Source organism: Poecile atricapillus, chromosome 4 (genome assembly GCF_030490865.1).
Source record: "Poecile atricapillus isolate bPoeAtr1 chromosome 4, bPoeAtr1.hap1, whole genome shotgun sequence".
NCBI classification, from domain to species: Eukaryota; Metazoa; Chordata; class Aves; order Passeriformes; family Paridae; genus Poecile; species Poecile atricapillus.
In genome coordinates this window covers 7,878,135-7,939,082 of record NC_081252.1, presented here as the reverse complement: position 1 = coordinate 7,939,082, position 60,948 = coordinate 7,878,135, and the positions used below count along the sequence as shown (strand labels likewise).

Sequence of the window (60,948 nt, the reverse complement as noted above, 5' to 3'; positions counted from 1 at the left end):
AGTTGACGTGGTGCCGTTCGGTCATAGGTTGGGCTCGATGACCTCAGGAGTCTTTTCCAGCCTAGTTGATTCCGCGACTCTGTTTTTCAAGCACACAACGAGGAAACAAAAGTATCCCTTCTGTACGGCTGTTCCGTGTTTGGATCGGGACGCATCCCCCGGCGCAGAAGGAAACACTATCCCAGGGCGACCGCCCCGGGCTGCCCTTCGCCCCCGCCCGTGAGGGCACGGCCCGGCCGCGGGCGCGGCCTCGCCGCCCTCACTGCGCAGGCGCGGCCCACGCGGGGCCGCCTCAGACGTGGCACTCGGGCGCGTGAGGCGGCGGGCGCGCGGCCGCAGGTAACGGTCCCAGCGGGCGCCCCCGGCTGAGGCGGCCCCGCGGGGACAGCGCGGGGGCAGCGCGGGGACGGGGCGGGCGCGGGGCTGCGGCCGCCCTCAGCCGCGCGGAGCCCGGGGGCTGCGAGCCGCCGGCGGCGGAGCGCGGCCCCGGGCAGGCACAGGTACTGCCGCGGGGCGGGCCGTGGCTCCGAGCGCGGGGCCGGACCTGTTGCGAGCCTCTCGTCGGCGATAGGGAATAGAAAAGTTAGATGCGTAAAAAAATGTGGAAAATCTTTGCAAGCTTGGCAGTGAATGGGGGGAGATTTTTATTTTGCTTGCATAGCTTAGTTGGCAATGTGTTACCGGCAAGGAGCCCTGAAATAGGTGTGTGGCTGTATTGCATTATGAGTGTGCGAGCCCCCGAGAGGGGCTGGGAGATGGACACGGCAGCGCTCCACGGGAAGGGACAGCCCGGGTCACCCTGCCCGGGTGACGCCTCGGGGAGCGCGGTGTCTCCGGAGAAATACAAAGTTAATGCTTCTCCTTCAGGGAGCCAAGGACGCGAGCCTGTTTTTGTTTCTGCTGTCCTCCTTCTGCTTGCGCACAGTTAAGTTTTACATCTTCACAGAGACACCAGAGCCTTGCATAGGTGCTGCGATCCTCTGGAAAAGGGTGACAGCCTATTCTGTAATAGAGGTCAATTAAATTCTGCAGCTGTTCCTCGGTGCTGGTGGTGTTCCCCAAGTTATGGGGTGCAAGGTGAACTAGTGTTGAGACAGGGAGAAAAAAGTTTTCTTGACCCTTTATAGGAACTCTTACCATGGTCTGCATGGTGCATCCGCACCTTCCCCCACGGTGTAATTCCGGAAATGCTCATAATTCTTCAGGCAATCTTAAAACACGCACTTGTGATAGTTGGTATATATACATCCATCCTGAGAAGAGATTAAATACCCTCGGTGCTAAATAGAATCTGGAACTGTGTTAAAACTTGTATTATTTTGTCTGTGGTTAGAGGTCCTGTGTCACTTCAGCACAACCTCTGTGTGTTTATACTGTCTGTGGGAAGTTTGACGTGGCAAGATTTTTGTGTGTGTGTGAGTAAGCTGTGGAGGAAGTAATTTCCTTTGAATGCTCTTGCAGCTTAAGATGTTGGTTGTTGCAGCTGCCTCTAAAGTGAAAATTCCTTCCTTTATATAGATATAAAATATGTATGTATGTCTATTGCTGATGTGTAGATAATTTAATGTTAATTTAGTGTCTCTTGGAACAACTGAAGCTCTCACTGCCACGTCTTTTCTGATGGAGGTGGGGGAAGGAAGAAGGTACTGCTGGCAGCACCAAGCCTCTGATTAAACATTTTTCTTTCTTCTCCCTGTGTTTACCCTGTTAACTAATAAATAGAAAACTCCATAGGATTAACTCCTGGAAATAGTTAACTACTGCAACTGTGAAATCTTGTGCTGCATTGAAGAGCTTGGGGAGGGCCAGGCCCTGTACACAGCTCTGAGTGATTTCTTGTCTGATGTGGATGATCACTAAAACTGTTGAGGTTTATTTCTTCAGAAATACCTGTTTAATTTGGGAAGCATAGGAATGGGTTTTCAGATAGGGATAACTTTGCTCTACTGACATGTGCCAGGGCAGCATAAATTTATCTGTGTGTTCTTGGAGCTGTAATTTCGAGGTGCCTTAGTGTGTGCTTCTGCAGCACAATTTGTGGTTTATTTTCATCCAGCTTCCATGTTTAAAGATGACTCCATGGCTTGAGCTTAAGAATGTGAAGTACAGGTGCTTGGGAAAGCTTATTTCAAAGGAATACTTAACACCTGAAATGCTAATTTATGTTGTGTAGTTCTTTGGGGATGCCTGGCTTCTATGCTTGGGACTCTGCAGGAGTAGTGAATGCTTGTTCAGGGGTTGGATCCTCACCATTTCTCATAACAGTTTCATTTGGGCCTCAGGAAAGTGAAATTCTGTTACTGTTAAATTCAGTCTGCTATCAAAATAGAAGTTCTCACGTGGAAAAGAGGAAGCTTGTTGTCAAGGCTGCTGAGCGTACAACTTTAATAACTTTTCAGATCTCTTGGTGGCAAGGGCACGATATCTGAAAACTAATCTGGTGAAATATAATCATATGGTTTGGCAATGCAAGATTCTTCAGATTTTCTGCTTCTAAAAATGATGGCAATTATCAGGACACTCTTTCCTGAAAGTTTTCTAAAATATTACTCTATCCTGTTAAACAGAATCTGACTACAAGAAAGAAATTACATATTTTGTGAGTGCTGTCATCATTAGGAAACCCTTCCTGAATTGCTGTCTATCAGATTGTGGGGTTTGCTTGTTTGATTTATTTCACAACAACAGGATCAAGATGTGAAACTTAGGCAGAAGATACCTGATAACAGCAAGAGCAACATACAGTGCTGTTGAGGCCATACTGCCTCAGCTCTCCCCTGTGGAATATCTCATGCTCAGTTTTGGCACAGTGTGAAGTTCGGGAGTAAAAAGGCTGCCCAGGCCTGGGCCAGTAATGCAGAAGAGAATCAGAATTAGAAGCTCTGTCTATCCTGTACTTTATTCTCTGTTTCACCAGCATCAAAAGCAAGGAATCTTCCATCACTTGCTTGGAGTGAGCTTGATGCAGAAGGTTTGTAAAAGATTTGGTGGAAAAATGGTGTCGTATTCCACACCACCTCTAAAATAAGGTGTGCTAGCACAGGAGAAGGACTTAATAGGAGGAGTTTTCTGCTCTGGTCACTGTGCCTTTCCTGATTATTTCAGTGTGTTCTTTGGGGTGGCTGGTATTTGGGAAGCAGGATTCACAGTGTGTTTTCGATGTGTAGTTAAAGTCAAGGTTCTCCCAGTAAAAGGAATAGTTTGGGACTTTGCTTTGAGAGTTTTTTCCATCTGCAGATCCATTGCTTACGGTTCTCTCCATGGGCTTGGGAGAGGTGAATCTGTTTAAATGTAGCATGTGGGAATGCTGAGGGAGCTAAGCTACCAAGGAAAACCAGTATTTGCCCCTGACTTCAGGTCATTTTTTGCCTTCAAATGTGTCTTTTACCTTTTCTGGGGAGGGGGATGCAATTCACAGCCTTTTAAAATGCACAGAGAGTGAGTAGCAGGTGTCATTTACCTTTTTGCAGATTCCTGAAGAGGACACAATACTTGGAATGAGAAAACTGCCATCATGAGCCAACAAGGTTATGTTGCAGCTCCTCCATATTCCCAATCCCAGCCAGGAATAGGAGGTTTTGGACCACCTAATTCTTCAATTCATTATGGACATTATGGGGACCCTAACTCCTCATACTCAGCACCTCAACCAGGTATCATTTTGACTTAAAATTTATTTTCAGAGTCTACTTTTCTGTAATGGTGTTTTGCATCTCTTTCTACCTTGTGTTTTACATTGACACTGCAACAGGAAACAGAAAAGTTTCTCTAAAACTTCTTATTGAAGACAGCGGGAGTTGTGTTACCCTAATCAAATGCTGAATATAGTCAGAATTCTGATATAAATGCTTCTGGTAATTGACTTAGTAGAATACTTGGGGTAAATACTGTTTTTCATACCAGATGATTTTTTTTATGTTAGAGTAACTTAACAGGAAAATAGTTCAAGAAATAAAGTTTGAAAGGCTGTTCATTCAACACTGTTGTTTACATAAATCACAGTTTCTTCATGGTCACCATACTAGATCTGAATTAAGAACAATTTTCAGCACAGGAGAGCAGGTTCTACATTTGGAAGCTCTTTTCATTTTTATTTTGAGAAGCTGTTTTAAGTTTTCATTCTTACCTTGGTCTCTGAAATCAGAGGGACCTCTTGTTTCTACCTTGAAATATGACTGGATGACAGGGAATTATCACTTCCCCAAACTGGCAATTGCAGTCAGTGTCTGTTTCTTCCTTGCCTTTCCTTACTGTCCCTCTTGGTTTTTTTTTTCTGGAAAGTTACAAACTACTGTTTGTTTCCTTTTTACTCTCTCTTAGTTTTTCATATCTACTTTTATAAGTGACCAGAAATCTGTGCTTTCCAACAGAATCACTGAGATTAGATTGGAAGGGACTTCTGGTACAACCCCTCTGCTTGAGCAGGGTGACCCAAAGCTGTTATTCTTAATTCTAGAGCAGAGCTGTGCGCCTGCATTTCTCGTCCATCTTCTTCTTTCTCACAGGGTTTTACATAAAAGTGCTTAATCTTTTGCAGGTGTGTCGAAATCTGCTGTGCCTTTTGGATCTCCAGCTCCTGTTGGGCCTCCACCACCTGGAGCACAGCAGTTCAGCCCAAACAGTTTCCAGAATGGGTCTGGTACACCAGGACAGCAGCCACAGAGGTGACTGGAAAGGATCAATACCTGACTTCTGAGCTCTGTTACCTCTCCTGAAGGAGACAGGAGTGGGAAGGGGAGAAAACAGGGACTGGTGAAAGCTGTAGAAAGAAATCTTAGAAAAAAAGTTGTATGAGGGGATAGCCAAGCTTTATTACAGTGTGTGTGTTGCAGGTAAAGTGAGTCAATATACAGCTCTTTCATTTAATTCTGTCAAATATTAGTTATTTTCCACATCTCCCAGGAGAGGCAGAATTAGTTTGTGTACCCACAACTCCTTCAGTTTTAGTGAACTTGACACCATTTAACAATGTTGTTCTTGTAGTGAAATCTTAATCTGCTTCTGTGCTTCTTAGTTTTTGTGTGGTTATTTCATGTTAAGATAGGGAAGTGTGTTTGTTATCACTGTGGGAAGGAGGACCCAAAAAGGCTGGTGATCAGTTGTTCAAGATGATGTAGATGTAGTAAAATACTGATTCTCTTTGATAGCTTCCAGTCATTGCCCTGAGAGCTGCACATCTGTTCTTCACCTAGTTTTTTTTGTTTGTTTGTTTGTTTTTCCACAATTGCTCAGAAGTACTGTTCTAGGCCAGGAGGTATCCAGACAAAAATTTCAAGTGAAGTGAATTCTACTTCTCTTGAAATAAATAGCTGGGCCCACCCTCAGTTTTACAAGGGGTCACAGGAAAAATCTATGTTGCTTGTCTCTGGGACGTAGCCAGAGTGGAATAGTCTGGTAGAAAATACCTTTGTATGCCATGCATGTGTTACTGCTTTCTTTTCTTTAGTTGTTTCTCTTGCATTCATGTTTTCCACATCTGATAATCATGAAGTTTTTTTCTACCTGCATCTTCTTTTTTTCCTCTGCTACAGAGAACTCCTCAACAAGTTCTCACTTCCTTTTCTTCTCTTCACAGATTTTTCTCCTAATCAACTTCACCCACCCCTGGTAGGGCATCTTCCTTTATAAGCTTGGAAAGGGGATGGAGTGCTGTGAGATATGTTCAGAAGCTCGTGTTTCTTAATCTTCAGGCTTACAGTTATTACTGCTCTCACTTTGCCATGGCATACTCTCACTCTGCTTTGTTTCTAACAAGTGTGCAAACAAACATGGACTGCCTGTTTCTATTAAACAAGTGTGCAATCTCTCTGTCCTTTGTGTATCTTAATACAAGTGTACATTTTCTGAGCAGAATGTGGGCATACTCATTAGCGTTTTGTCCTAATTAATTGTTTCAGCACCACCTTGAGGAGGTAGGAGATCTTGGAGAATTGCGATTGGTTGATGTAATTTTTTTGTGTTCAACTGCTCTGATCTTTCTGATCAACTGTTCAACTGCGCTGATCTTTCCCTTTAGGTTTCAAGGCCCTCCACCTCCAGGGAACACAGGACCTTCCTATCCTCCCTACAGTCACCAGTCCCAAGCAGCCTTCCCAAATACTGCACCTGCTTCCTCTACAGCACAACTTGCTGACCAGCTCAACAGCATGCAGATAAATAGCTATGGTAATTGAGTTTATCTGATTGACTTCTTCTCAGCTGAAGAATTAGGACTATGGTAATTAGGAATTATTGAAGTTCTGTATAAGCAGAAAATGAGACCTTTGGCCACCATCACTGGCTTAAGTTCTTAGAATTTTTTTTATCTCATTCAGTTCCTTAAATCAGTAGTATTGGGTTAATTCTGAATTGATGTTTGATGAGCCTTCCATAAAATTTGGGCGTCCCATCAGTCATTTCTCAAATTACTTAGTGAACATGTCAGTAATGGCCAAAGCATGGGCAATAATATGGAGACAGGGTTTAATTTTTCTCAGCTTTTTACAATTACTCTTGTTACAAGGCTATTTTCTTTTTTTGTCTAAACATTTTTGGGTTTTAATCTAAGTTTGTCTGCATTTATTTTGATGCTATACCATCTCAAACCTAGGCCATAAAGATGTGATTGTGTGATGCTTCCATAAGTTACTTCTAGCCACAAAAGCTGATACACATTTAAATTTTGCAAAATACACTATATGAACAATTTTAAAACAATTATGAAAAATACAATGTGCTGAGAGGCTTGTATTTTGCATGTAAAGTGTTTTTTTTCAGTTAACATATGTGATAGAAGATGTATTTCAGTGTTTGTATATGAACACAATGCTTGTTTTGCTTCAAACCTAATATTGGTTATTCCTGTAGCTCTCTTTAAAATTACTTTATCTTTGGGGGAAAATCTGACCAAAAAATATAGGTTTTTTAAAGTAGTAAGTGTTTACAGATTGTAAGTCTAAAAAAAACTGTATTTCCAGGGTCCTCTTAATTCTAATTGGAATCTGGATCTTATAAACAACAAACAATTCCTTGCCAGTGTGTACAAAATAATTCCCACATGTTTCACCTTTTAGTATCAAGTGGATTTAATTTCCATCAAACCTGTAATGGGGAAATACAAATAGCAGCCTAACAAAGACATGCCACATAAGAGAAATGGATTATTGACCAAAAAGAATGTTGTTTCACATTCTGAAATGAAGTAGTGTTTTGAAAGCAGAGTGATCTATGTGTGCTCTAGTGAAGAACTGTCGAACTCTGGCTTCTTTCTCTTTCCCCATTGACCCCAGCTGCAGGGTTTTATTGCAGATAGAGCCAAAAGAAATAAAATGCCTGAAACAACTGAGACTTAAACCATGATTTGTCGTGTGATCAGACAGATAGAGTCCCATAAGGCAGCTCTGTCAGTATGGGATCCAGTATTGCCTGTCTGTCATGGAAATGTATTGAGCAGAGCCAGAGCACCTTTGACACAGGTTTGGTAGGTTATCATTTCTCACTCAGCTGATACAGTTTCTCACACAGGTCCTGGCACTGCTCCGAGCTCCTCCGTGTCTCCCGGGCATCGGGCGGCATTCCAGGGCCCTCAAGTGCTGCCCCCAGCCCAGCAGCAGATGGGTTTGCCACCTGCACCACAGCTGCCTCCTCCACCAGCAAATAGTGTTAATGGCCTTTGTGCTCAACCAGCATTGCCTCCTGTGGCCAGGCAGGGTGGAATTCCTGGTCCTGTCCCTCCAAATCCTAACTTGCAACACCTTCCAGGACAGCCTCCAGGGCCTGGATATCATCCTCAGCAAGGTAGGGAAGGATGTTTGTTATGTGATTGAAAACAAAGTGTGCAGGCACAATCACTGGTGGAGCTGTGTCCATTCATGGCTCAATCTTCAGCTGACTGGGAAAAATGGAATAGGAATTCCCTTTCAGTAGAAGGAAAAGATGAGCATTGGCAGGCAGTACACTTGAGACAGGCTTTGCTTCTGCTCACAAGTTTAGTACTCTGTCGAGACTGTAACAAGAAAAAGGAGATTAATTTGCATCAGAATTAGTGGTTAGTAACTGGTGAACGCACAACATACTACAGGAAGAGCCTTTTCTTACTCTCTGTGAAGGTATAGGCTGCTTTCTGTCTTGTAGTACTGTCATAAGCAGCTTTCCAAAATGTGTTGCTATAGCAATACTGGATTGTAACTGAATACAAAAAGCCAGCTAATGATATCAGTTTGCATTGACTGATGTTAGTGGACAGATTCAGACTCACTGATGTAATGGCCTGGTGTGAGGAGCTGTGGTAATCTCTACTAACCATCCTACTTGACACAAGCCTGAAAACTTTGGAGCAAAATTTGTCACATCTAGTGTTGTTCTTACTTTTTAAAAATGCAAACTAAAGCCAAACTGAGCCACAGAAATCCATTTCTTTTAGTTGCTGAAAACAGAGGGGAAGGAGGTGTTGCACTTGCTGAGCAAGAATGGCATGGCAGATGTTGATGCTAAGCATTCATAATGGAACTTAAATACTTGAAATGAATTGTCATTTGTAACTCTGCAGCAAACTATGGTCCTCAGATGGCAGCCCCTCAGCTGTCGTATCCTGGTGCTTTTCCTGGTGGTCCAGCACAGCTCGCAGGCCCACCACAGAAGAAGCTTGATCCTGATTCTATTCCAAGCCCAGTAAGTAACATGGCTCTAGTTTTTTATAACTACAACTTTCTGCTGCATTTAAGATAAAGGAATGACAATGCTAACATTGTGTTCGTTTTAGCTGGTGAGGTTTTTCATAACATACATTGGCACTTCCATAGCTTGGTTCTCAACATATATTCTAGTTCTTGCAGTTTCTAATTATTGCAGTTTTTACTCTGTGGTGTCAGTTTTGGATCAATTAGTGCATGAAATTAGTTTGAGTACTGAAGATGCTTTTTAACTTTTTCTAGCATGGGACACTCATACATGAGTATGTCCCAAATACTTTATAGGGAATACTTCACTGGGAATTCTTGACAGGATTATTAGTGAGACAGTGACCAGTACTGAAGAGCTGCTTGTGTTCACTGCAGCTTATCGCCTTTCCTTTTCACTCTGAAAAGTTTGAAGGCTTGAACTTAGTAACATACCAGAGTAGGATTTGTACCCAGTACGGGTACAGGAACTCTGGAAGTGCTGTCCTGGCAGTGCTGAGAAGCTGAGAAACTCTGAAAAGCCACTTTGCCTTTTGATTTCAAGAGTTTCTCAGGCAACTGGAATTATTTGTCTGAGCCATCCTTCCAGTTGCTGCAGCCTTGTAAAGATGTCAGTAGCCTGGAATATACCTGATGGTTAAGCTTGATGAAGAGGCTCAGCTGTTGAACATGTACTGGTGGGACAGTGTATGTTCTTAGGATGGTCCTAGAGAAAACAAGGTTATGGTTGCATCCATCTTTCTGAAATGAAGTAGTCTAATTGGTATGCAAAGAAAGGGCTGGTCAGGCACAGGCAGCATTTAACTTTTTTACTGGAAACAGCTCATGGAAATAAAAAGCAATAGTGTGCAAAACTCACAGAGAAAGTGCTCTGCTGCCCACACTTAGAGAGGTTCTGGCAATCATCTGAACAGGTCAGAAGGTCCTCAGAGAGTCAGGATTCTTGAAGCAGCTTCAACCTAGAACTACTTTAAAAAAAATGTTTTCATCACCACATAGCAGGCTAGTCTGGGTGAAGGAATCTTACACTTCTTGCTGAGGCAGGTTTGCTGTACAGAAAAACATTTTGCAAAAGCCTCACACTGTCTAGTATGAAACTGTCTTGCTTCTTAAAGCGAGGGTATCCTGTTGTCCTTCTAGAAAAGATTTCTTTTACCCAGTGATGAATTTGATGCAAACCCCCCTGTAAGTTTGGGAAAGCACTTGTTGATAATCCCTTAGGGGTTAATGTAGCAACTGCAATTGCCTCATTAAAAGCAATTTTTAACTGGAAAGCGTTGTGTAGAAAAACCCTTGAATCAAGTGTCTGTATAAATAACAAATGCCCTTAAGTCAATCATTCCTGGTGTTTCAGTGCAATGCTTTTTACATTAGAGGGATAAAATGATCTTGTCTAATTTTAAAAAAGAGGGCAGGGGGAGAAGGAGGTCTGGCATGAAAACATGGGCTGATGTCTTGTTTCAATTATGCACACAGCATAAACAGCCTTGACTACAAGAGCCATGTTAAAATAGGTTAAAAGGTTTGTTTAAGCCTTGCAGAGAGGATCAGAACGAATGTTTAAAAGAAACATGATCTGGGTTAATGTCTGTAAAGGACAAAAAGCTAATTCAGAATGAGGAATAAGTATGACCGTGTGTGTTTTTGTTGTTATATTTACATTATATAATTATAGTAGTGTTGCCAGATAAATTTACTTCTTATCTGTAGCCATTGTTGATTTATATTTCTCATACATATGTTAGAGGTTGATATGTACCCTGACAACATCTATGAAAACTCGCATCTGGACTTTGTCACCAATTATTTCCAAGAACAATGATATATTTAGGTCAGTTAGCTGCAGAATACTGTGGCACATTGATCCTTTGCAGAGCTGAGTCTCAGAGCACTTTGCTTTCTTCAGCCCGTGGACCTTTTTAGAGCAAAACCTTTTTCCTTCTAATGCCAGAGTTAGCTATAAGTATACAAACCAAGAAGGCAGGGAAAAGTAATCAAGCAGAAGATCTAACAAGCTCTCTGAGGAATGTCTTGTATATTTAAATTGCAGTACAAAAAACTTTATTGATAAAAAAAAAGGTACAGGCCCCAGACTATTCTCAGTGTGTTAGGAAATACCTATGGGACATTGATCAGTAGACTCCATGCAACTAATTTAGTTTTTCTTCTCTGTTTGCTTTCCAACAGAGGCTTCTGAGGTTCCCTAGCTATTATTAGAAGTTCATGTGCAGTGTAAAGACACAGTTCCATGAGGTACCAGCAGCAGTGGCAAAGCCAGATTCAGAAATCCCCTCTCTTGTTCCTCTTGCCTCACACAGCTGTTTGGCTGCACTCTAAACCAGGTTGCTGAGGGAAGAGGAGGAATGATGGTATCCTCTCAGTGATTTGATTTCTGGTGTGGAACAAAATACAGCTTTGTATGACTTCAGTTATATCCTGGAAAGTGTCTGACATAAACCTGATGAGTGAGGGATCTTGCAGAAGTAACAGGGAGCAGTGTATGGGAAAGGAATTTGGGCAGCAAAGTCAGCTGCATGAACATTTCATGCACATTATATTGTAAATTGTTATAAACTAGGCTTCAACCAGAGTCTTATTTAGTGTAGATCTTAGCCTGTTCATGAGGGTAGCTGAATGCATGACTTTGCTTCCTCATACTGTTCTTGCTTCTTATTCACCAGATTCAAGTAATTGAGAACGATAAAGCTGCCAGGGGAGGGCAGGTCTACGCCACAAACACAAGAGGACAGGTTCCTCCCCTCGTCACCACCAACTGTGTGATCCAGGACCAAGGTAGCTGTCCTTGTTACTGCTTTGGGAGTCTTTCTAGGGGAAATTGAATATAATTAAATAAAACAAAGACTAAATTCCTGAATTTGTCATCTGAAAATGATGGTGTTTGCTCTAAATTGGACAGGAAATTGCAGACTTCCTTTGTAAAGAAAAAAAAACAGGTGGAGGAGGGAAGCGGGAGTTGAATTTTTACACCTTGGCTTAACACCTTCTCTACTCTTCCTGCCCTTTCAAAGAATATGAGTAGTTGAGACAACTTTCATTTTTAACTTAAAATTTTTGAAGGTGTTACATTTCAAGTTGAAAATCCTTTTTGGATTATTCTGGAAGTTTAAAAGATGGACATTAGAAGAAGCAGTAAGACTAGACTAGCACTGTACCTTTTAAGATATTAATTTCTATTCAAGTGATAGGGCAGTGTGCAAGCTGTCGAGTTGATGTACGCTAGCCAAAGGAGAAATTTATCTGCCTTTGCTTCTGCCTGGAGCCTGGAAGTACAATCTTCCACATGCTGCTCTTGACAGCAGGCTCGAAATTTTAATACAGGTTAAACTGATGGTATTATTCAGCCCAGCAGTAATTTATCAATGCTGAGATAAACTATGTAAAATGTACTAAATGTATAAAAAAATACACCAAGATTTTTTGGCATTGTCTGAGAATGGGATAATGCTGTTCTGATGATCCAAGAAATTCCTTGCAAGAAACTGAGCAGAGCTGCAGTTTGTTGGTTACAAGGAGAGCATCAGGAACCTGATTCCTGAACTCCTTTCAGTGCTCTTGTCTGCAGCACTCAGTAATTTCTCTTGGAGGGACCTGAGCTGAGTGTCCTCTTGGAGGTGTGGTGGTGACTTCTGCACCCTGTATTTTGCAATACAGGTGAGCATGGTGATGTTAAGACAAACAGTGTTTTCTGAATCAGAGCTAGCTCATTAGAGCAGTCTTAACAGTAGGGATCAGTCTGCCTCTTTCCTTTATGTACAGTGTTGGTGTGTCCACTGGGATATCTTCCATATTTTCTTCCAGGATCCTAGATCTGGGCTGTTTCAAAGTAATCTCTACTGAGATTCTTCTTGCAAGTAATTGTTGGCTTATTCTTGTTACGTTTGAATCTCTGCTTTAAACTCAGGAAGAAAAGATTTAACCAGAGGGAGGGGCAGTGGGCTGGGATGTAAAGAGGAAAGATGGGCAGAAGCCTGCATGGGAGGAAAAGCAAGCACATATTTAGTGCAGCACTTGTTGCTTTGCGTTGTTGTGATTTTCCTGCTCTGTGCTGGGGAGGGCAGGTTCCTTCTGCCAGCCTTTGATCGTGCTCTGTTGCGTTTTGCAGGCCACGCCAGCCCCCGTTACATCCGCTGTACGACCTACTGCTTCCCAGTGACCTCAGACATGGCCAAGCAGGCCCGCATCCCCCTGGCAGCTGTCATCCAGCCCTTCGCTGCTGTTCCACCTAACGAGGTAGGGCGTTCTGAGTATCGCTCCTCTGGCCTTCTGGCTCCAAGTTACTGCAGACTTGTTCTTCTGTGATTGGGTTGGCAGCGACGGTGTTTTATCTCGGGCTGAAGACTGAGGTGTGCTTGGGTCATGGTGTAACTTCAAAGGACAAAAGTTGTTATTTGGAAAAGGTACAGGAGTGATGACTCCCCTGGATTTCTGGTGTTTTCTCAAGTGCCTCTAGTTTATGCCAGCTTTGTCAGTTGCTTACTCTGCTGGATCTCTGTAGTTTTAGGCAAAGGTATTAAAAAGAGGATGACCACAAACTGTATGAAGTTAATTTTAATATGTGGAGAGTTAGATTTGAAGAAAGACATTCTTCCACTGAGGTCTTTAGAAAATAATTTAATTGCACGACAGACCAAGAAGATAATTGGGTTTTCTACATGGATGTGCTGAGTCACAGAAAGAAGACAAATGTAACCAACCATTTTTGGCTGTCATTTGAAGGCGCTAGCCTTTTCTGACATAACCATCTCTAGTGACCCTCCACATTCAAAACATCCCTAGTTCTTCTGCAGATTTTTTTCTGCAGTATTCTCTGCTCTTAAAACAATTACCCAGGTTTTCTGGCACCCCCAGAGGATTGTATCAGTGGCAGGGATAAATCCATTTTTCAAGTGCGGCATTTAGCTGCATCATCTGTGGGATTATCTTGCTTGGTCTTCATCTGCTGTGTCCTCCATTGCTTCTAAATTCTTCAGCTTCTAAATTCTGCGAGGTCTGCAGAATGCATTTCCTTTTCATGTCCTACATTGATTTACTCCAGAGTGCTGTGTCATGGGAAAGAAGCAGGGATTTCATCAAAGTTGTAGTATGTGATTGTGTCTTCAAAAACTCCTCATAAACTGCCCACAGAGGAAAGCCTAATTAAAATTGCTAAGACATTCAGTGCTTGGTTTTGCAGTCTGATTTTTCTTGAACTTTGTTTTATTGCTTATAAATTCTTAGTATTTTTTTTTTATATATATGTTGGAAAAAAGCAGATGTTGCTCTTTATCAGGATGGATAACTTCCAACCCAGCAGACCTCTGTAGTTTGAAATGAGAGTATTATTTTAGCAGAGTAGATTGTAGTTATCTTCTCTGTGGTCCACAGGGAAGCAGGATGTATTACTGATGGCTCTGCAGATACAAAGTCTCACCATTTGTCTGCTAGACAGCAACTCCGGGTTTCATTCCAGTTCTTGAGGGAAGTGTGCACACTTGGCTTGTTGCCCCCCCTGCATTTTCTCCTGGATGAAACTCCTGCTGTTGCTTCTCCACCCCTTCACTTTATCAGCCAGCCTTTGCTCTTTATCACCCTTGATCCCAGTTTCTGTGCCCAGGTGGCACTTCCAAAATCCACTTTCACGTTGGCTCTTCATCTGTGCATCTTGCACTCAGAGTCTGCCTCTAGTCCTTTGTTTCCCACACATGGCTTCCTTGTCTCTAGCATTGTGTTTGGACAGGGTGATCAATGAGTTGCTAAAATCTAAATCTACATAAATTTGCAGTATGTCCAAACATTTGGGCTCAGCCAAGTTCAGGGGGGTTTTCCTGGGGTTGGCAAGAAGATGTTCTCGGTGACCCACCCGTTGTGAAGTGTTTGTGCTCTCGAGCTGTTGGAAAGGTCAGTGGGGCTCATTAATCTGTAAAGAGCAATGTGTTTTTCTCTAGCTTCTCTTTTGGAGGAGCCTGAAAAATGTCTTTCAAAATTGGCAAAAGCCCAGTGTGGAAAATTTTAGTCAGAACAATTATAGCTTGGTAAAATTGTAAGAACTAAGGAGATAGTGTTAGAGTGGGAAGAGCTGGGCAGTCTTAGCTGAGGCAGTTTTTCCATGGCTTGCCTGTGCCCTTTGTCTTCATTGCTGCTGCCAAAATAAGATCGTACTCTTAAGATTTCCTAATAAAAATGGTCTTCCATATGGGATTTATAACTCCTTTAATTTTGAAAAGCCACTTAATTTGAAAGAACTGGGCTTTTTATAGAGGTAAAATACATTCAGGGGCTTATATGTGTTTCTGAACTTCCTAGTATGGTGTGTTCTGCCTGAAAGTGGTGACTTCAAGGCACAGCAAGTTCTTTGTTTCAGAAATAGCCACTCTACTTTAGAGACAGTGCCTTTAACAGTGTCTACAGGTGATACTCATCACCTGCTGTTGGGTTATTAAAGTGAAAATCTGTCCAATTTTTTTATTTCTTGATAAACAGCATGTTATCCATAATAACTGCAGAAAAAAATAGTTAAGAAAGAAGAGAAATAGCTAAATCTTCTGGCAGTGGCAGAATTAGGTATGTATAGAAAGGGAGAGCCCCGTTGTAGAGACTTTACTCTCTTTCTTAATTGAACACAGTCACCCTGTGGGTGGATGAATTGGAAACGTAATGGATTTTTTTTTTTAGAAAATAAACTTTCACTTGCCTTCATGGGGGCAGTAACTCAACTGGAAATTGTGTTCTGGGTATTTGCTTCCTTTGACTGAGGATACAAGAAGAGATGGAGATGAAAGATTCAGGGAGCTTTCAACTATAAGGTTTAGATCTGGTGACTTCACAGTATTCTCACACTTTCAGCTGGAAAGTTTTCCAAAGGGGAAAAGGTAATTTGTGATTTCAGAAAGTCTGAAAGGTAGATTTAAGTTCATTATTCACTGTGGGTCTTTTTGGCCAAGTGTAATGTCTACACAGAGGGACTGGTGTTCTGCCTCCAAAAGTGAAGTGGGAATATTAACAGGCAAAGTCAGGTTTTATTTTTTTTTTTTTTAATTTATTTTAGCTAACATCTGAGAAAAAGTTGTCAGGAACAAAAAAATGTCAAAAAATTGAACAGGGATGTCTTTTGAAGAGGTTTACACCTGATATCTCCATTTCTAGTAAACAATAGGATATGAATTATCTCTGTAGGAGAAAATGAGAACAGAAATTGAAATCATAACGTTGGTAGATAAGGATGGTAAATGAAAGGATCTCATGCATGTCTTTGGATGAGTGGAATGTGTTTCAAGTGAACCCCCAAACAAACAGAGTTTACCCCTGCAGTGAGAAAGAAAAAAATGAAATATGTAACCCGGTAAAGCTGCACAATGAAAGTGTTGTAGAGAAGCCATAATTAAACTTGAGATAGTAGCTGGTCACACTGAGGAGAAGGTCACAAATGAGGCTTTACTTCAGAAATGTTAAATTACACATGAGAGCAAATTTAAGGCATAAGTGGAGACCAGTGGGTAAAGAGGGTTTTAGGGTTGTGTTTGATACCCCAGGGACAGGTGAGGTAGCAGCACTTGGCTTGCAGGCACTGAGACTCAGAAGGGCAAGTGAAAGGGATTTAGTCAGAAAAGTCCTCAAGCTAAAAGTTAGTGGGGGAAAATCTGTGGAGGGCACACAGTCTTTTAGAGGTTGCTACAAAAAACCTGCAGCCAATCTAAAAAATCATAAACCAATGAACTTTGCCTGTGCACTGCTTATCATTGGAAACAAAGGCTGTTAAAACATTCATGCCTTCCCTCCTCTGCCAATGTCTTAAATGCACTACAAATTTCACAGTTTTATCTTTCCAAGTCCGTATTTATTATTTCTCAAACATAACAGTTCATTTTCACGCTCCTGATTTGGATGATCTATGAAAAGTATTTGTTTGTTATAGATGGAGAGTACGGTATCATTGTTTGACAGAACTTATTTTTAGTCCACCAGTGCTTTAGCAACAGTCTATAAAAATAAACTAGCTCTCACAGTTATCATGCTAGACCAAGCCCTACATAAATTTGTTTTGGAGATGGATTAGTGTTTCCAGAGCCTAAATAAACCATGTGATCTTGATTTAGCATTAATGCTACTTGCTATCAAAAGTTAAAGTTAGTTAAAAGAGTATTTCATGTTGTAAAATTCAATATAAACAATTTTAATAATCATCTCTATCTTTAAATATTTAAATATCTATATTGCTGCCTTCTTTGCTCCTTAGTAGTTTTGTGTCATTGTTCTCTACCGTGTTCTTTCCTATTTATTTAAATTTATTGGTTTTTAGAGATATCTACTGGTGGGAATCTAATATTTTGCTTCCATTTTCTCCTCAGTTCATTAACTAGTTAAGAGAATGGAATTGCTTCTCAGAAATGCTGGTGTTCACGAGCTAAAAGCCATTTTACCTTTTCAGAATAGTGAAATTCGATGAGGCCCGGTGTGGCTGAGCTGTTTGGAAAGCTGTGGTTTTTACAGGGATGATAGTACAGGTTCCTAGCTGGAGTTATAAGGTTGGCAGCAGCTAAAAATCAAGTGAGGTGGATAACTAAAAACGTGATCCAATGTTACCAGTGGAGTTTTTGTTAAGGAAGTCCTCATGCTCCTCCAATCTACTTTGGACTCTGTGGGAAGCAGGTTCTGTTGTCCCTGATTTACAGCTAGTGAGCAGGGCAGGCAGGCTGTGGCTGTAGTTTGAAGCTGATGTTTTGATAGACACACACAAAGTGTGTGCAAGTGCAATTCATTAGCACTTCTGTGCTTGTGCAGAGCTTTGATTTGAGGAGAATGAAGAATGCTTAGTCTGCAAGATGAAATTATTCCAACTGAACATCCTGCTGAGGGTTCCTTTGTATTAGGAATGCGTTAATAAGCTGGCTTTGAAGAAGAGAGGTGCTTGCTAATAATACCTAGCCACTGTAAAAAGCCATCATTTGGGTTTTACCCTTTCATTTCTGTCTTTTATTTGGTTACTTTTTCACAGGAGGCTGTTACTGCATAAAGCTTGGCTAATTTAAGAGCTTTTAACAGGGGATTCTGTTGAAGGGTTCTTTCCTCAAAAGGGTTACATTATATCAACTAGGTCATGCTTATCTGCACAGTGGCTGACTTGACAGAAATCAGGACATCTCTCTGTCATGACATCCCTCCACAAGAGCAGAGTTGGACAGTAAAATTGTCCATAATGCTAGCATTATCTTGAATGCTTTTAAGGAAATTGTTTGAAGAACAGGTTCTGGAAGAGCTGCTGTTGACACTTCTGTCCTGCTGTCTGTATGGATTATTTTGTTTGTTCTTGTGTCAGGATGTCCAAGATCTAGCAGGGAATGATTTTGTCAATATCTTTGAGTTGTTGTGTTTGTTTTAAAATGTGGTGGGAATAGAAGACCTGTATAAGTGATGTACCTTAATACATGTCACTGTATAGTGTGCTGGTGTGAGCCTAAACATACGTTTTCCAGGCATTAAAATAAAACCATTTCCAGTGTATCCTTGTTGGTGCTCTCATTTAGGAGAGAACTGAGACTTTGGGCTCATAGTTTTGAGTCTACTTGGAGCAAGGCAATCTTTGTTGCTCTGTCAAAGCAGTTTTAATTTTTTTAGCTAATTAGTGGCAGGTTAATGTTTGGGGGTTTTGCTAAGCTCCTCTGAGGTGCCAGACTCTGCCATTCACGGTGTGGAGAGCCCAGAACTCCCAAGCATCTGCAGGTGCTTTGCCCAGAAAGTGTCACACCACTCTGGAGGTCAATGCCTGTAAGCTTGGTTTCACAATGCCTAATTTAGAGGTGCATAAATCCTGTATTAGATGAGGCTTTCTTTATGGAGTATGCCCTGTGCTACTCTGCACTTGGTAGTAAATCATTTGGAACTGGATTGCTTCCCAAGACTTCATCATCAAGGAGAAAGTTTTTTGTTAGCCTGAACTTTGTTAGCCTTAACTGCACTCTGTAACTAGAATGAGCATTCAGAGGCAGGTTTAGCAATGGCTTTTGCAGCAGAGCTGCTTCTAACTGAAGCAAATTTTCTCATTTACTTTCTTCTGTCATTTGGTTTTTAGTATACATTGAAAAATAGTCCTAAAATGTACCCTTTATTTTAAAATACTTCTGTTGGTATGTTGGTCCCTGCACCACTGTTATTATGGTAAGGATGTAATTCTGATAGATATGAAAACAGTGATTTGAAAATATGACATTTATATAATCTTATATTGTAATCAGAGTTCCTGACTGATTTTATACAAATTTGAAACTATGAGAAAAAGCCTTTGTGAGGATGTTGTAATTAGTTTTTGTTAAGTCAGAGACTGTGATTTTCCTTCAGAATTGTAATGGCAGAAGAAAAATGTAATGTAAGCAAGAACACATATAAAAGGGAAATAAAAAGTAATAGTTAAATTTGTTTAATTAACTGGCCAGTAATACCGATAATTTGTTTTGCTAACAAAAATGACACTCAAGTTAAAAATCACTTGGGCTATTGATGTCACTTGAAAATTTCAGAGTCTGAACACACTGGTGTTGAGTAAGTTCCAGAGCAAAGGTTTGCATTTTGCTTTTTAAACTGGAGTTCTTCTTTCATATTTTATTTATCTATGCATGTTATGCAATGTTGTATTTTGGATGCCACCATATGAAGTCTGTTATTATGTGGAAGTTGTGTGTGTGCTAAGTAGAGACACACATCATCTCCTCAGCAGAGGAGGTCTGTGTCCTTCACAGGATTGCTTTCCTCATGTCATGGTCTAAGCCCAGGCAGTTCACTCCCCAACCAGTGGGATCAGGGAGAGAATGGGAAGGGAAAAAGCTGGAAAACTCATGGCTTGAGACAAAGATTAATCGGGAAGGCAAAAGCCACACATGCCAATAAATCAAATCAAGGAATTAGTTCACACTTCCCATGGGCACCCAGATGTTCAGCCATCCCCAGGAGAGCAGAGCCCCAACACAGTAATGGTACCTTGGGAAGACAAACATCATCACTGCAAGTGTCCCCATTCCTTGTTCTTCCCCCCATTTTACATACTGACCATGAGGCCGTAGGTCTGGGGTATCCCTGTGCTCAGTTGGGGTCAGCTCCTCAGTCTCCTCCCAGTGTGGAAGGCTGGAAGGGCCTTGGCCCTGGGTGAGCCCTGCTCAGCAAGGACAGAAACATCTCTGTGTTATCATCTTTGTGCTCAGCACATATCCAATACACAGCCCCATTCCAGGCACTGTGAGGAAAACTGACTGTACCCCAGGCCAAAGCAGCACACTGCTGTATCTCAGTTCCACACAGCTGTGACATCCAGCTGTGCTAATAAAAGAGAGGAGGGTGGTTGTAAGTCACATACAAATATTATTAATGTTTGAAGGTTCTGGAGTCTGCTTGGAGCATCCCAGTTATTGTAGTAGCAAAAGTATTCATGAAAGAGAGACAGATTGGGAACATTGTGACCTGATGTGGTATTTGTGAAGTAACAGTTAGTTTTACTATTGACCTTCAAAACTACCATCCTAGAAAGGACTTGACTTTTATAAAGGGCATGAAACTCATCCTGAATGTCCTTGCTACAGAGGTGAAGCTGTTCAGTGCTGCTTTTTGTTCACATAGCAAGAATTCTCCTTGTACTTTCTAAGTTCTCCTGTGGCAATTGGCTAGCTTTAGCTGGCTTGGGAATGCAGCATGATGCTTTAACTATGCCCAGTTCTTAGTGATTTCAAATTAATTAGCCTTGGAGGTATGTTCACTAATAAATATTGTCCAGGAAAGGCTGCACATAAGCAGAATGATTCTTTCTATCTCTAATTAAAATACTCGTAAACATTTCTTTGTTTTTTTTTTCTAATTAAAGTTTCTTTCTTTGATATATTTGGCTGTGCAAAAGTAGGAACCAGGCAGTTCCTGTTGTGAAAGTTCTCAGGAATGCAAACATGAGTAGTCAATTTAAAAAGTCAAAGTCATGCCATCTAACAAAAGAGAAACAGCTCTGGTTTTGAGGAGGGAAACCTTCCACTCATTGGATTTTAATGCATGATCAGCAATTGCTTTTCTCTCTTATGCTAATAAAATACATTATGTATATGGACACACATCTGCCTGTCCACATATATATGTGTGTGTCTAAAAAGGAAAAATTCCCAACGTCTAATTGGTCCCTAAAGTTATTGATAGTCCAGCAGACCAAAATGGGTCTGAAATCCAACGTGGGGTTTGGCTTTTGTTGTTGCTGTGAGGCTGTGAATAACATTGATAATGTTCTGGTACAGAATTTCATCTAGGTAAGTGTTGTTTCAGAGGTCACTATAGCACATTGAGATTCATGTATAAACTGAAATAGTTGTTCTCTAAACCTAGAGCTGCGTGTTCCATGAGCACTGTTTGGAGTGTTGCTTTATTGCCTCTCCTAAGGATATAGAAATGGACACAGCTTTGTTTGCATTAAACGGTCTTGGACTTTTTAAAGCAGAAGTGATGTGCCAAGTAATCCATTATCTTTGTATTTTACAGGCTGTGCCTGTGTTTTAAGCTGGTGTTGGGTTCATCATTTATTTAGCTATCTTTAAAAAAAACCTGAAAGGATGAACTTAGCTTGATAAATTATACAGCACCATACAGTAAGAGACTGGGCCTGTCTAGAAATCAGTATTCAATGCCCAGCTTCAGTCTGATATTTTGAAGATCCTTTAGAACTCTCCTGCAGTGATTTGCAGAAAAACAGAAGTCACACCTGAATGAGGTGTCTTTAAGTTCCGTTTGGTTTTGTAAAATGAGCCAGAGAGAGATCATATCACTGAAAATCCAACTCCAATTTTAATGTGAAAGTCTTATGACCAGTAAAGCTAATCCCTTGTAATTACTGCTTACCATTTCTGTAGAGAACTTTTTGAACCTTTCCTGTTTTACTTTTCTGTGGTTTTACAGCTGGTGTAACAATCTTGCCTAGGAGTCTCAGACAAGGGCTGCAGTGCTGTTCCACCTGTGGTACTGATGGCGTGGGAAGTGGAGCTGTGGATTGGTACAGCCCTGAATCTCAGCCCTGGCATGTGCTTATCATCCTCAGGGGTGCTAACAGCAGGAACAGTGCTGTCCTAGGGCAGTTTTGTCTGGCCCTTGTTCTTCCCTTGGGTTTGTGCCTCTGCAGCAGCTCCCACTCCTGCTGGGTTGTGTGGACTGGGCTGAGGCAGGTCTGGTCCGAGAGCTGATGGGTTTCAAGTGCTAACATTGTGGAAGTGTGTTGTGCAGCACCATTTCTCGATTAGCCAATTTCACGCTCCTGCTTCTATCATCACTTAATCCTGGCTGCTGGCCTTGCCTCAAGATACAGCCTGTCCTGCAGTCTGCACTGCAAAGCTGAGAGGTGCTGCATTGCACTGCCCTCTTAACACTTGGCACTCCCACCCTGGGATCATGAGCAGCAGAACTGGGGATGCCTCTCTGGAGCATGGATAATGAACTTTTTCCCTTTTTCTTCCTCTCCTTCTCTCACCTGTATGATACAGAAGCTCTAAAGAAGTAAGCTAACTAATTTTGGTATTTTTTTTACATCATTACATTACATCATTACATTTTTTTTATTATTATTACATGTATTTTCCCCATCCTCAAACTTCTGTGAATCCTCACGTTGAATAGAGTGTAGTCTGTATTTACAGTCTTGATGCTTCCAACTCTGCTCAGTTAATTGCAATATTCCCTTTAAAAAGGGAATGCTGAGTAAGGATTTCAGGGATGGGCTGAGGTATGATACACAGAAGCTGATAAATAGTTTTCTGGTTTTTTTCCTACGCACTGGATCATATCCCACATGCAGCATCCACTTGAAATTCAGCTCCTGTGCCATGGTGTGTTTTGCTGTGCTGTGTATGCAGAGGAGTGTGCAGCCTGGGTCTGGAGGGGCTTTGAGCAAGGAGGTTTGAACATGTTTTTGGCATTTTTTTGTGGTCTGTGAAAACCAGGCTAGGGCCAGGAGACCCTGCATCACATGGGTGATGTTAGAGCCTTTCTGTGAAATCAATAGAAGCGTGGTATGGAAAGCAGCTGAACCTGCTGTGAACCTTGTGGAGGAGATAGTCCAAATTGGCTTGAGTCATCAGCTGAGGAAGCTGAGCACGTTCAACATCTGAAAACCAAGAGTAGGCAAAATAACTCCTGCCTTCAGAGGGAATGGCTTCTGATAAAAGACAGTGGGAACATCACAAAGGGAAATGCTTTCTTGACGTTTTAATGTGACTCAGTAAAGCAACTCAAAACCAAGGGATTATTTGTAGACTGGTTAATCTTTCTCAAAAGCAATCTATGTTGATAGAATAAAAGAAAACAAACCCCTTCAGCAGTGCTAGGAAACAGAGACACTTTGCTTCATGACCTATTTTTTTTTTTTTCCAAAAACACCAGTGTTATATTTCAGAATTCTCTTTGATTATCCAGTGGAGTTTTTTGTCATCTTTTTACTGTACTAATTAAACACAACATTTTCCTGGGGCAGCGGTGCCACACTTGGACAAAGGCTCCCCCTTTGTTCATTAGAAAGTTATGTTGTGTGGCATATCTTGAAATTCTCATAGGAATATTTTAGTGACTAGATTTGCATCAATGTAACTGTTAGTAACAACTCTAGGAGCACTGCTTACACTGTAAGGTTGTGATGTAGACACTGATCTGTTTATTTTGTTGTCTGAGAAATGGCTCATTTTCTTCACTATCTCTATGTGCCTCTCTTGTTTTCCAGAGGATCTCTCACTTAGGATTTCTCTCTTTACAATGTTTTCCCAGAGATGTACCATGATGATCTGGAGCTTTAGCACAGTCCTTACTCCTACACTTAAAATTTGCAGCTGTGGTCCAGATCCTGCAATATGAATATGGTGATAGCTTGCAGGCATCACCCTCAGGAGCGTGTCAGGACTACATTTTTATAGCAAGCAATAGAAATTCAGCTTTCTCAGACTTTAAAGTGCAGGTTACAGTCCCTTTGGAAATTTTTATGGATGTGTTTTATCTTGGAGCTATGCCACCAATGTCTGTATGTTGCTTTGTGATACTTTTCTGACTCCTGAGAGATGGTCTTGCTGAAATATTTCCAAAATAAAACTTCTCTTACTGCAGCTATATTTGGGGTTAAGTTATGGTTTATCAGATCAGCTCTCAGGGCTTGCACTTGAGCGGGGCCTCAAGGTTCCAGAGAAATTAAAGTTTGTGCGGATCCCTTGCAGCGTTTTCCATCTCCCACCCAGTCCTTCTTTGCTTTAACCTAAAATTACAATGTTGTTCCTCCCAGCAAAACTGATTCTTTCTGAGACTAGAGAGAAAGAAAATGCTGATACTTTGTGAGTGGAAAGGCAAAAGAAATGGGAGTATTGCATTTACTTAAAAGAAAACCAAACTCCCAAGATTAAAAATCTCTTTCTTAATTTTACCCCATTCTCTGCTGCTATGAGAGTTTGCCACTGATTTCGATGGGAACATAAAGGAATCTCTCTGCTTTTTCTTTTGGTGTACAGTGACATCTACAGAGAGTAGAGCACACCAAACAAGACTTTCCCATTCAGTATCACTTTTTTTTTTTTTTTTACTGTTCTGCTTTTATGTGTCCTTAATTTAAACTCAGGACTTTTTACATGCACAGTTTTATTTACATTTGTACATTCCCCCAGAAATCTACTTTTTTTTAAATGTTATTTAACCCTGACAAAAATTACTTTGATGTTTGGAAGTGCAATAGCAGTTTACACACAGAGATAGAAATTCCTTTCTCTTGATGGGGTGGTGGGATGTCTGGTTCTACAGTGTGATGCATTGAAGGATTGCAGCTTTTTGGAGATGAAGCTTCTTTCACAGCTGTGTTGTTCACATCAAGACGTGGGGTTTTGATGCTTTTGGTTTGAGTTCTTATTCTGAAGTTATCATGCAGATAGCTTTTACTTTAAATATGTTAATTTTTGATGTAATGTTTTCAAGTGTTAAAGAAAACACTAAAATGTAAGTTCCATTTATTTTCTAAAAATTCCAGTTAATAAATCTGTAAGGAGACAACTGGGGCTGCTTTCAAAATTTTTCTTTGTTAGGCAGATTCCTTAATTCTGTCACAGACATTTTTGGTTGGCTTATTTCATGGGTTTATTTATTTTCCCCCTTAATTTTTTTGTCTTCAAGAAGGTAATTTATTACATGTGTGTAAGAATGTAAATACTTGGGTCTGAACTTCATGGCTTTTATTTTTTAACTGGTCTTGTTTATGTCTTTTATGTACAAGTCTTAATTTTGATATATCAAAATGTGAACATTTTGGGGAGTATTTTTTCTTGAATGTTAAATGTATCAAAGCAAGGTTGAGAGTTACTGTATCAATGTGTATAAAAGCATCAGGAGTTGGTTTAGTCTTGTTTTTTATCCCCTAGGAGGTCAGATGTTATGATAATATTAACTGCAAACCAGGTCCAGGTCTCATTAAACTAATACAGCAGAATGATAATCAGAAAATTGCCAAGTAATGAACAAAACCCAGAACTTTTAAACCTTATTAAGCCATTGTGGCTGATGAGCAAGTTTCATGGCCAAGGCTTTCATGTCTGAAAAATGACCCTGATATTTGCCAGCTGGCATTATTGGTTAATTTGGGTTAAACTCAATTTGCGTAAAGGAAAGAACACAAAGTAAAAGAATATCTCAGTGAAGCAGGAGGGAGCACTTTAAACCCATGAAGTAAAAATCTACTTGTATGTAGAAAATCCTTGACAAAACGCATCCTCATGAAGCAGTAAAGGATTAAGTATATAATAGATTAAATACACCCATTCCTTAAGAAGAGACAGAATAGTTATTGAAAAAATTAAAAAAAAAAAGAATGTGCTAGTGTGATGTGTTAGCATTGAAAGGCATTGCCAGCATTTTTCTTCTTGTAGGGATCTGCTGTGTCCAAACTCTGGACATTTTTTATTCCTGCTTTTTGAGATTTTTAGCTGGGGATGAAGGGAGTAAGAAAAAAAATAAAAAATAAAAATTAGTGTTTCACAAATAATTGAGCAAACTTCCATTTCTGTAGTGGTTTCAAGTATGACTTTTCTAACGCTAAGAATAATCACAGGAATCTTTCAATTGCTGCAGTTTGTATGGAAAGAGGCACCTGGAAAATGTCTTCCCTTAGCTGTGGGTTTTGTCAAGGGCTGTAAGCAAGCGTGGTCAGTGTAATTAAACTGACAAGTGCTTGAGGTACTGTACTTGTTTGCTGTATGTACTTTCCTTCAATAAATATTAGTATTTCTCCTAAATCTCCCCCTCTGGCTGGTGACCCTGACATCATTTAAACTGGAGTGTAGCATGAAACAAGGCAGCACGGGAGGCAGCATTTAGGACAAAATATTAAGGGCTTTCTCAGCAAATACCCTTTTGCAATTGCCAAGCAGCAGATTTCTTTAGGAAAAGCTCTATCTGGCACAGAAGCCAAAAGACCTGACTCCAGCAGATTTTTCTTAGTGAGCTGTAAAAATGACCCTCTGCTGGAGAGAATCAGCCTGAAGCCCTAAACTTCCAATGCTTGCAAAACATTGTGGGGATTTGGTCAGAATCCTTATTCTTTTCCTGATAAACATCAGAATACAGCCCATGAACTTGTGAATTTAGCCCCTGAGGGGATCTTTGGGGCTCTACAGTTTTTGTGTGAGCTGAACAATAAATGATCTCTTAATCAGGTGGTCTCTAACAAGTTAAATCTGAATTAACTCTTTGTAGCTCTCCTTGGTTTCATGTTGACATTGCTCTCTCTCTACAGACACCTCTTTATCTTGTAAACCACGGGGAGACCGGCCCCATCCGGTGCAACCGCTGCAAAGCTTACATGTGTCCCTTCATGCAGTTCATTGAAGGTGGCAGGAGGTACCAGTGTGGATTTTGCAACTGTATAAATGATGGTGAGTGACATTTCTCTAATCTGGGATTCATATCAATTCCGTAAGACTAAAAAGAAACTATTCCTAAAATTATTTTCTTGACTCGCTGGTTTAATAAAAAATAGTTTAGGGAGATGTAGTAACTAGGCTTATTTCACAAATGAAAAGAAAAAAAATCAATTCCCAGGAGTAGTAGAGGGAAACATTTTTTCAGTACAGTTTAAAAAAAAAATATACAAAAAATAATGCTCACTCATGAAGTCCATTCTGGTATGATCAAAATTTTATTTTAATTTTTTTTTTTTGCAACATAGGATACAGAAATGCTTGTGTTAATAATTTTGTGCTGAAATAAAGCATTAATTTCTTTAAGAAATGCAAATTTACAGCAAGAAGCAAATATTTAGACCCATGTTAGCTTCATCCTGTGCATGACTGTGGGTGCAATGGTTAAATAAGCTATTAATCTTACTGTGACAAGTGTTGGTTTTCACAGAAGATACCATGCCATATTTGTTCAAGTGTGCTGCATGTGACTCATAACTGTTCTTGTGCTCTTGGCAAAATCCCAAATCTTTGCCAGAACTAGCCTTTCTAGACATTTGTATCAAGCTGGATTTCCTCAGCTGGATCACAGGGCTATGGTGCTTTCCCTAATACAGTCATCTTTTCAACTCTGAAACGTGAACCTTGTCAGACTGGGTCCAACTGCTTTGCTGCCTGGAGCTCTAATGTTTGTGCAGGCATAGCAGATAATAAATTTCATCGTTTGTTAACAATTTCAACTCACATAAAGGGAAATTTAGATGCACTGGGAACACTTGAAAAAAGACATTTAAGATGCAGTAACGTTTTAAATCATCCTGCTATTACTACAGTATCTTAGTCAGAAAGCACTTAGAAAAAAAAAAAAACCCTTTGATAAGGACTAAAAATGGCTAAGAAACTAGGTTGATATTCCCCCCACTCACACACATGTGCATTTTTACAGGCAAAAATGTGAAAAATAAACATTCTGAATATGTATTCATTGAGGAACCATAAGACTGACTCTGCATAAATTGTTGGTACGAACCCGCTCGATTTCTTAGTGCTTTGAAGTATATTGCATCTGCTGAAAGAATTTGTTGTGTTATTTCTCTGTTTCCCCAATGATAAATGATTTTTCCTGTTCTTGTGTTGGCTTGTAGTCCCTCAGTTCTTCTTTCAACACCTGGACCACATGGGCCGACGGATAGACCACTATGAGAGGCCTGAGCTGTCCCTGGGATCTTACGAGTACGTGGCTACCTCGGATTATTGCCGAGTGAGTATTGCCGGTGTGCAAACCAGTGCACAGCGTTATGGCAAAACAAACAAGCTCCTTAGAATAAATGCACTTGTAAGCTGCATATCAGTTTCCAGGAACATTCTAGGAAATACGGATAGGTGTGCAGAGTACAATGTTTTTGTTCTTTTGTGCTGTGTAACGTGATATAAGTAAGTACAACCAGATTAATGGATCACCAGTCTAAGTGTGACGTGTTGGGTCCTACCCAGCATGTTGCATGGTCAGGGGATTTCTTTGAAATTCTGGTGCCTTGTAACATTTTAGATGTGTCTTCTACTCATTTGGAAGACAGACACATGCTTAAATTGCCTTCCTAGTACCCAAAACCTCAGCAAGGGAATTTGACCTTTATATCTGTTTCTGGCAAGAGTCTTCTTAGTATTCTGACCAATAAGTTACAGTGGAATTGGTTCTCTCTTCTAATATCAACTCATTGAAGAACTCAATCCAGAGCCCACTCATGTTACTCTAAATATTTGTAGTTGGTTTTATTACAGAACTGTATTTGATACTTCTGAAAGCATAAATTACTTAATCTTTTCAAACTTCAGCTCATTTTACAAAACTGCAAGTGTGACTATATCTGACTGCAGTAGAGATGTATTTTTCTGTTCTTGCTGGCATCAGGCAGAATTTTCTTCCCTTCAGTGGAGCTGAGGCTATGATAAGGTTAGAAAAAGCAACTGGGTCCTACAAAATCTTGAAGTACCTACCAGTATCTTCCTTCAGACCATCAAATTATTGCTGGTATGAGGAAAATGAGAAGGTTTGGTTCTGCTTGCTTACTAGAGCACTGCTCCAAAATCCAGCGAGGTCTCTGAGATAACCCGTAAGATTTGACTGAAATGTGGGTTAAACCCCAAAGCAGGAGAGATTGTGATGAGATGTTGCAGAAATACAATGTGAGACACTCAGTGTACATCCAGTGAAGCTCCATCAAACTCTGAAGCCTCAACTTCTGCCACTTAAATGAGGGAGTTTCCTTGACCAGTCATCCAGTCTGGTTTGCCTGTTTGCTACAAAGATTCATCCTCAGACTTACTGTAATGTTACAAAAAAGAAACCTTTTACAAAATAACACTCTGCTCTGGAAATGATAAGTCATTAAAGGTAGCATTATTTTGTAATTCACTTTTCATTTGGCTCCAAGATGCAGAGGTTCCCTTCTTTTTATAAATCCAGTTCAAGACCAGAAAGAACTGAGAAGTCATTTCCTTTTGTGCTTATCAAATGACAAGGATGAACAGCTACAAAAAATGTTAACAAATCCCAGCTGGTTTGCATTATTGCACTCCTGCTAAGCGGATGTGGTGAGAGCACAAGTCCTTGTTTCTGCCATATATTTGTCAGAACTTAGGCAGAGATTCTTTCTTAATGCTGATCTGATACAGGAGTTTAGAAGTAGTTTTTGGTGCAGTTTCTTAAAACAAGAATCCAAGTGCAGTAAACGGAACAGCTTTGAAAAATACTGCCTGCTTTTAGTTTGCTGGAATTAATCCTGATTTGCATAAGTCAGATGAGACATTATTGGGAGATCAAGGGTATAATGTTCAGTTTAGTTTAAAGTTTGCCAGGGACTAAGGATAAGTCATAACTAAAAGGTTAGATTAATTTTTCTTAACTGGAATTTTTCTAGGGTTTAGTTTAACAAGTGTAATTTGTTTAAGAGGTCAGAACTATACAAAGGAAGTGAAACTCTAATGAGAAAGCTGTCCTGAATTTGACACCAAATAATGACTACTACTCATTTAATAGGAATTAAGAAAACTCATTTTAGGAAGGTGATGTTTACTCTTGCTCTGATCATTTTGTATTAACTTACTAGGTACATCTCTTGGCATTACTTTTTTGTTTTTAAACAGAAAAGTTTACTTTTTTTTACTTACAGAAACTTGTGTCAGCAATGTATGCACGATTTGTGTGCCACTTACACTGTGGATAAGAGATACTCCCAAAGGAAAGCAGGGGTACAGAAAAAAGCCAAAATGCAAATTCATTTCAACATTTGTATTCTAGCAGAAAAGTTTGTTCTTCATCTTATCTAATGAACTGTTACCCTTTAGATATTTTATTCCATTAGAATGCTGTTTTCCAGCGATAATGTTTTATTCCAGGGCTGGACTTTACCCAATACATGTCAGCTCTCTGCAGTAGTTACTATTTACAGTTCACAGCATTTTATTCAAACAACTGAACACTGTATTTGTATTGCCTTATGGTACTACCTCTAAATTTTTTCCTCATAACAGGACACTGTCTAATTTTTCCTGTGGATGTTTGGTTTTTTTCTGTGTAGGACAAGAAGCCTCCTAATCCACCGGCTTTTATCTTCATGATTGATGTTTCATACAGAAACATAAAGAGTGGCCTAGTGAAACTCATATGTGATGAACTGAAGACTCTGCTAGATAAACTTCCAAGGTAAAGAGACGTTAATGTGCTTGGCTTAACTCACTGCACTGCACTTCTCGTGCAGATTTGCATGTGGAAAGGCTATGGAAAATGTCAGAATTTCCAGTACGGGAGTTTTTTGAGTGATAGTGACCAAATGTTCATTTTTAACACTGCTGGCAATTCTTACATTTGGGTGTCTGGGTTTACTGTAAGAACAGAAAGAATCTGCCATGCTACTGCACATGGAGCTTGCATTCTTTTCCTTTCTTGCAGTGAACTCTAGTGGTGTTATCAGCTCAGTCACAGCTCATAGCTTCCACTTCACTTGCTGCCGTTGTGTTCACTGCAGTCCTGCTTTTCTCACTGAATTAAACAGGGAAGTACCTAAACCAGAATACTCAGGAGCAGCCAGTCTCTCTAAAGCCATAGTGCTTTGTATCTTTAGCTCTTACTGTTAATTAGCACAACTTTTAAAGCTTCTTGCTGCGCTGTGATACTTCACTGTCCTGGTTTGTATCTGAGAGAACAGGTCTTGGTGGGCAACAACCATTTTCTGAAATAGAGTACATGTGCTTTGTGAGCATGAATCACAGCAGCAGTGTTACTACTGGTCAATATTAGTGAATTGTTTTAGTGTATTAGTGTAGTTTTCAACAGAGTTTAAATAACACAGACACGTAGGGACATGAGAGCAGTGAAAGACTGAAAAATGAAGTAGACAAGATGTTTCTTTCCTGCATCTAAAAGTATATTAAAAAAAAAACCCAAAAAGAAAATGCTTTCTAAATAACAGTGCTTGCAGAGGGAGAACAGACCTAAGAAATGGAGAGAGCAGTGTGAGGAAGGGTGGGAGATGACATCCCTGGGACAATCTGGGATATGTTAAATATCTTTTTTCTTATGGCCTTCTGGGATCCCTGTGCCAGAAAGAAATTCCAGTCCAAGGTGGGGGTTAATTTATCAGATGCCCATGTAAGGCCATCTCTCAAGTAGTTTCTCACTGAAGATTACACTGGAGACAAGGGTTTGATATTATCCTGAACATATCTCAGAGTTTTCCATCAGGATTGGTCATGACTCTGAAGAAAATAAGAGGCATGAGTGAAGTAACAAGAAGCATTTGGCAGTTGGGAAATTTGAATAGAGCAAGTAGAGGAGGAATGTAAGCAAGTGTATCCATATGACAAGAGAGACATATTCATCCTTCTCACCAGCACTCTGTGAAATAATTTGGGCCAAAGTTTTCATGTCCATTGGAAAAAGCAATTAAAAAATAAAGCAAGCCAGGCCCTTCAGTTTCCTCAGATTTGTCTGTTGGCTTAAACAATATTAATTTGAAAGAAGACAAACATGAGGCATTCCACCAAAATCTGTGGTGAAAGTTTTATGTGTTGCTTGGACAGAGGTCACTTGTTTGTTCATTTTCTGTTGCTGCACAAAGACACCTGCAGAAATATTCTGCTGTTCCCACACAAGGGAAAAGCCCTCTGCAGGGAATTCACCCTGAGCTTGTATCTTTGAGAGGAGGAACTTGGGATACTAAAAAATCTGTGCAGAAGAAGAATTGCTGAAATTTTAGAGTAGATGTTTTCAAACCTATGTTCCAAACAAGGACTCCCTCCCTGACTATATTTTGAAAAATACTGAGAAATGTGTTTGTAGAAATGTGGTTATGAGTTCAAAAAATCAGAGTAATGAGTTGAGCAATTACGATTTTTAGGTACATTAATTAAAAATAAAAACCAGAAAGTATTTGAATGCATTTCTGTGCATAAGGGCCAGGTTTCTGCTTGTGAGTCTTCAAAAATAACTAAATAGTGTGTGAGCTACAGAGAACAATTGACTGCTTAAAGCTAATTTTTAAAACAATAGCAGAACTTGGTTGAAGTGGGGAAGTGCAGACTGACACTGGTAAGAGCAATATCTGGAATAAAGGTCCCAAATTCCTGGTGTGTAAGACCTTTGGGACTGGGATGATGTGAGTGCTTCTCTTTGAAGGACCAAAGTGCTGCATGTATAAAAATTGAATAGCACTTGGTCCTCATCAAGCTCCATAACTAATTGTGCTGTTCTCTCTTTCCCAATGTTATGATGTCAATGTGGTTTATTCTTCATCTTTGGGATTTTTGACTGTTTGAATGGTATGCACCATTAATAGGGTTGTTGTAACTTTATAACTTTTTTTAAAAAAGTAAACAATCGAGCAGTTGGTTTTATCTGGGTGTTTAAATTTGACCTAAGGCAAAGATTGAGGCCATTACAACTGCTTGGTTGTTGTTTGCTTTGTTGTTCCCAGTGCAGATAACGATCAGAGAGCAGCCTTGCACGTCAAAGAAATGCTTTTATTGCAAGGTCAGGATTTCAGAATTGCAACCAGTTGAGTTTTGTTTTTCTTACAGAGAAGAGCAAGAAGAATCCTCAGCAATTCGAGTTGGTTTTGTCACTTATAACAAGGTCCTTCACTTCTTCAATGTAAAAAGCAGCTTAGCTCAGCCTCAGATGATGGTGGTCACGGATGTGGCAGAAGTTTTTGTTCCTCTGCTGGATGGTTTCCTTGTTGACTTTGAGGAATCCCGATCAGTTGTTACCAAGTAAAGTACAATTATACTTCATGAGAGTAAGATGTGAATGCTTATGATTTTTAGTCAGTTGGGTTTTGGGGCATACAGGTATCTATTAAAATACTGGAGAAGCCGGCAGATGCTTCAAGCCCTGTGTTTCCTCCTCTGAGGCAAAGACAAAGCAATAGCCACAGCCTTCCAGTGCCAAACTGGAAAGTTTATGTAGGTCAGGTGTAAACCACCTGTCAGCTATGCTGCCTCTCAACTGGGAGGGGGTGAGGCTCTGAGGCACGTTGCGTTTCCCCTCCTGGAATGCACATGGTGTGCACCTGGATATGATCTTAGGACTCTGAAGTCCTTACAGCACACCAGAACTACTTCATGGCTGTTTTTTTATTTATTGTATGTTCCTTGAGGTTACAAGCTTCGAAGCAATGCATCTCATAGAATTAAAAAATGCATGTTTTCTTTGATTCTGGCTGGGATCCTAAGAAATGGAGCAAGGAAAATTTGTATTATTTTTTGCACTATAAATTTTCATGATAAACATCTTCCTGTGTGAAGACTTGGTATGTTACAAGCTGTATTTGGGGGTTACCCTACACTGACCAGCTGAGACATTGATCCTTTCTCTTTCATAGCTTGTTGGACCAGATTCCAGAGTTGTTTGCAGACACTAATGAGAGTGAGACCATCTTTGCTCCCGTTATCCAGGCTGGCATGGAGGCACTAAAGGTTAGAACATTCTCTGTCAGAGAAGCAGCTTGAAATCAGGTTTGCTAAAAGCCATTCCCATCACACTGGGAAATTAAGGGAAAAGAGGTCGTTGATTGTTTCCAGGACTAATGTTCCCTTGTTCTAACAGGACCTTCCAACTGCAGTAGTCAGAGTAAGAACTGACAAACATAACATCTGTTCCCAGATGTTCTTATTGAGGGAAAACAGTCCCCAGAGTCTATTCCATGTAGGAGGGACATTTAGGAGAAGATGAGGAGCAGGAGTCAGTTTTTTGTTCAGCATTTAAGAGAAATAAAGCTATGTTTAGTTACCTCAGCAGAACAAATCAATACTCTTGTGTTTGAACAGATAAGCAGTCCTTGAATGTATGAAGAGCAAGAAAGTCAGAATAATAATAATAATTAATAATAATAATAATGACATCAGACTTAGGTTATTCTCTTGCTTGTATAAAACAGAATATTTATAACTATGTCTGTGACCGATTCAGGCCGGGGCTGGAGGCTTTCTGTTTAACTGACAAGTTCTCCCAGCTTGGATACAGCTGGCAGGAAATCCACAGGCCAAGGTGCTGCCCAGTTGATTTCTGTATGTCTGGGACATTCCCTGAAGTGCTGACATTCCCATGGAGCGTTGCAAATTAAATGCACACCACCCTGGTTCACCACAGGATTTGTAGGGGCAGAGCACAGCCAGTGGTGCTTTAGTATGGTTGATTTATCTGTGAGCTTTGTATGAATAAAGCATGAACTTTGAGTACATAAATTTGTCAAAACCAAAACAAAACATTTCTCAAGTCTGTTATGTATATATTGATTTAATACCTGCTTTCTTGTTATTTATTCATACTACCAGCAGGTATGTGTGCAAAGCACATCTGAATGCTTTTTCCAAATACTTCTACAATGCAAATTTAAAGGCCATAATTGCAAATTTCCTTTGATGATGGCTATAAAAGAAAGCAGCTCTTAATTTCACTTATAGTTTAGCTCAGTATTTTGAAGTTATAATTTCTAAGGATTTTCACTCTGAATTATTCATCTGCAAATACCTTTGCTCAAGAAAACAGTTCTTTTCTAAAAAGAATAAATGGATAATATGAAAAATATGTATATTTAGAAATTTTGTCAAACCAGTTTCACTAATTCCTGATAGATATCAGGTCAAACAGTATTTGGGAAGTCTTTTGTCCTTCAGCAGAATGCTTCTTCAAAGGAACTGGATAAACTGGCATTGGTGATCAAAAGTAACTGTTCTTGAAATATCAGGGGTGAAATTTCAGCCATTTTAAAGGTCAGGTGCTGCCTCCAGTTGTGTTTCTGCCAGAGCAGAGACTTCTGGTGTTCCTAGAAAGCCACAGCTGATTTTGAAAGGTGGAATGTTTTGTGAAGTTGGTGATTTCTGATTTGTGTCTGCATCCTGCACTGTAGATTTCAGTCTGAAATGTCCAGCAGGGATGGAATTGTCACCCATTTATAAAAAGGCACGGAACAGCAGTGTGCCTGAGCTGAATTCTTCTGTTAAACTGCATTTACCATAAATTTGATCCAGTTGAGAATTTATATTTTGATGCCTGTTGCATAATGCCTGTATCCAGTGGGAAGTCTCCAAGAGAGGAGCTCCTCCTCCTGCCTCAGGAGAAGGGGCTGCTGGAACGTCTCGGCCAGCAAAGCTGTGCTGGACTGCACTGAGAGGAAAGCCCCCGTTGGTTTGGGGGCTCATTGCGCCGGGTGCTGAGGGTGGGAATGAGTTCTTGAGCTGTGAGGAGCTTGCAGCAAGTGCCCTCTGCTCTCTGAGCCCCAGTGAGTGAATATGGGCTTGTTAACCCTGCAGTAAGAACTGTGCCAAGGTTTATTCCAGCGTGGTGTCTTTGAACAGGCTGCAGAATGTGCTGGGAAATTGTTCCTCTTCCACTCTTCTCTGCCAACTGCAGAAGCACCAGGGAAGCTGAAAAACAGAGATGACAAGAAACTGCTCAACACAGATAAGGAAAAGGTATTTTCTGCTCTGAGCTACAAGGGGACTGCTGGTACATGGCATTTGTCTAATAGGACACTGATCTTCTTTTGTGTATTTTCTTTAACACAGAAGTGTTTGGTTATACGATGTCTCTGTAGTGATGGGTTCTCCAAGAACATACTGAGGTGTTCCCTGTATCCATGGGCAGGGCAAGCATGTTTTTGATGATAGCCATACCTCACTTCAAACTTCCACTTCATCCTTTTGTCTTCATCTGGTCCTCTGAATTGTGATTAATATCTAATATGATGGCATTTGTATTTTTTATTCCTGTGCAGACCCTCTTCCAGCCACAAGGAAATTATGAGGCCTTAGCCAAGGATTGTGTGGCTAATGGCTGCTGTGTGAATTTATTCCTCTTCCCAACTCAGTATGTGGATGTAGCCTCCATGGGCCTTGTCACAATGTACACTGGTGGAACACTATACAAATACAACAATTTCCAGGTAAGTGGTGTGGGTTTGCTGCCTTTCAGATAATAACAGCTGAGGGGTTGCTGTTGTTTTTAATCTCATTTCAATGTGTGCTTGGACATTTAACTTAAAAGCAGAGTGAGTCTGGAAAACCTGGTTATCAATTCCAGGGGGTAAAATTCAAACTTAACTACGGCAGGTTAGGCTCAAGTTTGGATCTTGAAGTAGTAATAAGCTGGTTGGTATCCTAAGATTTTGCTGAAAGTTTTAAGTGTAGGAATGTCCAGTTAATGTCCAGGCCTGGTGATGAGCTGTGGACACTTGCATATACCTGATTCTGATAATAACAATCCACATTTGAAATCCTTTTTAAAGGACTTAAGAGCTGTGTGCAGATTTGCTGGGATGAGATGGGGGATCATGGGAGGGGATGTTGGGTCACTGCTGTGCTGCTGCCCCTTGGTGTTGAACCTCTGAACCCTCTGCTTTGTGTTTTCAGCTTGATGCTGACAGCCCCCAGTTCTTGAGTGACCTCAGGAAGGACATCCAAAAAAAGATGGGATTTGATGCAACAATGAGGGTTCGGACAAGTACAGGTAATAGGACCCCGAGAATGAATTTTAAATAATGTAGTGCTGTGCAAATCACTTGTAAGATCAGGCTGGTTTCATTTCATTATGTACCTCTTGAAAATTAATTGAACAGACTGATAAAATCTATGTCTGTGTGTGTATATGTTGTCACTTATATACATACACACACACACATACTTCCTGTATATGCCTCCTTAATAACTGATTTTCAAGTCTGGGAAAGGCTTCTGCTCACTCTGCACACAGCATGCACTACAAGGAAGTTGTATAAAAAGGTGTTGCTTCTGGACACTGACCTGTGCCTTCATTTCTGTGCTCAAATGACATTCCTATGTCTATCCAGCTTCTTTCTATCATTCTTAGCTCAAATGCAGGTCTTAGAGAAAGGGACACACCCAAAGAGGCCAAGCCAGCAGTGCAGAAGCTCTGGGTGTCCAAGTCACAGCTTTTTCCCTTTCTCCAGCTCTCACAAATGTCCTCAGCAAGGAAAGTTGTTGGGACTCCTGAGCCTGTAAAGCCCTGAGGGAAAATGGCTCCTGCTTCAGTAAGTGATGTCAATTTAATTTGCCATTTTTAACTGAAATGCTCTGTTTTAATCTGTCTGCAGGCTTCAGGGCTACAGACTTCTTTGGGGCCATTTACATGAACAACACCACGGATGTGGAGATGGCAGCGGTTGACTGTGACAAAGCAGTGACAGTGGAGTTCAAACATGATGACAAACTAAATGAAGACACTGGGGCCTTAATTCAGGTAAAAAAAAACCTAATTGATGTATACTGTAAAATGGTGGGTGTGACCTAATGCAGCCAGAGCAGAGAAGTGATGGGGTAGGAGTGATGGGAACAAGGCACAACTTGCAGACTCTTGTGCCATAACACCACTGGTAAAAAGTGTTTTCTATTCAGGGGTTCCCAGATCCTTTCTAAACACTCACTGAAACCTCATCAGCTGTTCTTTTTTTTTATTTCACTGTAAATAAGTTTATGTGGAGTAAGAGATCCATTGCTACTTATATGGCAATTGTTATTGCTGTGGCATTCCTTGTGACCTCTCTATTCAAGAGCAGTTCTCCATTGCTAAACCTCACTTCCCCCTCTACAGACTGTAGGAGTTTTTATGATGTTAATATGAATAACTTATTCTATAATGTCTGAGAGGTGTCCCCAAGACCCACAGGTGTGCTGGTGTTACAGCTGCCAGGCTGCACTGACTGCAGAAGGCGTCACCTGTCCTTTGTGCACAGAGAAGGTGGCTCCAGTGGTGACACTTTGTGCCTCTGTTGCAGTGTGCTGTCCTGTACACATCGCTGAGCGGGCAGAGGCGAATCCGCATACACAACATAGGTTTGAATTGCAGCTCCCAGTTAGCTGATGTCTACAGGACTTGTGAGACTGATGCACTTATCAACTTCTTTGCTAAGTCAGGTACAGTTGCAGCTGACCAGTTTTGCTTCCTTTTTTTCTGTGGCATGGATGAAGTGGAAGGAAAAGGGGCTGAAGTGATTACCTAGTGGGAAATAATATTTTATAACTTACTGCTCCACGCCTGAACAATTCTTGAAGTATTATGAAATTGAGAAGACAAATAATAATTACCTATTTCAGACAAACTGCCATAAAAGAAATACTTGTGTGGAGGTAATGCATGGAACTGGTCAGGCACAATAATGGACATCCTACTGCAGTGATGGGGGTTTGGTGGGGTTTTTGGATGTCTGTAGAACAGCCTGAAAATCAACCTCAGCCCTCAGGTCTGTAAAATCAGAAACCAGCAGCAGACAAAGATACTTTGAGTGTCTTTTTTAACACACACTTTTATTCTGTGCTTGTAGCTTTTAAAGCCATTCTGAGCCAGCCCTTGAAGACAGTCAGGGACATCCTGATGAATCAGACTGCTCACATGCTGGCCTGCTACAAGAAGAACTGTGCCAGCCCAGCAGCTGTCAGCCAGGTAAAACCCACACCCAATCCCACCCACCCTGGCTTTGCCACAAGTGCACAACCACCCTACAACATCAGCAGAGCCAGAAAGCAAAACTTCAGGACAGACTTGTCCTTTTCTTTCAAATGCAATTGATGGACAGGTGGGATTCAGTGGTGGCACTTAGAGCACGCATAAACTGTTGTTCTGGAACAAAAGGCAGTGCCATTGATGGAACTGATGCCTGTACTCACACAAAGGAGCTCAGCCAGCCCTCTTCTTCCTGCTGGAATTACGTACTGACTCACAAAGCTGTCATTCTTAATTGTTATGTTGTTATAGATGGTTGTAGTATTCGTATTTTTGACTAAGCAGAGTGACTGATTTGTTTCCTTTTAATTTATTCAGTCATATCTTAGTGATTTAACTCAAAGAAGGACTAGAGCTTTTCCATCCCAGAGGTGCTGCCAGTAACCACAAGCCTGGGCAGTGAATTGTTCATTGTTTGTGAGGACCAAATAATGTCAAACAAAACCAGAGCCACTTATTGTGGACCGCTATTTCTCTCCTTAATTCTTCAGAGAGTGCCCCTAAGATTAACAGGGCTGCAGGGAGATGACAGCAGCCAAGACAGTGACTACAGCTTATAGAGCAAATAGTTTCTGTTGTATTCATACTAAATGTGTTGCTTTCTCAGCTGATCCTGCCAGACACGATGAAGGTGCTGCCTGTGTACATGAACTGCCTGTTGAAGAGCTGTGTGCTGGCCAGCAGGCCCGAAATCCCAACCGATGAGAGAGCTTTCCACCGCCAGCTGGTCATGGCCATGGGGGTGGCCGACACACAGCTCTTCTTCTACCCCCTGCTGCTGCCAATTGTGAGTCAATTAAAGCGGATTTGTCACTTTAATTTCTAACCCCTCTTACCTGAAAAGGAGCCACTAAGATGTGGCTTTTCAGTAGTTACAGTTCCACAGCATTTGTGTCTTTTGCCCCACAGCACAGCCTGGATCTGAAGAGTGACGCTGTCCCAGCTGCCATCCGCTGCTCCGAGGAGCGCCTGTCCGAGGGAGGGGCCTTCCTGCTGGCCAACGGGCTGAGCATGTTCCTGTGGCTGGGAGCCAGCGTGTCCCCAGAGCTCATCCAGGGGCTTTTCAACGTGCCGTCCTTTGCACACATCAGCACCGAGGCCGTGAGTAAATGCAGACTAAGAATTGAGGATTAGCAAGACCAGATGCTAATCAGAGAAACAAGTGAGGTCTTTGTTCATCCCTCAGCCTTAAAAGGAAGAACAGGTGACCAGCAGAAGGTGTTAAGACACCAGAATTGCTTTAAGTTACATAAAACTTAACACTGACACTCTGAACACTGAGAGGACAGAAGCTCTCAAAACTTTTTAATCTTCCTAAGCTTCATTGCAGATATTAAAGTCCTTTCCACTGTGTATTACTAAAATTAGAACAAAACGTTTTGCAATGGTTAAGTTTTCCTGACAATGCATTTTCATATAGTAATTATTTTAAACTGAAAAATGAGTCCTCAAGACGAGACCTTTTAGTGAAAGAGATGCAGTTTCCTGGTTTAGTATGAAATCCACAGTACCTTATAACTATCAGAAGCTAGTCTTGGTTAGAGATGTGACTGGACTATAACAATCTGCTTTCCTTCTGACAGACATCCCTGCCTGACCTGGACAATCCGTTTTCTAAGAAACTGAAGCATATTCTGGATCAAATCCAGAGCCAAAAGCCCCACACTATGAAGGTAACTGCTTTTTCCCTCAGCTTGTTTCTCATACTTGCTCAAAAGAACACTCCAGGCTTTACCAAAACTTATCAGTGGCTGTAAAAGGTTTTTTAGGTATTGGGAGTGTTCCTGCACGTGGGTGAGTTCCAGCATGATTTGTAGGCACAGGCATCTGAAATGTGCTTAATTGCCAATCAAAACTGATTTTCAAAGGTAGTCAAGTTTGAAAAGGAACCATTTTATTCTGCACTCCTCAATTCGTGTTAGTCTCTCCATCTTGTGCAATGTGGAGATTTATTAGTTTTGGGGGTTTTCCCCACCTCAAGAGCATCCACTAAGAGCCATAGAAAAACAGTGCTGCCATCAAGTCTGGCTGCACCCTAAAACTATCTGTCTGTATCTCTTCTCTTCCCAGCTGATGGTAGTGAAGCAGCGGGAGCAGCCAGAGATGCTTTTCCGCCAGTTCCTAGTAGAAGACAAGAGTATTTATGGAGGAGCCTCGTACGTGGATTTCCTCGTGTGCATTCACAAAGAGATCAGCCAGCTGCTCAGCTAAGGCAACTCAAGTAAAATGTTCAGTTCCTTTTTGCCTTTGCAGGAGGGACAGTTTTTGGTGCCTGAAGGCTGCCCCACAGCTCCACCAGACCCAGGCCTTCTGCTGTGCTTTACTGACCCTTTTCTGTGCTCTTTTTGTACAGTTATGTTTGATCCCATCTCTCCCTGAGTATTTTGCTTACTTCTTAAGCTGTAGAATAGGAAGTTCTGCACTCAGGTATTAATCTTCTGGGAGTCCTGACTCTTTCTCTGTGTGAATTACCAGATTCCAGAGTGTCAATGCTTAAGAGCATATATGGTATATATTTCTTAAAAGACAATTTAGCAAACTCTCAGTTATTCCTTTTGCTAGTCATAAGTTGTACCAGAGCTGGGAAAGATGATCAGAATCTCTACAGAGGAAGAAAAGAGACAAAAAATTTCTTTCTCTAAGTGAGGACATGGAGTTGAATCAGATTGGCAGTAAACATGCAGCTCAGTTTGAAGGATTTCTTTACTTTTCTTTACTTCCTTCCTGTGAAGTAAATATCTGTAAAGTAAATCTTTCTTTTCCTGGAAGGGACAAGTGTTGCTATCTACAGAAGCAGAGCTCTAGGGACCCTTCCACAGCCAGGGCTATCCAGGAGACAGAAATGCCTCAATTTTGTAACTGGACTTGAGTAAGTGTGCCAACAACAGGGATCACAGGAAGAACAGTAATCAAACAATCCTTTTGCCACCTTTGGCAGATCACGCTATTATGGTACAATTCTGTCCACTTGGGGGCAGCGATTAGCTTAGCATACTATTTAATTACATTTTCAAAATTGCACAGGTTAGGCTTTACTTAGTACATTTGCTAACTGGAATATTCCCAATGCAGCTCAGAAAAACCTGTCCCTCAAAATTTCAGTGGCAGATCGACTGTGAGACAGTTGGCACATTAACCAAAGGTTATTTGTGGTGCTACAAAGCCTCTTGTTTAATACCAGGTCTATTACAGTGACCTCCTCTCCCATGACTGGTTTAATCAATGGTCACTGTTTTGAAAAAAAAGCCTTTGCTAATACCAATATGGAAGGTAGAATTTGGAAAGCCAGAGCCTTTGGAACAGCTGTTTACCTCAGATACTTCATCAGTCTCTCTGTCTCTTTAGGACCAATGCCTCTGAACGTGAGGTTTGAATTTGCCAAACTTAAAAAGCTATTACTTAAAAAAAATAGTGATTCAAAGAAAGCCAAAAACACTCAAAAGTAAGGTTGAGCCTCAGTAAAGAAAAAAGTGCCTTTAAACATGTTAGTGTTGCTACTTATATTATTTAATATCCACAATAAGCAGTCAAAATGCATAGATTTTTGGTTTGACAGCTTATCTACACAGTCCTATTCTTGTTGTTGACCAAAAGCTCTTGAAAAAAGTGGCTGTATTACAAAAGGGTCCTTGGCCTGGATTCAGCTGCCAAGACAAGCACTTTTTAGCTGTAGACATTACCCTGTAAAAAGTATTTGTTGCCATTTCATTTGTAAAATGACACCAGCAACATTTGTGTAAAGAAATAAGCGATTATTAAATATAATCTGTGTGTGTGTTTATTCTTTCGCACATCCCAAGTTCTCCAAGGTTTTATGGCCATGGCATCCAGCAGTGAGTACACTGTAGGTCACCTTCTCCTACTGTGACTCTCAAGACAGGCAGCTTACGTTGCCTCAGCATTTTCAGTGTGTTTCTGCTATTGTCATCACCCGTCGCTCTGGTGAGAAGACAGGATCCAAGTGAAGGGAAGTGTCCCAAAGAGGAGCTGTTCAGCACCAAGATGGGGTAAGCCAAAGCTGTTCATACTGGCAGAGCTGCTGCAGCAGAGTTCTGGCCTGACTGGGCAGTGTTAGCTACAGTAAGACATCACAGTGGAGAAAACATCAGAGGATGACGGCAGTCATGACAGTGACAAGTAACACACAGCCATAAAAGTGCAGTGCTTGGCTTCACCATAAACTGCAGTATTTAACTCAGATTCACAGTATTAAGCATTTTTTTTTCTCCTTTTTCATTGCTGCAGTAATTATACTCAAAATTAGTTTCTGTTTCACAGAACTTGCCCACTGCTTTCTTTTTAGCCCATGGGAATGACCCTGTTACAGAAAGGATTAGTGCAGCTCTCTTCCACATTAAGTTGATGTTGAGCCCGTTAAAGTTGCCATTTCTGTTGAAGCAATGAAGTTGCCACCAACTTTAGTAATTTTGCGAGGAGAAAACACCTACTATATACAGAAAGAGTGGGTTCATTTATCTGTCACTTTCAGATTATTCAATGTATCTTTATAAAGCCGCAGGACTTGAAGATTTTTTCAGTGTAATGGGCTTGGAATATTCATCATGTATCCTTTAAAGTGCTCTCTGGATATTAAAATGTATAGCAAGGCATAGAAAACCAGCTGGATATTCTAAAATTAATTCCATTACTTAATACCAGTTAACTTCTGTGCTCATCTCAAAACTGCTCATTGATTTGGACCTGAATTCCACTTCTCAGAGCAAAGCCTTCAGTACCTATGAACACACACAACAAATTGGTGCTGGGGAAGAATCTCAACACCCTGAGTGTTGACTGCTACCCTGCCCAGCACACCCAGCATTCCAGCCAGCTTCTTGTAAGCAGCACTGTCAGAGTGCACAGAATTCTCCAGCTGCTGGCTGATTTACACCCAGTCACCTGCTCCTGCCCAGGGTCTTCAGTTCCCTCTGAAGCCAAATGCTGAGACCTTGTCAGTGCAGGTGTTGAATCCTTCTCTGAGTTCTCAGGGGGCAAGACAATGCAATGACTCCAAGCCTCCTCCAGAATGGAAAGACAGGACAGGCACCCCAAATCAGCCTGGAGGCGTTGTGCATTTAATAAAAGTGGAAAGGAAGAAACTCATCAGGCTTTTTTATCTTCCAAGAGAGCATGCTCAAATGAAGTCTTCGTTTACTTGTGCTAAGTGGAATAAATATTCCATTAGCTCAGTGATTCTGAGCCTTATCATCCCCTTCCTCTGGAAGTGCAACAAGTGAGAAATTAACTGACAGCCACTAATGGGATTAAAAGCTTTTCATCTCTAGTCACCATTTCTGTGTGGTCCAAATCCCAGTGACCAAGAAACTGGCCTGATGGGGAGTGTGGTCAGTTGCTCACTAACAACATGGACATCCCTCTTGGCTGGCAAAGGTTGCCCATCCAGATACCTGTAATCTGACTTAAACTCATTTCAGGGCCATAAAAAGAGCTGGTTCTGCTCTTTGAGGGGCTGGGTGGCTCTGAGGCCTGATGGGCACTGCTGAGGGCTCACCCCGGTAGGCAGAAGTGGATCTGTGATGCTGATCATAATCTTGTGTTTTCCACCAAAAACTTGCTGGTCTTGATGGAGGAAGTTTCAAAAACTCCATCCTATTTCAGTGCTGGTTGCTGGAAGCTTGGGTTCCGAGGCGCTGGGAGCTGGTGTGGCTGGAAAGAATTGAAACCCTCGGGCCGGATCAGAGCCGCCTCAGCCGTGAGGGCAGAAGCGCCTCCGGTGTCGGTATGAAAATGGATCCGCCTGCGGGAGCTGCCGTCCCTGGCAGCGCTGCTCCCAGGCTGCTCCCTGGAAAACCTCATTGCTGTGGGGCTGGGGGTCCCAGGCTTCTGTGAGAACCTCGGCTGCTCTTTAAATCATGAGTGAGCCCGAATGGTGCCGCCTCACGAGTGCCGCCATTGCCGCAGCCTCGTCAGCTGTGGGACGTGTTACAGTCCGGCTCCAGAGCAGAAATTTCCTTGTGGAGTGTGGAGAAAAAACATGTATAGTTGAGTTTATAGCTCGAAAAGTGGTAAAACTATCCTTAAAGAAGTCATTGAATGTGAATTGACTCAGTGCTTTCTGCCTGAATCATCAGCAAGCGTTAAACACACGCCGTGTGTGTGTGAGGGGGAAGGCGGGAGCCGCGGCCAAAGACTGTTCCTGAAATGCCACCGACTTTGTATGTTTTGTTATTTTATTTATATTTGTCACTGAAATGTGACTGGAAAACTGATCACAATGCTTTGGATCAAAGTGCTTTGGACAGACACAAGGGGTGAAGGTGCAAAGGACCAATAATGTCCCACCCCAGAGTTCCTCATCCTCTGCCTCTGTCTCCTGCTGACGCTGGGCCTGTGACAGCATGACCGGGTATGTGCTACGTTCTTTAAAGATATTTTTATAGCTGTTAGTTATAGATGGGCAACAGCTGAGAAAAGAAGCAATTGTAAAAATGCACAAACTTCAAAAGCTTGTTGGAATTTTTCTGCTTTGTAATTATTCTGATGGCTTTGTGTGATCTATATGATGACTATTTTGCAATAGGAAAAAAGCTTTTATGAAAGTACTTGAGTTTTACTGTAATTCTCCTATTTGGTATGGGAGGGTTTGAGGGGAGCTGAAGCTGATGGTAACTTGTGAACTTTAGATCCCGGGTAGCTAGAAAATATCTCAGGCTTTAATTGCCAAATTGTCTCCCAACCCTAAATCTGCAATAAACAGCCAGTATAAACTACAATTTAAAAGAGCCAGACTAAGAAATAGCATTCTCTTGTTGAAAATATCAAGAGATCTTTTTATTTCTCCAGAACTGACATTAATCTTTAAACCAACTGTTTCCAGATAACATTTAGATTTTAAGAAGGGAAATTTTAAATTAAGCTTTATTGTGTAAACTCTTGCTCTGCCTTTAGTATGTCAGTGTTTTACAAACAGTGGTGCCTGCTGAGAGCCAGTGGTTGTGAGCCACCATTTCTCGTGGCAAGGCTGAGAATCACAGGCTGGAAAAAGAGGCCATTCACTTGTGAAAATGATTTTGGTATTTGGGTGTTGTTCTGAGAACATGATAAGAAGGTAGAAAAAAGGAGAGATCATTTTTCCCTAAAGAAATTATACTCACAGAGTGAAATCTTAAATCCTTTGGGATTCAAGGTTATCTACAGTGGGACCTGTAATTAGTGCCAGCTAATAATTGGCAAAAAGAGGTGAACACAGGTAAGGAGTTATTTTTAAAATTAACTGGAAACCTGTCAAAGAATTCAAGTATCAAGGAGGACTTTGAAAAGGAGGAAGGCACCTAATTTGTGACTCTGCACATCTTTTAGGTAAGAAAACCACTGTTTTCAAGTCCGCAGGAATACCTTTGTGGGCTTTTAAATACAATTGAAAGGAAAATAACCAACAAAAATTCATTTTTATTTTCTTTTGCTGCTGCATTTCTTGACTTGGTGTTACATATCTTTATAAAAGAGATCTTTAGAGGTATTCAGCTAAGTGATGCTTTTCTGTTTGTGTGTAAAACTCTAAAAAATGTGAGCTAGCAGAGCTGGGATTTCTGAGTTACAGAATTCCGGTTTCACTTGTTGATGCAAGAACTCTGTGGCATTTTCTTAAAATGAAATAAGAATTGTGGAGGTAGTTCTGGATGTTGTTCCAGAGCCATGGGATACAGCCAGGTCTGCAGGAACCAGGAGCCCCCGAGTTCCTGAGGCGCTGGCTGGGAGCTGCTGGGAGAGCCAGGGAGAAGGATGAGGGAGGGATGGAGAAGGATGAGGGAGGGATGGAGGGATTCTCAGCGGGGCTGGGAGGTGTTTCCCGGCCCCTGGAGGAGGTGGGAAGGTGTTCCTAAAGCTGAGGGAGGACGGAGGGCCCTGGGCAGATGCGCTGAGCTGGCACAGCAGAGGCAGGGAAGAGCATTCCTGGTTATTGTGGGAATGCCTTTGTCAGCTCTGCCCTGTTCCACTCGTGCGAGAGCTGCTCCTTCCCACCATCCCGACCGAGCTTTTCCATTCTGACTCCAGGCCTTAGGCCGGGGGGTGCCTTGGAAAGCGCCCTGGAGCCGCTCTGGGCCGATTCCAAGCTGTTCCTCGGTTCCGCCGCTCCCGCTGAGCCGGCCGTGTCCCAGGGCAGCCGGAGGGAGCTCCGGGAGCCTCTCCCGTGTGGCTCCAGCGGGTTCCTCCCCTGTCTGTGCTGTGCCCGTGTCTCTCCTGCCCTTCTGAGGGAGGGAAAGGCGGCCGGCGGGGTCTGCTGCTCGCCCAGGGGCTTTGCCAAGGAGCCAGCGATGGCCAGAGAGCCTCTCTGGGGTGTCGGGCTGGAGAGCGCAGTGCCGCTGCTGCCAGGCTGCCATTTGGGATCCTGGAGCTGGTGTTAAAGCTTTCCTGCTGCTGCTCCACACCTCATCCTCGGCTCTTGGCCACCCCTTCCCTGGGATCAGCCTCTCAGGTCTGGCCGTGTAGCTGCGTTTGGGGTCTCTCCTTAGGCCGGCTGTGCTGACCTGAGCTGTGTCACATAACCCCAGCACCAGGAGTGCTTCAGCTGCTGGGGTGATTGAGACAGAGCTGGGCTGGAAGCAGCTGCACAGCCATTATTGGACAGCTCTCAGTCCACATCCTCTTGTCTCTGTGTGTTGGGCACAGACTGGGGCAGCCTCTCCCCTCCTAAGTGGGACAGGAGCTGTGGAAGGTGGCATTGAACGTGGGAAGGAAATGAAGTGCTCCTGTCACATGGGAGACTTTCATACAGGCTGAGAGATAAATATAAAACAAAACATAATTAAGTAGGAGCAGGCACTTGGAAGCATATCAGCATTTTCATGTTTATTTAGACTCATGCCTAAGTAGTTTAGTTGCTGTAAACTTCTCTTGAGGGAGTAAATTATTGAAAGAAATCCCTTCTCAAATATTGTATTTGGTTATCAGATTTTTAAAAAAATTAAATGGTACATTCTCATGTAAAGGGTCATCCCAGTTTTTTCCAAGAAGAAAACAGTTTTGTAACAAAAAAAAAAAAAAAAAAAAAAAAAAAAAAAGAGCAGAACTCCAAGAAAAAGAGGATACTTCTGACATTTAAAAGAAGTATTTTAGTGAGGATGTGGCAGGGCATGGCATGACTGAAGGTGGCGCAGTAAGCTTTGTGTGTCTGCTTCTCTCCTGAAGAGAAGCTTTGGAGTTAGACCTTGGCACATGCTCAGTAAATGTCCTTTTCCACAGCATGTGGAAGTGAGAAGGAGAAAGGCTCCTGAGCACAACTCAGACTTGGGCAGAGAATTTACTGAAATGTTGTGCAGGATTTGAACTGTGTCCTTGCTGGTGGAAATTTTATTTACTGGGACAAGTAAAATTATGATTGGATCAGGCTCCATGAGATGTGCTGGAACTGGCATTGCTTATCACTGAAAATTCAACAATTGTATTTAGCAAACAATGTCCCTGTCCAAAGGCTCTATTGCCACACACTTCAGGAACTGTGGGAATTCCAAAACCTTGCTTCCTGCAGCAGGGGACGATCTGTGTAATCACTGAGAATGCTGTTATGTGCATGCCAACATGGGGCTCTGAGCAGATAGGATTTGTAAAGAGACAAAACTTTTATTAAAATACATAGCTGGGAAAAGCACAATCCTACTTGGATCCCTAATACATTTCCAGTCTGAAACAGAAATAGAAAGCTTTAATCTTAAGATAGTATTTAAATATTTTAGTTCCATAGCAGGAGAGAGGAAAGGAACTCACATTTTTCCTTTCTGGTTAAACTATTGTAAAATCTTTGTATGTTTATTTTTGTTTGTGCTAGTTTAAAAAAAAACAAAAAACGGTTTTAATATATCCATTTTTTAATATTCTATGAAATTCTAACAAAAAGGTGCTTATCAGCAAGCTTTATTGTCCTTGGTTAACAAAGGTCAAGGTCAATAAATTTTAATATGTTATGAGGGCATCCAGTGATGTCCTTCAGTATTTCAGCTAATGGCATTATGTGCCTGGATTCCTCAGTGTCCTCTCAGAACGTTTCCCCTGCAGTTTAAATACTGAGCATGAAGCTGTCCCTAATTAAAACCCATCATTGTGGAAAGCTGCTGTTCTGGGAGAGAAAATCTTTCCCTGTAGAAAAGCAGGTAGCCCAAATCTACAGAGAGAACAGAGTTCCTCCAAACTTGTCCTGTGCAACATCAGAGCACAGGCTTTAATGAATGTGATGAAACCCTGGTTACAGGTATTAATGCTGAAGAAATGAACATGGAAACAGTTTAATTTTGATGATTCAGTTTATTAGCACACACTTCTCTCTGCAGCCAAGCCTAAAATAAAGCTGTTTTGGAGCTTTTATCCTCCACTTAGTGAGGGTTCTTTGAACTGCCATTCAGCTCAGCAATGTTCCCAAAACGCCTCAATTCCAATTTCACTTTGTATTTCCACTCACAAGGCTTCACCCACCCTCCCCCTGCCGTGCATTCTCTGGAGATCCTAAACAATCTACAAAAATTCCATTTTATTGGCCAGGTAATGGTGTTATTTGAGGATTCAGATTGTTTAGGTGCATCCCAAGTAAGATACTGAGCAAGTGCTGGGACTCTGAAATTGAAGTGAGATGAAAGGCCCTTGCTGTTTCTGTTCCAGACTAAAGCTGGAATTCTGGTGAGTTTTGACTTTCCTGACACTTCTCTGGGTTTACATTGGTATGAGCAGCTCCAATTTAAACACAATTCAGTTTGTTTGTAGGTTTGGGGTTGTTTTTGTGGGTTTGGGGTTTTTTGGTTTTGTTGGTTTTGTTTAGTTGGGGGGTTTTGTGTGTTTTAAACCAAGCCATGAGCAATGTCTGTGTGACCACCACTGAACTCCCACTTGTTTGTTTTTAAGAATGTCTGGTTGTAACATTTCTGGGCAGAGAAACTCACAGGGAATCGTTAGTTCCTGCTGATGGTCAGGAAGTTGTGATGCCAATTTGTAATGTGGGTGTGGATACCACATATAAGGCACTGGGAATGATAATGCAGTTTTAATTCATTATTGAGCTCTTTTTGCAGAGACCCTCCTAGAGTTATTTGTGAGTAATTTGAGATACTTGCATTTCTGAGCTGTGTCTGCTCACTGTTTAATCAAAATAAATGCCATCCCACCAAAACCTGCTTGGGCCCAGGAAGGAAATCAGGAGAGATGATTTGGTTCTTGGGAAAGCAGAGAACAACTGGGGCTGCCTTTATTGCACTCAGTAACAGCCCCACTGCTGCCAAAGACAGGAAAATTCCACATGAAATGATACCAGTGTGTTAGAGTGTTTTAGAAAATATATTTATTGTGAAAAGAAATAATTATGTAAGTGGGTTGAAGTTACTTAAGTTTAAGTAACTTATTTTTCAGGTACTTAAATACTGGGAGGCACTGGCAGGATGACAAGGAAGTGTGTTTTTCAATTCAGAAAAGTGCAGTAAACCAAATTCAAAGAGTATCATGTCTCTAAAAAACATGGCAGTTACTGTTCTCGGGTAGTTCATGATGAATAATCCAGGATAAATTGTGATTTTAAGCATTTGATGGCATTTTGATTAAAGGCAATCCTGGCCTGGTTTTGTTGTCAGACAGCAGCTCTGCCAAGGAAGCAGCAGCAGCAGGGACATTTCCAGGCTCAGCGAGGTGGCTGAGGAGGTGAGAAAGGCTCGTACACAGAGCACAGAGAGGGGCTAAAAAGGGAGAGCAGCTCCTCCTTCCCCAATAAATTATTCTGGACATAAAAGCTGGAAAATCAGAAAGTGATAGCCATGAACTTCTCAGAGGAAGGCACACATGGTTTTGCCGTGTTTGAAAGAAGTGTGGGTGTAACATTCTGGGGGATGAGCTTGGTGGGTTTTTCCTCTTTAAATAAAGATGTGGCATTTGAGTAATGGCAAGTAGGAGGCATCGCTGTGTGCTTCCCATGGGTGCCAGCTGGTGCCTGTTCCAGGAGAGTGGGAAAGGCGTTTCCTTAGTCTGGCGTTGCGGGCAGTGCTGTGAACTGGGAGCAGCCCGGGCTGGCTCGGGCAGGGAGTGGAAGCAGGCGGGGACTGGACCTGCGAAGGGTGGGCGGCCCCTCCCCAGCAGAAACGAGGGGCGAGGGTTCACAGATGCCTCATCCTCTGTGCAAGTGCTTCCCTGGGAAATGCAAAGTGAAAAGCAGCCCAGGCTGATGCATCTTGTGCACTTAAAAGAGAAAAGTCCTGCACTTCATCCTTGGTGAATGAATATAATATCAGCCTGGGAACCCTCTGACTGCAGCGATTTCCCCTTGGTTTGCTCAATCAGCTCCAATCCCGTGAAGTTGGACAGGGCTGCTTCAGGCCCTGAATTTACATCCCATAATTTCTCCTGAGAAGGACCAGAGGCAGTTCAGGAGCTCTGGGCACCAGACTGGAGCAGCACCTTCCATCCTCCCCTCTGCTCCTTCCCGAGCCACAGCAGGGCCACTGTCAGTGCTGACAGACAGAGGGACAGGTGCCATGGTGGGCAAGGGAATGCTGCTTTTCCCCTTCCAGGAGGGAGCATTTCCCAGACAGAAACAGCAATTCTCCCCTGCTCCCCAGGGGCTACTGCAGCCTGGAGATGCAATGGCCACGGGCTGTGGCCTGCAGGAACATTCACCACTCTGGGCAGGATTAGTGTTGAGCAGGGCACTGCTGGACTCAGAGAGGTGGGGCTGTTTTAAAAGGGGCCCATTAAACACCACCACTAATGGGGCTCCCTCAGCCTGTCCCCATTCCCCCTGTCCCCATTCCCCCTGTCCCCATTCCCCCTGTCCCCATTCCCCCTGCACACATTCCACGTGCTCCGTGCTGGGGACACTCCAGGAAATACCTGCAGCAGCACTGGTGTCAAGTAGGGAACAGGGCTGAGCTGGGTCACAGAGAGAAATCTTAATAGAATGGGGCATCAGCAAGTGGGGTTTGTTCCTCTTGGAACACCAGGCTTTGCTTATCTTCCATTCAAATGAGCTTTTCTTATTGGTCTTCCCATTTTTGGGTTTGTGTTGGACAGTGCCAGCCTGTTTGTGCAGCACCTGTACCTCATCCTCCTCTGGACTCCTGCTCTGCCATCCCAGCATCTCCCCTGCTTCCCAGTTCTGCCATCCCTGCATCTCCTCTGCTTCCCAGTTCTGCCATCCCTGCATCTCCTCTGCTTCCCAGTTCTGCCATCCCAGTATCTCCCCTGCTTCCCAGTTCTGCCATCCCAACATCTCCCCTGCTTCCCAGCTCTGCCATCCCAACATCTCCCCTGCTTCCCAGCTCTGCCATCCCAGTATCTCCCCTGCTTCCCAGTTCTGCCATCCCAGTATCTCTCCTGCTTCCCAGCTCTCTGCCATCCCAGCATCTCTCCTGCTTCCCAGTTCTGCCATCCCAGCATCTCCCCTGCTTCCCAGCTCTGCCATCCCAGCATCTCCCCTGCTTCCCAGTTCTGCCATCCCAGCATCTCTCCTGCTTCCCAGCTCTCTGCCATCCCAGTATCTCTCCTGCTTCCCAGCTCTCTGCCATCCCAGCATCTCTCCTGCTTCCCAGTTCTGCCATCCCAACATCTCCCCTGCTTCCCAGCTCTGCCATCCCAGCATCTCTCCTGCTTCCCAGCTTCCCAGCCGGGTCAGTGCACTGGGGGCCGGGGTGGGCAGTGGGTTATGGGGTTTTGGGATGCCCAGGGATCCCAAAGGAGCCCCTGTGGAATGGCCCAACATCCCAGCGTGCTCCCGGTGCCCGGCAGGGCGGTTTGCCTGGAGAAGCTGTCAGGCAGGATTTGCTGGGTTTTTCACAGCTCTGATTTCTCCATCCCCCGGAGTGCCCTTGCTAAGAGGAAGCATTGATTGCTGCCAGGCAGCACACACACGTGGGAATGTGATTCATTCCGGCCCAGGCCTCAGAATAACTTCTGTGAGCTGTTATCCCTGCTAAAATGAGCCTTTTCACAGTTCTCTATTTCCACCTCGCACACACACACAGTAAAATTACCAGAGGGAAATAAACTTCCCTTGGCTTGGGAAGAAATTTTGTGTTGTTGTAGGGGGCTCTTTCTGAAGGAATAACAGGTACCTTTCTACTACATTAATTTATATGGAAACCCAGCACCGTGTTTATTTGGTATCAGTCTGGGGTGAACAGAAACCAGCACAGGCAGCTGGAAACAAAGGTCCTCTCGTCCCATCCCACAATATCAGTGTTAAAAATCTCTGTTAAAGGCCAGATTCCACCACAGCAATCTGGCTAAGAAAATAAGGGCTTATTCAATAGGAAAATGCTACACTCAGAATGTTTCTTTGCATTAGGATTTTCCCAAGTATCTTGTTTAGCTTTTGTTAATAGGTTAAAGGTAAAAGGGTTTTGGTAACCCTTTTTAAGTGTATCTATTTCCTCTGTTAAATGGGAGAACAGGAGTGCAAACCCCTATGGATGGGGGCTGCTGGAGAGATCCTATAAAACTGATTATGTCCTAGAGACCTGAGTCATCATTTCATCCCATTGCAAAGTCTCTTATTCTTTCAGTTCAGTTAAACCTGCAAAGAATTCAACCTTTAGAGCTTTAATATTTTTAAAGAGACATTCATGTCCAGAAAGTGTCTCAAGGTGTTTGTTCCGTCAGGCTGGGTTTGATATCCCTATTAAAAATATATATGGCTCAATTGATGAGAAAATCTTCTTCAGAGAGAAGGATTTTTCTTCAGCTTAAAATCTGAAATATAAAATTGAGTACAGTAAAGTGAAGAGTTGAGTCATGAAGCAAGGGATAGAAAAGAAAAATGTCCATGGACATCTTGTGCTGAAACTGTTTGGATTTATTATGAAAAGTCCAGCTACATCCTCTGTTAGGAAGCCAATTAGAATTATTTATTCTATTGAGGGGGTTTATGCCAGATCTGAAGAAATAAATTGAAGAAGGAAACTTATTGAAAGCTGCAAACATAAATGTCCTTTTTTTGACCAAGTGATGAGAGGCGAACAGAAAGGGGTGACTTGGGGCCTTGCCTTGTGACAAAGAGCAGAAGGGGCTCTGGCAGGACAGGGAGCAATCCGAGCAAATCAGGCAGCTCATCCTGTCAGACCAAAACCCTTCCCTTAAATCACAACTGTTTGTTCCCGTGAGATCAGATTGTTACAGTGCCCACACCTGGTGAGACAATGCCCGAACAATATTTCTATTCTCAAATCCTCCAGTTCATCATTCCTGCCAGCTGGACTGGTTGGGATGTGGGAAATTCCTTAGCGATGGAGGTAATCTGCCTGAGCCGCCCGGCAGCCAGGCCGGAGCATCCCTCACTGGACAATCTGCCTTGCTCCCGACACATCCCAGGCATCAGCAGCGGCTGTGGAATAAAGGGAAGCGCTGCAGCTCCGGCAGAGGTTTGGGAGCCACGCCCGGACTGCCGGGGGAGCTGTTCCTCAGTGCCGCAGGAGGCAGCTGGAGCTGCTCAGCCAGGCAGGAGTGGGCTCCTGATCCCAATCGGGCACAATCAGAGCCTTCCTCTGAGCTCAGCAGGCTCGGGGCAGGCGCTCAGCCGGCTTTCATTGCGGACCGAGGGAAGGGCTCGGGCCTGAAAGCGCCTCCCGGTGCCGCTGGATAATCGGAACCTGGCCCAGCTGAGCCGCAGCCGGGCTCCAGCTGAGTCTCCCGGCTCTGATCCCGGGGCTTTCCCTGCAGGTTGCGCAGGCGGGGGATGGCTTTGTGCAACGGGAGCGCAGCTTCCCGGGAGCGGCTGTGCCTGCTGCCAGGGATTCCAGCAGGCTCCGTGCCTGCAGGCTCGGCCTCATCCCTGCCTGGACATGAGGATGGGAACCAGCCTTTTCCTCCTCTCCTTCCACCTCTGCTCAGCTCAGCAGCTTTCTAAGCAACTCTTCCAGTTCTTACCTTGCACACGGCAAAGAGTTGTCTGGAGGAGCTAAATTGTTCCACCAATCTTTAAATATTTTGATAATATGATGTTACATTGTTAAGATATTAAGGTAATGTGGATAGACTAAATTTTATGCCTTCACTCCAGGGGAGCCTTCCAACCTTTTTATCCCACCTGTGTTTTTTTGCTGGTCTGAAGCAGTTCTCAGGGCAGAATCAGATGTGTGAGAGCTCCGTTCCCTGTCAGCGCCTGTGGGGATGTCCACAGTGAAATCCACACCCCTGTGAATTGAGATTAATAAATTGAGCATTCTTCTGGTCTCAGAACTGGACTCTTGAACCCTCTGTGTTTTTTTGGTGGGGGTGAAGGTGTGGAGGGCTCAGGGACCAAGTCATGGGTGTGGCCGGGCCGAGGGCTGTGGAACAGCGCCTTGAGCCCCGTGTTCTGGGAGTGCAAAACGAGACTCGCCCGGGCCGTGAGCACGGAGCCCAAATGCTGCATTTTGGGGCTCAGGGACGGAGCCCAAATCCTGCGAGCGAGCGCTCGGAACACGGAGCCCCGGCCCGGCGCTGTCCGGGCTCGGCCCCGGGCTCAGGGGGCGGCTTCGGGGCTGAGAGCAGCGGCCGAGCTCCGGCTGAGGCTCCTCCCGCAGCGGGACACCCGTGGGGCTCTCGGCGGGGCCCAAGCGCCGCAGGGTGTTTATGTTCTATCCGCCTACAGCTTTCCCTGTTTCCCTGTTATCTCCCTGTTTATTTCCCTGGTTATTTCCCTCTTTATTTCCCCGGTTATTCCCCTGGTTATTTCCCTCTTTCCGCAGCCGGGGGCGGCCCTGCGCGGGAAGGGCCGGGGGGCGGGGCCGGGCTCAGGTGCGCGGGGCGGGGCCGGGCTCAGGTGCGCGGGGCGGGGCCGGGCTCAGGTGCGCGGGGCCCCAGGGCGGCTGCGCGGGGCGGGGCCGAGGGGATTTAAGGCCCGGAAGTCGCTCCCGGCGCCATTTGCTCCCCAGCGCTCGGAGGTGCCGGCACGGGCCGGGCCGGGCTCCCCGGCGGGGCCCAGGTGAGGCGCGGGAGCCTCGGCTTCCCGGCCCTGCTTCTCTCTTCCCCTTCTTTCCTCCCTTCCTTTCTCCCGCTCACCTCCGTCTCCTCCCTCCTCTCCGCAAACCCCCCTTTCCTCTCCCCCGCTGCTCTTCTCTTCCTCCCCTGCACCTGGGTCCTGTCCCTCCTCCCTGCACGGCCCGACCCTCCAGTGTATCCCTCCTCCTCCCCCCGCGCTCCTTCTCCCCTCGCTCCTTCTCCCCTCCTGAGCTCCCCTTTCCTCCTCTCCCTGCCCCATCCTGCGCACCCCGACCGCCCCCGGCCCTCCTTCCTCCCTTCTCCTTCCTCCGGGCACCCAGCCCGAGCGCCCCCCATTCCCGCTCGGCCTTTCCCAGCTGCACCTCCCTCTCGTGCTTCCCTACAAACGCCGAGCCCGCTTCTGTTCCTCTTTCCCCTTCTCCCTCCGCTCTGTGCCCCCGCTGAGCTCCGCTCCTGCTCCCTTCTGCCTCCCTCCCTGTGCGCTGTCTCTCGGCCCTGTCCCTCTGTGTCCCCGTGTCCCCTTCTCCCCTTGGTCTCTGTTTGCCCTTTGCAGAGAAGCCGCGAGGTTCGGGGCGCCGGATAATAAAGCCCCGAGGGCCGGAGCCGGCGCCCCCGGCGGGAATCCCCACACGGGGCCGGAGCCCGCGGTGCGGGTCCCCCCACGCACAACACCGCCCCACACTGCCGGGTGTCCCCACATCACACTGGGGGCTGAGGGGGGCCGGGGCTGGGAGGGGGGCTCAGGGTGGGCCCCTCCTCCGGAGGGGTCCTGGGGTGGGGTAGCGAGGGTTGGGGGGCTGGGGGGGTTTGGGAAGGGCCCCCTCGTTAGGAGGGGGTCCCGGGTGGGGAGAGGGGGGGTTTAGGGTGGGCCCCCTCCTCTGGAGGGGGTCCTGGGGGGGAGGGTTTGGGAAGGGCCCCCTCGTTAGGAGGGGGTCCCGGGTGGGGGGTGGGTCAGGGAGGGCCCCCTCCGGAGGAGGGGTCCCGGGGAGGGGCGGGGGGCGGGGCCCCCTCCGGAGGGGGGGGTCCGGGGTGGGAGGTGCTGGGGGGGTTCAGCCCCCCTAAGCCGCTCCCACCTTGGCCCCTCCCCTCCGGGCGGGGCCCGGCCCGGCCCCTCCCCAGGACCCCTCCTCCGGACAGGGGCCCTGGGGGGGAGGGGGGGCGGGGTGGATGGGGGGGGAATAGGAGGGGGAGTGCGGTCGTTTGACACAAATGTGCGATTACGGTTCAGAGTGACGTGACCCCGCCTGCTGCCCCCCCACCCACCCCGCCCCCCTCCCCCCCAGGGCCCCTGTCCGGAGGAGGGGTCCTGGGGAGGGGCCGGGCCGGGCCCCGCCCGGAGGTGAGGGGCCAAGGTGGGAGGGGCTTAGGGGGGCGGAACCCCCGGCACCTCCCACCCCGGACCCCCCCCCTCCGGAGGGGGCCCCGCCCCCCGCCCCTCCCCGGGACCCCTCCTCCGGAGGGGGCCCTCCCTGACCCACCCCCCACCCGGGACCCCCTCCTAACGAGGGGGCCCTTCCCAAATCCCCCCATCCCAAACCCCCCCGGCCCCCCAACCCTCGCTAACCCACCCCAGGACCCCTCCGGAGGAGGGGCCCACCCTGAGCCCCCCTCCCAGCCCCGGCCCCCCTCAGCCCCCAGTGTGATGTGGGGACACCCGGCAGTGTGGGGCGGTGTTGTGCGTGGGGGGACCCGCACCGCGGGCTCCGGCCCCGTGTGGGGATTCCCGCCGGGGGCGCCGGCTCCGGCCCTCGGGGCTTTATTATCCGGCGCCCCGAACCTCGCGGCTTCTCTGCAAAGGGCAAACAGAGACCAAGGGGAGAAGGGGACACGGGGACACAGAGGGACAGGGCCGAGAGACAGCGCACAGGGAGGGAGGGAGGCAGAAGGGAGCAGGAGCGGAGCTCAGCGGGGGCACAGAGCGGAGGGAGAAGGGGAAAGAGGAACAGAAGCGGGCTCGGCGTTTGTAGGGAAGCACGAGAGGGAGGTGCAGCTGGGAAAGGCCGAGCGGGAATGGGGGGCGCTCGGGCTGGGTGCCCGGGGGAAGGAGAGGGGAGGAAGGAGGGCCGGGGGCGGTCGGGGTGCGCAGGATGGGGCAGGGAGAGGAGGGAAGGGGAGCTCAGGAGGGGAGAAGGAGCGAGGGGAGAAGGAGCGCGGGGGGAGGAGGAGGGATACACTGGAGGGTTGGGCTGTGTAGGGAGGAGAGACAGGACCCAGGTGCAGGGGAGGAAGAGAAGAGCAGCGGGAGAGAGGAAAGGGGGGTTTGCGGAGAGGAGGGAGGAGACGGAGGTGAGCGGGAGAAAGGAAGGGAGGAAAGAAGGGGAAGAGAGAAGCAGGGGCGGGAAGCCGAGGCTCTCGCGCCTCACCTGGGCCCCGCCGGGGAGCCCGGCCCGGCCCGTGCCGGCACCTCCGAGCGCTGGGGAGCAAATGGCGCCGGGAGCGACTTCCGGGCCTTAAATCCCCTCGGCCCCGCCCCGCGCAGCCGCCCTGGGGCCCCGCGCACCTGCCCGGCCCCGCCCCGCGCACCTGAGCCCGGCCCCGCCCCCCGGCCCTTCCCGCGCAGGGCCGCCCCCGGCTGCGGAAAGAGGGAAATAACCAGGGGAATAACCGGGGAAATAAAGAGGGAAATAACCAGGGAAATAAACAGGGAGATAACAGGGAAACAGGGAAAGCTGTAGGCGGACAGAACATAAACACCCTGCGGCGCTTGGGCCCCGCCGAGAGCCCCACGGGTGTCCCGCTGCGGGAGGAGCCTCAGCCGGAGCTCGGCCGCTGCTCTCAGCCCCGAAGCCGCCCCCTGAGCCCGGGGCCGAGCCCGGACAGCGCCGGGCCGGGGCTCCGTGTTCCGAGCGCTCGCTCGCAGGATTTGGGCTCCGTCCCTGAGCCCCAAAATGCAGCATTTGGGCTCCGTGCTCACGGCCCGGGCGAGTCTCGTTTTGCACTCCCAGAACACGGGGCTCAAGGCGCTGTTCCACAGCCCTCGGCCCGGCCACACCCATGACTTGGTCCCTGAGCCCTCCACACCTTCACCCCCACCAAAAAAACACAGAGGGTTCAAGAGTCCAGTTCTGAGACCAGAAGAATGCTCAATTTATTAATCTCAATTCACAGGGGTGTGGATTTCACTGTGGACATCCCCACAGGCGCTGACAGGGAACGGAGCTCTCACACATCTGATTCTGCCCTGAGAACTGCTTCAGACCAGCAAAAAAACACAGGTGGGATAAAAAGGTTGGAAGGCTCCCCTGGAGTGAAGGCATAAAATTTAGTCTATCCACATTACCTTAATATCTTAACAATGTAACATCATATTATCAAAATATTTAAAGATTGGTGGAACAATTTAGCTCCTCCAGACAACTCTTTGCCGTGTGCAAGGTAAGAACTGAAGAGTTGCTTAGAAAGCTGCTGAGCTGAGCAGAGGTGGAAGGAGAGGAGGAAAAGGCTGGTTCCCATCCTCATGTCCAGGCAGGGATGAGGCCGAGCCTGCAGGCACGGAGCCTGCTGGAATCCCTGGCAGCAGGCACAGCCGCTCCCGGGAAGCTGCGCTCCCGTTGCACAAAGCCATCCCCCGCCTGCGCAACCTGCAGGGAAAGCCCCGGGATCAGAGCCGGGAGACTCAGCTGGAGCCCGGCTGCGGCTCAGCTGGGCCAGGTTCCGATTATCCAGCGGCACCGGGAGGCGCTTTCAGGCCCGAGCCCTTCCCTCGGTCCGCAATGAAAGCCGGCTGAGCGCCTGCCCCGAGCCTGCTGAGCTCAGAGGAAGGCTCTGATTGTGCCCGATTGGGATCAGGAGCCCACTCCTGCCTGGCTGAGCAGCTCCAGCTGCCTCCTGCGGCACTGAGGAACAGCTCCCCCGGCAGTCCGGGCGTGGCTCCCAAACCTCTGCCGGAGCTGCAGCGCTTCCCTTTATTCCACAGCCGCTGCTGATGCCTGGGATGTGTCGGGAGCAAGGCAGATTGTCCAGTGAGGGATGCTCCGGCCTGGCTGCCGGGCGGGTCAGGCAGATTACCTCCATCGCTAAGGAATTTCCCACATCCCAACCAGTCCAGCTGGCAGGAATGATGAACTGGAGGATTTGACAATAGAAATATTGTTCGGGCATTGTCTCACCAGGTGTGGGCACTGTAACAATCTGATCTCACGAGAACAAACAGTTGTGATTTAAGGGAAGGGTTTTGGTGTGACAAGAAGAGCTGCCTGAATCCCAGCATCCCTGGCCACCCTCACATCAGCCCCTCCCGAGGGAGGGCTGTGGACACTTCCCCAGCCCCATCAGCTCACCCAACCCGAGCTGCTGCTCCTGGCAGCTCAAACACTGCTCTGGCTTTGGTCCAAGACCTTTCAGATATTCCAGGATGAGGACTGAGAAGCCCAGGGATAAACCAAGGCCTATTGGAAGGCAAAGCATTTATTTTGTGACTAAAAGGCAAATCACAGAGTCTTCAGAAAATGGGGGGGAAGCCATTCCAAAGAACACGACCAAGGAAATCACACAGCACTCGGCACTTTTTCCAGGTATCAAATTTTTAATGGATGATGGGAAGTAACACAGAAGCAATTCCCTTCCACAGAAAAAAAGATTTCAAATGGTTTTGTCTCAAGGACAATCACTGGAGGTTGACAATTTCTGCTGCTGAAAGTTACATGAGGTCCTCAACATTGAGCAATCAATATCCCCACAATCTAAACGGTGAAATTACGACCTCGGCAAGGAGAAAAGTTTCAGGATTTGCAACTCATCTCCAAACCTCAGTAGAACTAAACCAGCAGAATTTCCCTGAGATGGCACTGTGTTCTGGAACCCCTCAAATACTCACTAAAACAGACTTGACTTGCACTAGGACAGCCGTTCATGAAAATCGGGGGGAAAACCTAGGGGAAGTGGCCATGTGCACGCACATCCCTTCCCACAGCAGGCACAACCAAATCCTCCTTTGAATGGCCTCAAAGTTGAGCAGCACTCATTGGCACAGCCTCTTCTCCCACACACAGGCCAGGGAGCAACACGGCAGCGCCAGCCAGATGGGCAAGGACAAGAGAGAGCAGATGCCAACGAGGCTTTCAAGCTGTGCCAAGGGAGGTTGACGCTGGGCACTGGCAAGAACTTGTGCCCAGCAAGGGCCATTAGATCCTGCAATGGTCTGACAGGGGGCTGCTGCTGGAGTCATCATTGTGGCACGTGTGCAAGGCAAGCCAGGCCGCAGCGCTCGGGCCCCGCTCTGCTGGCCATGCTTGCCGCCATGGCTCACAGCTTGGACTCAACATTCTCTTCTCAGGGCTCTCTGCAGCCAGGGCCTTCTGTGCTTCTGTGACATCACAGCCTCTGGGCACGGCACGCTGGCTGGCAACTGTCCCCAGCTGTTGCTGCGCCCCAGAGCCCAGGCAGAGCTGCTTGCACACAGACGCCCAGAGCCTTTCTGCTGCTGCCACAGCACTATGGCTGCTCACGG

General features: G+C 44.5%; 1 protein-coding gene across 4 annotated transcripts; it reads left to right on the top strand.

Annotated features, from left to right (window-relative positions):
- The first annotated feature begins 242 nt into the window (after nt 1–242).
- SEC24D (SEC24 homolog D, COPII coat complex component) lies at nt 243–42,359 on the top strand. Of its 4 annotated transcripts, none has more exons than XM_058838046.1 (23): nt 243–339; nt 3,471–3,653; nt 4,538–4,664; nt 6,017–6,165; nt 7,492–7,776; nt 8,528–8,649; nt 11,339–11,450; nt 12,781–12,908; nt 26,416–26,554; nt 27,724–27,839; nt 30,160–30,284; nt 32,657–32,848; nt 33,460–33,553; nt 35,435–35,551; nt 35,854–36,021; nt 36,488–36,584; nt 37,189–37,334; nt 37,870–38,008; nt 38,416–38,534; nt 39,202–39,381; nt 39,504–39,695; nt 40,178–40,267; nt 40,665–42,359. In XM_058838046.1, exons 2-23 carry the CDS (start codon nt 3,515–3,517, stop codon nt 40,803–40,805), a joined length of 3,117 nt encoding a protein of 1,038 aa, XP_058694029.1. In that variant the 5' UTR covers nt 243–339; nt 3,471–3,514; the 3' UTR covers nt 40,806–42,359. The 4 variants fall into 4 exon arrangements, with proteins under 4 accessions (XP_058694029.1, XP_058694030.1, XP_058694027.1 ...); XM_058838047.1 differs by lacking the exon at nt 243–339 and adding an exon at nt 393–500; XM_058838044.1 differs by lacking the exon at nt 243–339 and adding an exon at nt 951–1,077.
- Nucleotides 42,360–60,948: the final 18,589 nt, after the last annotated feature.

Excerpts from the sequence above, each read along its gene's own strand:
- SEC24D (XM_058838046.1), top strand. The coding sequence starts at position 3,515 with ATGAGCCAACAAGGTTATGTTGCAGCTCCTCCATATTCCCAATCCCAG. Across the intron at positions 6,166-7,491 it reads CATGCAGATAAATAGCTATG|TTTCTCACACAGGTCCTGGC; the intron begins GTAATTGAGTTT and ends CAGCTGATACAG. Across the intron at positions 39,382-39,503 it reads ACCCCCTGCTGCTGCCAATT|CACAGCCTGGATCTGAAGAG; the intron begins GTGAGTCAATTA and ends TTTGCCCCACAG.